This window comes from Onychomys torridus, chromosome 19 (assembly GCF_903995425.1).
Source record: "Onychomys torridus chromosome 19, mOncTor1.1, whole genome shotgun sequence".
Classification (NCBI taxonomy): domain Eukaryota; kingdom Metazoa; phylum Chordata; class Mammalia; order Rodentia; family Cricetidae; genus Onychomys; species Onychomys torridus.
In genome coordinates this window covers 15,943,191-16,015,279 of record NC_050461.1, presented here as the reverse complement: position 1 = coordinate 16,015,279, position 72,089 = coordinate 15,943,191, and the positions used below count along the sequence as shown (strand labels likewise).

Genomic DNA, 72,089 nt, shown 5'->3' with positions numbered 1-72,089 from the left:
TCTTGCAAACGAAGTTTTGCCCCAGGCACGATGGTGAGCATGCTCACTTCCTAAACTTCACGTTCTCCTCTATACTTACTGCTTGGCATGTGCGGCCTGCCTCGTGCATATTGATGCTATCCAGGGAAGAGTTAACCCTCGGGAGAATCTTTCTTACATCCAGTTTGTTTCCAAACTGGGAAGGAGAAATCAAATAACGAATAACTCAAAACAAGATAAAATGAAAGATATATTGTAGTAGATATGTAAGCAATGCCTAAGGTTCCAAAAGAGATGAGAGAGAGAGAGAGAGAGAGAGAGAGAGAGAGAGAGAGAGAAAGAGAGAGAGAGAGAGAGAATATATCTAGATCAGGGTATTTTTTTTTTTAATTTAATTTGTGGTTCAATGAATGGGTAAGGAGGGAAGGACTGTTCATTTTTCTCTGGATTATTTGTTGAAATGCAGAAAGGTCAAATGCTTCATGTAAGACCTGAAATTGCATGAGATGAAAGTATTGTACGAATAGTATAAATATAATAATTTATTACCTGTTTTTCATACTTTGTTATCTGCAATTGCTGTAACAAGTTAAAACAAATTCAGTAACTTAGAACAACACAAATTTGTCATCATACAGTTGTGAGATCAGAAGTCCAAAAGGGTTTCACTGGACTAAACTGGAAGCATTAATCATCAGGGTTTCCGTCTTTTCAGGGCCTCTAGAGATGAAGCTATTCCCTTGATCTTTCCAGCTCCTAAGAGTTGATGGCATTCCTTGACTAATGGTGCCTTCTGCATGTCTTCAAAGCCAGCAGTGGAAGGTGGAATTCTTTACCTATTACATCACTCTGACCTCCTCTGCCAGCCTCTTCTACTTTAAAGGATCCTCGTGATACATCATTGGGCCCACCAGAATAGCCCTATTCCAAGGTCAGCTGATTAGTGACCTTAGTTCCAGCAAGTAACATAATCACAGGCTATGAGGATTAGGTCATTGATGTCTTTGGGAGGGGCGAGAAGAACACTATTCTGTTCTGCCTTCCCTTCCTGGAATGTAATGACGGATTTCCAGATTGTCCTCTACAAGCACTGTGGGTCTGTTAAGGGCAGGAGTGGCTTCTTTCATGGTGTGGTTGTCAACATTTATACTTGTCAAGGAGTTGCTGAAAATGCTCCTGGTTTTAGGATCCCTCAGAGGAGAATGAGGGAAAGATGCCCCAATGCAATGGTGCTGAGACTCTTTAGGTGACTGTCCAGGCTGCCAGCTGTCTCTGTCTATTCTCGAAATTTCTTAGAAATTGCGTGTTTACACTTCCTGTTTCCTCAGGTATTATTATTTACCTTGTCAGGTCTTTGATGGGGTTGAAGAGTAGATAGTTACAGTTATAATCCTCTCGTATCTTAGCTAAGAAGGTTTCAGACGATGAAGTTAGATCCTTCAGGATAGGACAGCTATTGGAGCAATCTCTGTGACATTTACCTATGCTCTGGACATCTCTGGATTTTACTATGTGTCTCTTCTTTGATGTTGTTCTTGCTGGTTGTATTTATAATTTTGTTTATGTTATTACCTTTCTCTTCTCCTGGACAATACTTGATAATCATTCCTATTGTATTAGGTTAGAACTTTCTTATTTAGACAAAAGGGGGAGATGTAGTGGATAGCGGTTCTATCTACAACCTTGAAGCACCACCCCTAGAGAGGTAGCAGGTTACTGTCCTACCTACCTATGACCTTGAAGTACCTGTCCCTAGGGCGTGGCCTCAGAGCTGCCCTTAAGACCTGAGATTCACTTAGCTGCTCTCTTCTCTCTCTCCTCTTTCCTCTCTCTCTCTCTCTCTCTCTCTCTCTCTCTCTCTCTCTCTCTCTCTCTCTCTCTCAGGCTTGGAAGGTTCCACTCAGGTGGAAGAACTGCGTGGGACTGTACCTCGGCCTTCCAGGACCCTACAATAAATCTCCTGCACTGCAGTTAGTCTTTCGTCCTAATAAATCCCTTTACCCTTTAAGCAGACTCCGTGGATTTCTCGAATTACTAGACCTTCCATATGCTAAGTTTACATAAAGAATGGTCATTTTTTATTAATTGTGAAATAATTATTGGTTTGCATATTTTAAAATATACTTTAGAAAAAAAGAGATATTGTCAAATCTATCATCAAGGCAGTCTGTAACTCATTTATTAAAGCAACTAACACACTCCATAGCATGGGTTCCTACTGCTATAAATGAAGATTTTGACTGAATTTTAGTTGTTTTAAATCACTGTTCAAACTAATACTGATGTTTTAATCAGTTGTTTTATTCTTTTTAAGTCTTTTGTTATTGTCCATCATATCCCTAAAGACATGTTCCTCGATGCTGTCTAGATTTTTAAAAGCATTTCACAACTGATATCCCAGCTTTTAATTGTACAACCTTCCATAATTTTATTTCCTGACTCAATTCATGTAACTTTTTTAAAACCCTACCTCAATACTCTAACACCCACAGAACTAATAAAGACATATAAAATCATTATATTTAACACACTATAGTTTAATGTACACATATAACAGCATAGAAGAAGGTTCTTAACTGTCACATTTCATTTTACTGAAAGCATTGCACCCAAAAATATCATCCCGTCTTTCCCTCTCTGACTGGCTTGACTCTTGCTTGTGATTTGGTTTTTATATTAAGGGCGTTTTGTCAGCCTAGAATGTGTTTGACTTCCTTTTCCTGTTATAATCTTGTTTTTCTTGTTAGGACTTGTCTCAAAATGATCTCCCCTGTGAATCCTGACTCAGTTCTAGTATCATATACAATCACAGAACCTTCCTTCTCCGCCTACCCAAAGTCCTTTGCTCTCATCTCTTGGTGCATTTAGCGTGTGGTGTTTCAATGCTTTGTTTCTGTATCTTCTTTGCAGTTCCATACATCCCCAGTGAACACAGACCACGTTTTGGGGTCCCTGTATGGCACCACATACTCAGTGTCCTGTGTGCAGTAGAAATTAACAAATATGCTTGAGTTTACAGTGTCTGGAAATAACAAATGGCACGTGCCTCCAGTCTTGGGTGTTACAGACGACAATGATGACTATATGTACTTAGTTGTTCCCTCTACTTTTTGTGTTGCTGGTGCAATTCTGGAAAGAGGAATTGCCAGGAAAAGTTACTCCCTTCGGGAGAGGACTGAGCTGCTCCCTTCCTAGTTTGGGGGGTTATGGAAAAATCTTCCAATAATGAGGATTATATACATAGGTGCACAGTATCCTAAATGGGAAGCATTTGGGTCTCATTCTTTTCTGAGGAGCTAGATAATTCCGAATTGAGCTTCACATAATTCATAATAACACAGCAAAATGCATGACAAGCTCTCTTTTTACCATTGTGTTAATTTGTCATCAAGTGAAGTACCTGAATTGCCTTTAGTGATGATGTTTCATCTCAGTAATAGAAACCCTAACTAGGACAAGGGCAGGATCATTCATTTAATCAAGTATGAGACTCTGGAAATATTATTAAAAGTTATAAAATTGGTACGGGGCAAAGGATCTCTTCCTTCTTGCCTCCCTTTGTCCATCCCTTCAATGAGATGGTCACTGAAGGCTAAGGTTGAAGACTGAAGCTAAGCCCCTCATATGCCAGGCGAGCACTGTATTACTGAGCTACATCCCCGACCCTCAGGACTTAGATTTTAAATCTGTTCCCCATTTAATAATTGATTTCTTTGTTTAAAATATTTTTTCTTTATTATTATGTGTTTTAAATTTTATACATCAGCCATGGGTTACCCTGTCCTCCCCCCTCCCGCCTCCACCCCCACCTTCCCCCCAGCCCCTCCCCTCCATTCCCATGTCCTCCAGGATCAAGGCACCCCTGGGGATTCATTTAAACCTGGTGGATTCAGTACAGGCAGGTCCTGTCACCTCCTTCCAGACTGAGCAAAGTGTCCCTGTGTAAGCCCAAGGTTTCAAACAGCCAGCTTATGCACTAAGGGCAGATCCTGGTCCCACAGACTGGGTGCCTCCCACACAGATCAAGCTAAATGGTCTCACTTATCCAGAGGGCCTGATCCAGCTGGGAGCTCCACAGCCTTTGGTTCATAATTCATGTGCTTTCTCTCAATTGGCTATTTGTCCCTGTGCTTTTTGCAATCTTGGATTCAACAATTCACGCTCTTGCAGACCCTTCTCTTTCTCGACAGTTGGACACCTGGAGCTCCACCTGGGGCCTGGCTGAGGATCTCTACATCCACTTCCATCAGTTATTGGATGAGAGTTCCAAGACGACTGTTAGGGTGTTTGGCCATCTGATCACCAGACTAGGTCAGATCAGGCTTTCTCTTGACCATTGCCAGCGGTCTACAGAGGATGTATCATTGTGGATTTTTGGGGACCTCTCCAGCACTCTGCCTATTCCTGTTCTCATGTGGTCTTCATTTATCATGGTCTGTTATTCCTCATTCTCCCTTTCTGTTCTTGATCCAGCTGGGATCTCCTGATCCCCTAAGCTTTCTTTCCCTCAAATCTTGCCCTTCATTACTCCCACTGTCATCCAGGTTGTTCATGTAGATCTCATCCATTTCTCTGTCATTGGGTGATCCTTGGGTCTTTCCTAGGGTCCCGTTTTCTAGGTAGCCTCCCTGGAATTGTGTAGCAGTCTAGTCATCTTTGTTTTACATCTAGTATCCTCCTGTAAGTGAGTACATACCGTCCTTCTGAATCTGGGTTACCTCACTCAGGATGATTTTTTCTAGATCCATCCATTTGCCTGCAAACCTCATGATGTCATTGTTTTTCTCTGCTGAGTAGTACTCCATTGTGTATATGTACCATATTTTCTTTATCCATTCTTCAGTTGAAGGGCATCTAGGTTGTTTCCAGGTTCTGGCTATTACCAACAAAGCTGATACGAACATAGCTGAGCAAACGCCCTTGTGGTATATGCCCAAGAGTGCTATAGCTGGGTCTTGGGGGAAATGGATTCCCAATTTTCTAAGGAAGTGCCATATTGATTTCCAAAGTGGCTGTACAAGCTTGCATTCCCACCATCAGTGGATGAGAGTTCCCCTTGCTCCACATCCTCTCCAGCATAAGCTGTCTTCTGTGCTTTTGATCTTAGCCATTCTGACAGGTGTAAGGTGGTATCTCAGAGTCATTTTGATTTGTATTTCCTGGATAATTAGGGATGTTGAGCAATTCCTTAAATGTCTTTCAGTCATTTGAACTTCCTCTGTTGAGAATTCTCTGTTTAGTTCTATAGCCCATTTCTTAATTGGACTGTTGGGCATTATGATGTCTAATTTCTTGAGTTCTTTATATATTCTGGATATCAGCCCTCTGTCAGATGTGGGGTTGGTGAAGACCTTTTCCAATTCTGTAGGCTGTCGCTTTGTCTTGTTGACCGTGTCCTTTGCTCTACAAAAGCTTCTCAGTTTCAACAGGTCCCATTGATTGATTGTTTCTCTCAGTGTCTGTGATATTGATGTTACATTTAGAAAGTGATCTCTGGTGCCAATGCCTTCAAGAGTACTTCCTACTTTCTCTTCTATCAGGTTCAGAGTAGCTGGATTTATGTTGAGGTCTTTGATCCACTTGGATTTAAGTTTTGTGCAAATTACCAACACAATTCTTCACAGATCTGGAAAGAATAATACTCAACTTCATATGGAAAAACAAAAAACCCAGGATAGCCAAAAGAAGCCTATACAATAAAACAGCCTCTGGAGGCATCATAATCCCCGACCTCAAGCTCTACTATAGAGTTACTGCAATAAAAACAGCTTGGTACTGGCATAAAAACCGACATGTGGACCAATGGAATCGAACTGAAGACCCTGACATTAACCCACACACCTATGAACATATAATTTTTGACAAAGAAGCCAAAAATGTACAATGGAAAAAAGAAAGCATCTTCAACAAATGGTGCTGGCATAACTGGATGTCAATGTGTAGAAGGCTGCAAATAGATCCATATCTGTCACCGTGTAATAATTGATTTCTGCTGAAAGGTGTTACCTCCTAAAGTTATATGCTATGTTTAGATTAACATATTATAATTGACATTAAAGTTTTCATAGTTGCACACCTTAGCCTTCAGGCTTGTGCTGGCTAGTTTTGTTGTTGTTGTTGTTTCAGACAGGGTTTCTCTGTGTAGTTTTGGTGCCTGTTCTGGATCTTGCTCTGTAGACCAGGCTGGCCTCAAACACACAGAGAGTGTTGGCTAGTTTTATGTCAGCTTGACACAAGGTAGAGTCATGAGGAGGGAGCCTCAATTGAGGGAAAAAACTTCCATAAGATAGGGCTGTAGACAAGCCTGTAGGGCATTTTTAAAATTATTGATTAATGAAGGAGGGTCTGGCCCATTCTGGGTGGGAACATCCTGTACTGGTGTACAAGCTAAGCCAGCCACAAGGACCAAGCTAGTAAGCAGCACTCTGCATCAGCTCCTGCCTCCAGGTTCCTGCTGTATATGAGTTCCTATCCTGAATTCTTCAATGATGACCTACAATGGATGTAGAAGCATAAGCCAAATAAACCCTTTCCTTCCCTCCCAACTTGCTTTAGTGATGATGTTTCATCTCAGCAATAGAAACCCTAACTAGGACGAGGGCAGGATCATTCATTCAATCAATGAAGACAACACTGCTTAAGGAGCCTTGGGGTGCTATTATTCAAGATATAGGTCCTGGAAATGTGTCAATAGCAATCAGCAGCATCCACTCTCAGGTTTCCATATGTTACTAAGTGTTTCAAGAAATCAGAAAAGCAACATGGTGTAACAGGAAGAGCTCTGACATCAGGTAAAAGGGGCTATACCTATGTTTCACTACAAATTAGTTAACATAACATACAGAAGCACGTTAATCTTTACAACAAAGTGAATTTACTTCTAGTCATGGATACATTTAGCACAGTACATATTATTTGGCAAAAGTTCAGTAATTATGAATCTTTCCACTGATAACTGAAGGACTGAATGGTGGTTTCTTTCCAAATGCAGCCTTCACATTTTTGAAAGAGATACGCATAGAATGTTTGCTTGCAAACCAAAGGAAGTTACAATGTAATCCTAGAGCCAGTGATTTCACAGAGTTTTCAGTTAAAAGATGAAGAGTTATGACAACTAAGGTATTAAATTAGATATCAAAATATTAGCTTTTCAAATTGAATTAACCTTTATTTGGAAAATGAGTGACCTTGATGAACGTTCCTTTAAGACAGAAGGGCTCTTTGTTGTTATTTATTTATTTTTGTTGTTTTAATTATAAAGGTCTGGTTGTTCTAAAAGGGTTCTTTGACTCTGGAACTGTACCCATATTTTTGAAAGTTGCCTGTGTTTTTGTAAGATTATATGTGAGGTCTGGTGTTTTAATGAAAGGTAGCTAGCACAAATTCATGGGGACAATCTTTAAAGGACTTTGGCTACTCATCTATACCCCACACATAGAAAATACTCAGAAATATTTTCCCTTGTATGAAATTTCTGAGCCTTAGGAATTAGAAATGTTTCAAATACAAAAGCCATATTTATGAAGTGGCTTCACTGTTAAATTCAGATATTACACCACCTAAATCTCTATGGTGTTTAGTGACTCTAAAATATCTATATAATGTACAAATGTTTAAAAAATTATTTATACTAGTACTTTACAAAAATATACTAGGTATCTGTCAACAGCCATTTATTTTTTTATTTTAAATAGTTTAATTTTCAATTTTTTCAAGGGACACTTCAGCACTGCTGTATTAACATTATTCTTCTTTCCAGAGGGTGATGGCTTAGTCAGTTTTGTAATTTATTTTACATCTGTGTGTTTCTTAGTGATGGTACACAACATCTGGGTCATCTTTTGTATTTTATTTTATTTTTATATCCCTCCTTCCTTCCCTCCCAGTTCCTCCCCCCCCCCCCCCCCCACCCCGCTCTCCCTCTGCTCCCCACATCAACTCCTCTCTGTTTCTCTCCAGAAAAGGGCAGGCCTCCCACATATACCAATAAAAACATGGCATATCTAGTTGCAGCAAGACTAGGCACCTTCCCTTATACTAAAGCTGATAAGGCAACCCATTATGAGGAAAAGGGTCCCAAAAGCCAGAAAAAGAGTCAGAGATAGCCTCTGCCCTCACTGTTATGAGTCCCATAATTAGACCAAGCTACACAGCTGTCACATGTGTAGAGTGCCTAGGTCAGTCCCACACGGGCTCCCTGGTTATCCGTTCAGTCTCTGTGAGCCCCTATGAGTCCAGGTTAGTTGACTCTGTGAGTTTTCTTGTGGTGCCCTTGACCCCTCTGACTCCTACCTTCCCCTCTTTCACAGGATTCCCCAAGATCCACCTAATGTTTGGCTGTGGGTCTCTGCATCTGTTTCCTTCAGTTGTTGGATAAAGCCTTTCTGATGACTGTTGAGTGGGCTAGACACCAGTCTCTGAGCACAGCAGAGTATCATTAGGAATGATTTCGTTGGTTTTTTTTTTTTTCCCTGCTAGTCATGTTTGATTCTGTCCTAGATCTCTGGGATATTTAGTCTCTGGGTCCTGGCCCTCCAGGCAATGTTAATGGTGGGCTCTCTCTGGTGGCATGGGTCTCAAGCTGGACAAGTCATTGGTTGGCCACCCCCACAATTTCGGCACCACCTTTACCCCAGCACATCTTGTAGGCAGGAGAATTGTACATCAGAGGTTACATGGCTGATTGGGATCCCAATCCCTCCAGGGGAAGCCTTGTCTGGTTACAGAAGGTGGGTTCAGACACTTATCCCCCATTGCTAGAAGTCTTATCTAGGGTGACCCTAGATAAGCTTCCATTTCACTAATGTGGTGATATGTGTCCCCCAATATATTGTGCACCCCAATAGACTTATCTGAGGGTCAGAGAACAGAACAGCCACTATATTAAACATAGAGGTTAGGCAGTGGTACCACACACCTTTAATACAGACAGATCTCTGTGAGTTCAAGGCCACCCTGGGAACAGAGCCAGGTGTGGTGGCACACACTTTTAATCCCAGAAAGCAGAAAGGTATATAAGTTGTGAGGACCAGGAACTAGAGGCCTTTAAGTAGTTCAGCTGAGAGTCTCAGGGGTGAGGACTTAGAGGCTTTCAGTCTGAGGATTCGTGGAAACAGGGTCAGCTAAGGAGTAGTCAAGGTGAGGTTGGCTGTAGCTTGTTCTGCTTCTCTGATCTTCCAGCTTTCACCACAATATCTGGCTCCGGATTTTTTTTTTTTTATATTAATAAGACTGTTTAGCAATTCGTCTTACACACTAAGTTTCTAGCTTGTCCCTGAGATGCACCCCCAATTCCTGTTGTCTCTCCCCACACCTGATCTCTCCTGTTCTCATCCCCAGAGCCCCCACCCCACCCCACCTATCCACCTGAGATGCTGGATCATCTTTTTGATATTATGTGAGACAGTCAGTACTTGTAGTATGACTGTTCCTTCCCAATTATATATAAATGAAAAATAAAAGGATAAATGTCATTGTGTTGTCTCTATTTGGCATTTATACGTTGCGTCCCTGCTGTCTCTTTGTATTCCATTTCAGTTCCAGCAAACCTGCTTCCCTCTACATGATGCTGTGTCTAGAAAAATGTCCCGTCAAACTGTCCCACAATGGAATGCTGTGCTCTTCAGTTTAGCAGCCACTACTCAGATCTCACCACTCAAAGGAAAGGAAGTGACTGTGACTGACCAGCTCAAATTTTTATTGCTCTTTGATATAAAAATACTAGCCACATGGGAACGGTGGTTACTATATTAGACAAGTGTAGCATGAACAATAGAGTAGCTGAATTAGTGTGCAAAATATACTTCCTATGTTCCCGGGCTCTACCTCTTCTCCAGCTGGTTAGTTTTTCTCCAAAGTAGGAACCAAGTCAAATTTCATTTCCTCCATAAGCATACACCGGATACTCTCATCTGCATGAATGACTTTGTTTTTGAACACTGTGCCCTTACTGCTCTAAAGGAAATCATTAAGTAGTCTATAAAAATTCAATTAAAATATATGTAAGCTTTGTCATAAAAGTAATATTACTATTTTCTATTAATTGAAAGCTTGTAATGCTAAATACTTTCTACATCATTTTTAAATTTTATACATTTTGTGTCATCTTCACATTAGGGTTCTAAAATATGAATGGTAATTTCCATTTTAAATATAAACATTCATTTAAAATCAGATTTAGTGTGTGTGTGTGTGTGTGTGTGTGTGTGTGTGTGTGTGTGCTTGCATTAGTCGGAGGTCAACTTACAGGAATCATTTTCTTTCTTCCGTGTTGGTCTTAGGGATTAAACTCACACGTAGGCTAGGTGGCAAGCACCTTTCCCTGCGGAGCCATCTTGCCGGGCCCCAACTTTTTTTTTTAATTAGGAAACCATGGCCTAGAGAGGTGAGGTGACTTGTCCAGGTCAACTAGCCAATGAATGATGGAGCTAGAATTTAAATCAAGTCCAAGACTGGTGGGGACCTTATCAGTCGGAACCAAGTGGGACAATTCAGTCTGACGGTTACTGGAACATCAGAATAAAACTAATCCTGTCTGAGATGCATCTTTCAACAATCATAGTTTAGTGGGAATAACAGATTGTGGGTCAATTTACAAGACTCCAGGTCTGTCATAGGTTCATCGTCATTTTCTAAAGGACAAGTGGGTCCCTCTAGTGAGAGTTAATGGGAATAACAGCCAGCAAATATTTAAAAGTGAAAATTGGTGTGTGTGTGTGTGTGTGTGTGTGTGTGTGTGTGTGTGTGTGTCGCATTTTTCAACCCAGAACTTCACCAAAATTTGATTACAATTTCAGAATATGGACATCCGGATCAAGCTTAATCCACAGTGACTTTTATGAGAAATATAACTTTCTAACGATGCCATCATCACAGGGCATACTAAAACCGCCATTACTAGAAGAACTTTTATGGTAAAATTGTTATATTAAGCTTTTCTATTTATTTGTGTCACTAGGTTATATTGTCTATGAACTTCATTCCAAGAAGGTGAATGATGTTTCGGAAATATCTGTTAGACAAAACGTGACATTTGTTCTTATAATTTTGACAAAATACTACCTGCTTTTTCTCAAAACAGAAATGCAATGAATGAATCCGTCCTTAAATATTAATCTGTTGATGGGGAAGAAAATATGTATCAACTTGACTGCGTTTATGCTTTTATTTTAAAGTGACGTCATATTCTGTTCAGAGAGCATCAGAATCAAATCCCTGGGGCTCAAATCAGTCATTTTCTGTTTCATTTTAGCAAGGGACTCGGTTTCTCCTCGTCTCAGTTCCATTGCGAGGAAAACGAATATCATCAACACTTCACAGGATTCTTGTAAGAACCATATGACGCGGTGTTTATCACAGTCAGAGAGCAATCCTTAACTATAACCACAAAACATCTTCCAGGAGAACAAAACAAAACAAAAACCCAGGAATTCCTAAACAAACCCACGGAGCTGTGTTCCCCAGTAATGTCAAGAGATTAGAAGTGAATTGCGTTTTTATTACTGTTTTGAGACGGGTGTGTGTGTGTAGGCGGGGAAGGTCTCCCTCTGTAGCCCACGTTAGCCTAGAAGTCGCGATCCTCCCCAGCACCAGCGAGCCGGGATGACGAGGCTAGAATTCACAGTTCTCATTTCTACGGAGGAGGGGGGAACTTTGGCATCCACCCCGGTTTAAACACGGACATTTCTGCTCCTGGCTTTTCCGGATGCAGGGAGACATTTTTCACCTTTTTCACATCGCTGGAAAGCGGACGCGCGTGTGGGCAGACCTTGGACGACTGCAGGCAGGCAGTGTGCGGGCCGTGCAGCCACCACGGCGGCGGCCCAGATGCTTCCAGAAGCCCTGGAAGGAGATCGGCCGCGGCCCCGGCTCTCCGACGTGCACGGACGGAAATCAACGGGACAACGGCAACCCGCTACGTTCCCAAGTAACCTAGGAGACAGGGCAGCCAATCCGGGCGGCGGATCCAATCCCGGGGCGGCCGCCAGCCCTCGCGAGACTTGCGGGGCTGCCGCTCTGACGTCACCGCCCCGGAGACAGGGAACGGGGGACGTAGCGGGCAGCGGCGTGGACTCGGACGGGGCTTGTGTGTCCGCTGCGGGCGGGTGGCGCCACCGTCCCGGACATGAGCGGCCCGGAGCCGGGCGAGGGGACCCTTGTCCGCTGCAGCCGCGGCCTGTGCGATGCTGCTGACAGTGTCCCGGGGAACCCAGGCCGGCTGCCCGGCGAGGAAAGCTCGGCGACCGTGGTGACAGGTGAGGGCCGCGCGGAGAGCCTGGCGAGCCCGGCGCCCCGGGGTGTCGGGGGGCTTGACCCTCCGATGCGGGGGACCGCAGCCGGGCAGGGAGAGACTCCGCCTCCCGCCGAGGGTCCCCCGGCAGCTGCGTCCGCGGCTCCGGAAGACGGGGAGCAGGCCCTGGAAACTCGGGGCGCGGAGGCCCAGGCCGACGGCGCGGAGGCCGAACGGGGCACCGTCGCGGTGGCCGCCGCCGAGGAGCAGTCTGCAGTGGCGGCGGAAGGGAAGGAGGAGGAGGGGATGGAGGTGGAGGAGGAGGCAGGGCCCTGGCACCTGGGCATCAATCTCCGCATGAACCCTCTGGAGGCCATCCAGCAGGAACTGGACACCGTGAATGCTCAGGCTGACCGGGCCTTCCAACATCTGGAGCAGAAGTTTGGGCGGATGCGGCGACACTATCTGGAGCGGAGGAACTACATCATTCAGAACATCCCAGGCTTCTGGATGACGGCCTTCCGGAACCACCCTCAGTTGTCCGCCATGATCAGGGGTCAGGATGCAGAGATGTTGAGGTACGTAACCAACCTGGAGGTGAAGGAACTCAGACACCCTAAGGCCGGCTGCAAGTTCAAGTTCTTTTTTCGAAGAAACCCCTACTTCAGAAACAAGCTGATCGTCAAGGAATACGAAGTGAGATCTTCAGGTCGGGTGGTGTCCCTTTCCACTCCGATCATCTGGCGGAGAGGACACGAGCCTCAGTCCTTCATTCGCAGAAACCAAAACCTCATCTGCAGCTTCTTCACCTGGTTTTCTGACCACAGCCTTCCAGAATCTGACAGGATCGCGGAGATTATCAAAGAGGACCTGTGGCCAAACCCACTGCAATACTACCTGTCGCGTGACGGAATCCGTCGACCCAGACGTCGCCCGATAAGAGAGCCGGTGGAGATTCCCAGGCCCTTTGGCTTCCAGTCAGGCTAACCCTTGTCTTTGAAAAGACCACTGAAGCAAGTCCCTTCTCGCCTGCGCTTGAGCAAATGCAACGGGTATGCCGTGTTTTTGATTTTTTTTTTTTCCCTGCTGACTTTTCTGCATCTGCTGCCTCAAGATGAAGACCATAGACATGCTTCCGCTTTCACATGGCTACCGTGCTGTTCGGTATTAGTGTCTGCTTGTTCGAGGCCACGGTTCATTCCCTTTCTGAGCCTCACACGTGGTACTGAAGGCTGCACTGTTTTCACACTGCTTGGACCCTGTTGTGTTCACTCTGCCTCCTGTTTACTGCCTCCTGGATTTTTTTTTGCTTTGTCTAGGGGGCCCTTTCTGTTTACCTGTTGAGCGTGTAGCAATATGGACACCAAGTTTGCAGACAATTACTGGGCGTTAATGATGGAGAAAAGGAGTGAGCCGCCTTCTGTGGGGTTTTTGTGACTTTATCTGCACCACTTTCCAATACTGCTTGCTGTTGGCTATACCAAGCTCCATTGGCACTTGCCAAGGTTCCTCACACTCACTCTACCATCTTTCTCCTGTTACTTTAAATGAAAAGATGTAGTTCAGAAATCCTGTAAGATCAGGATTTGTAGTCCATTTAGACTGGTAGTATTTCCAGAGAGGAACTCAATAACTGCCTTGTCTCCTCTCTTCCCAACTCCCCAGCCTGGTTAGCAAGTCCTAGCAGGCTAATAGGGAGCTGGGACTGGGGGGGGGGCATTGTGGTGGGTACCCTAAGCAGGGAAAGTGAACTGAAAAGGGTTAGGATCAAAGTAAGTCATAAAAATGGGGCTGAAGATGAACACAGGGCTGACAGAGCTTTAGTCCTAGGTGGCTAATGGTGATGTGAAAAATAACTTCCTCAGGATTGTAAGAAACAGTACAAATTTGGGTTATTTTTCTCTTTTTATATGTAGCCTGATGTATCTGAAAGAGTAATGTTGTGCCCATATTTTACCAACATTTAGTAAAATGCTACTTGTTTCTATTTACTGGGAAAGTTTAAATACTTTCTTTTGCATTTATTTGAAACCATTTGGAAGAACAATAGTCTTGACAATACTTAGACTTAAATGAATATTCATAACAATTTTAGTATTAATCTAAATTCTTAGAAACGTAGTTTAGATAATTTGGTCTTTATCAAGTTTGTCCAATTGTCTTCATGGAAAAATAGGTGTATGATTGTTTTGGTAGCCTCTTAAACTGCACAAGAGTTGTACTCTGTCAGATTAGAACTAGACTATGAGTATATTTGTCCCTTATATGCAAGATGGTAAATAAAAGCATGGCACTCTGTTGGATGGTTTATTTTTCACTCTGGCCATAAAATGCCTTAATAAGTTTGTATAATTGATGAGATTATGGAATTACCAAACTTCTTAAATGGACACCACTGACATTATCCCAAAGGTATGACCAGAGAGCACAGTGCTGTGTCTTCAGGGCATAAGTGTAGTCACTATTGTCCTTGTTCTGTCGCTTTAAAATGTTGACATTTACAGCTGCTCACAAGATGTCACTAAGTTCTGCACAGCTGGTGCACCACCAACCCCTTCACTTCCTTCCTCGGACTCAGTTTCTCCACAGATGGTATTTCCATGTTTGAGTCTAACGCACATTTCATAAGCAGGCATTTAGGGGGTCCTTACCATGGAATATACTGTTTCCAGACCTTTGCGTCTTAACTTTATCCTCCATCGGTCAAATCCTTCAAGGTCTGTCAGAGTAACTCCTCTGCCCGAATTTCTCCTCCTCTATTACTGGAAAATAACGTAATTATTCATGTGGTGAATTACCCAAGTTTGTATTAGGGCATTCTGCTAGGTCTTGAGAAGTGAATAGATAGATTCCACTCCTTTCAGTGTTAAAACACTGCCACACCTGATATGCAAACAACACCATGACACAGTAAATAGAGAAAGGTACTATTTCACGTCCTCACTTTTTCTTCCCTCCGAGTTTAGAAACCTGGTGAAAATAGTTAGGTGCATTTCACTTCCTTAATGCAGCTACTGTGTTTTGCACATAGTTGTGAGCAGATTGTTGAATGGCAGAATGAACCACTCAGATGAAAGAGGAAGACACCCGGAAAGACTTGAGGTAACTCGCCTTAAGAGCCATGGTGATGCCTGGGTCTTGGCGGCTGCAGGGGCCCAAGTCTAGGCTCATGACCCTGATGCAGCCACTGTCTCTTGATGTCTGAGGCTCCTGATATCAAAAATGAAAGGATAGGGAATGTACCGAGTTGGCCCTGCCCCTCACTGGCTGTAACAGTAGGGAGAACTGGTCTAACCCTCACCGGTAGAAACACTGAGCAGCGAGGGTCCTACACCTCATTGGGGCAGCACAATAGGGCTGACCCGGTTCACAGGAGCATGGGCGAGCTGGCCCTGAGGGCATGAGAATGGGACTCCTCTCAAATGCCATGTGGTAGTGTGGGTAAGGGAAAGATGCCTCCAGATGGAGAGGGAACTGACCCTTCCCTTTACCAGCTGTAACACTTGGCAGAGTGAGCCCTACACCTCATCTGGGCAGCACAGTGGAGCCCACCCTATTGACGAGGGCTCAGGTAAGCAGGCCTGAGTCTGGCCTGAGAACCTGAGCATGGGAGTCCTGTGCCTGTCCCTCATCTGCCATATGGTAGCATGGGTGGGGGCAGCACAGTGGAGCCCACTCTATTGACGAAGGCATAGGTAGGCTGGCCTGAGGCTGGTCTGAGAACCTGAGCATGGGAGACCTGTGCCTGTCCCTCATCTGCCATATGGTAGCATGGGTGGGCAAGAGATGCCCGCCCCATCAACGGCAGAGATAGGTGCGAGAGCTGGCCTTGAGGTCATAAGAGCAAGATAGCTTCCCCTGCCCTCCCCCCCACCACTCAGGAGAGCAGACCCTGCACCTTACCTGGACAGCACAGTAGAGCCAACCCTGTTGGTGGAGGGGTAGGTGAGCCAGCCCCAAAGCTGAGCATGGGAGAACTATCTGTCTCAGATGCTATCTGACTAGGCATCTGTTATGCAGAGGTGTGGATGAGGGAGAGATGCCCCTCCTTCCACCTCACCCCTACCACCTGTGATAGAGGAGGGAGTTGACCCTCCCCCTTACCAGCTGCATCACTGAGGAAAACAGGTGCTGTTTCTCGCCTGGGCAGCACAGTAGAGCTGACCCTGTAGGCAGGGGTGCAGATGAGATAACCCTGAGGGTGTGGGAATGGGATGGCTGGCCACACCTCCTTCCTCTGCCATATGGTGGTGAGGGCAAAGGAAAGATGCCCCCCCCTTTACCCTGCCATCTGTGGTGGGCAAGGGAGCAGACCCTACCCCTTACCAACTGCAGCTCTCCGGAAAGTGGGCCCCTGCCCTTTTCCTGGGCAGCACAGTAGAGGTGACCCTCTTGGCAAAGGTGTGGGTGAGCCAGCCCTGAAGTTGTGAGCATGGAAGAATTGTTCCCATTACTCATCTGTCAGGTGATGGCATGGGCCGAAGAGGTACCCCTCCCTCCCAAGCAGGTCAACACAAGGCAGGTGGGAGAACTGGCCCTGAGGCCATAACAGCCAGGGAGCTGTCCCTACCTACCCCTCATCAGCTGCAGCACTTGGGAGAGTGGCGCCTACACCTCACCTGGGCAACACAGTAGATCCCGAAGGTGGAGGTGTGGAAGAACCCATCCTGAGATGTGAAAGCCTGAGAACTAGCCCCGCCCCTTGCTCATCACTGCCAGGAGTGAACTAACCAGGGCAATGCTAGAGAGCTCACCCTGGTGGTGAAAACGGGAGAGCTTCAGTACTGATCAACCCTGTAATTACCCGGGCCCAGAACCAGGGTTATGTATTGGCCCACCGGAACATATACACTATCTGTGATCTGCTGGAGCATGGGGGTGGGGCTGTGTGTGTGTGTGTGTGTGTGTGTGTGTGTGTGTGTATTGGGGGGAGGAGGGGAGGTGAGAATCCGGTCCTGTGGGCCCAGGGTTGCATGATGTCCATGACACAGGGCAGCAACAGGATGTCCAGGAAGAGTCCTAGTGAGGGCCCTGTGTTGATGGTGTAGCAGAGACCAGGGACCTCCAATCAGACCAATGATTCTTTACAATGAACGCCTGCATGTAAAAATGGACGGGTAAAGGGGTTTAATGTGTGATTCACTGTGTCACACTACAGCTTCCATAGTGAGATTTTCCCTTTCTTCCTTTTTTTTTTTTTTTTATTAAATTTTATTTTCTTTTATTGGGGGTGGGTGGGTGGGATCAGGATGATGATGTGAAAGACACAAAGAATAAGTAAAAAGAAAGTTTAAAAAAAGATAAAAGAACCAGAGGAATAGTACCTGTTTAAGCTTTTAGATTTTCATTTATTAGTACCAGGTCAAAGCTGATCTTACTGAAGATCTGACTTACAAATTAAGGGATGTGCAATCACCTGGTCACTGTCATGAGGTCTGCTCAGGATCTACTGCCTTGTAAATAGTGTTGATATACTCAAATGCAATTTCCCTAGGGCAATGCCAAGAATGTGGGCCTTCCTTTCCATTTCCGAACATTACAAAGTCCACTGACAGCTTCAGCTCCAATCTATTCCTTTCCGTCACACCTAAACAAGACATTTTTAAGGGTAGCTCTAGTCTAGCAGGATGAACACTATGGATCATATTAGAAATGCCCCACTCAAGGCTGACTGAGAGAATCTCTGGAAGTAGTGTTCAGCAGCCATGTTTGCTCACACTCTAGGATGGAGGTGTATAAGACGAATTGCTAAATGGTCTTATTAATAAAAAACCCAGAGCCAGATATTGGGGTAAAAACTGAGAGATCAGGGAAGCAGAAAGAAGCCAGTCACGTTCTTACCACTAGAAATTCTCAGCCCAAGATACCACTTCCTGTATACCCACGGCTATATGCCTTTCTGTCCCTGCCCTCTTACTTCCTCTCTCTGCCCAGCTACATCACTTTCTCTTTCTGCCCAGCTCTGTCACTTCCTGTCTGTCTGTACAGACCTCCAGACCTCCATTGTTAGTGCTGGGATTAAAGGCATGTGCTACCCTTGCCTGACCTCTGTGTTTACTATAGTGGCTGGCTTTTTCCTCTGGTCTTCAGATAAACTTTATTGGGGTGCACAAATTAAATATCACAAAGGCGGTCAACCATTTTGGCTTCTCTAGGTCATATTAGAAGAGAATTATCTTATTTCGAATGTTAGATTGAAGCATTACATGTTTCCTTTGAAAACTGTCAAGTAACTTATGTATATTGATTAAAAATAGAGTTGTAACTTTACCAAAATATAATTTTCCCAGAAATCTTGAAATCTGTTTTCAAACTATATCAAGATGAAAAGCAAGGCTACATGTTTTTTTGTTTGTTTGTTTGTTTTACTGTACACAAAATTGCTCAGCCAATGAATGTGTTGAAATACTTAAAATTGTTTGTCTTAATTTGAGCTTGTCATAATTCCAGGTTCATCTGGATTTCTATTATAGTTGGAAACATTGCATTGATGAGTAAGTTTTCATTTTGAATACATAGTCTTAACCCATTTTTTTTTCTTTTTTCTTTTTTCTGGAGCTGAGGACCAAACCCAGGGCCTTGTGCTTGCTAGGCAAGCACTCTACCACTGAGCTAAATCCCCTGTCTTAACCCATTTAAATATAAGAATATTAAATCTTTAAGCCAGTTTTTATTATTAAGTTCTACATAAATTCAGCTTTTGCTTCCATAAACAACTTGATAACATACATGTCCTAAACCATAAAATATTTTCAACATTTGGTCTCAACTTAGCTATTTACTTTTGAAAAGTAAATGATGTCTCCATAGTCAACATCAACACTTTAGAGGAATTCCTGAATTGGCTATGATTAGACAGACCCTTGGCCCTTCCAAGATTCACATGTTGGTGACAATATGCATGATATTGTTCATTTATAATGATTTTGTGCATACATTTTGTTGTAGCTAGAGTTTTTCTAGTCCTGTCAGGCCCCTGATCAAGACAAATCTCTCTCACCCACCAGTCCTGCAGCTGCTCAGACCCAACCAAGTAAACACATAGAGACTTATATTACTTATAAACTGTATGGCCATGGCAGGTTTCTTGCTAACTGTTCGTGTATCTTAAATCCACCCATTTCTATTAATCTATAAGTTGCCACATGGCTTGTGGCTTACCGGTATCTTAACATCTCATGGCGGCGGCTGGCAGTGTCTCTCTCCTCAGCCTTCTACTTCCCAGAATTCTCTTCTCTGCTTGTCCCACCTATACTTCCTGCCTAGCTACTGGCCAATCTGCATTTTATTTATACAGAGCGATATCCACAGCACTTCATTGTTATGTTTTGCAATGATACTTCGTCAAACATGGATTTGGGACCATGGTTGCACTGTCTTCTGTTACATTACAACCCCTGTTCTTTATCTTCTGTCTCCAAGGCATTAGCAGTAACTACTAGACATGTTGACAGTGGACAAGAAAATCCCTTTAGCTTATTTTTTACTGCTTGGTATAAATCTTTTGATCTAGTTGTCTTCTAATAGCATGAAAGAAGCCATTTCTTCAGGAGCATGATGGTTATAAATGTTTAACAACAATGGCAAGATGAACTGTGTTTACGGCATCAGTGTGGCGACTCATCACTTAAGCATCAAATGTAAAATCTACTCCTCATAATTCATGCCACTCGGTTTCCTCAAATTGCATGCTTATAGTCTGGTGAGACAAACTGCTTTTAGAAATATTACTCTTAAAGGGGATATCAACCATGTTCCATTCATGATTTAATAAACTTACCACCAGTAAACAGTTCTGGTATTTTTTGCCATTAAATATGCTAACATATAAATAGATTTTGCAATAAAATCCCTCTGAGCTGTGACTTAGACAAGTTTTCTGTTGAAAAGGCAGATTTAAGTTTTTCAGTTCAGTTGTTTTGTTCTTATGACGCAGTCTGTGGAATACACTGAATTTGCCAGCTTGACTTTGCATACAATGTCTGTCTTCTCAAATTAAGTCTGTAAAAATTTGTCCAAATTCCCTGCAATTTAGGCAGAGTGCCTCGAAGTCATCTTTTTTATTTTTGTAGCAACCCTCCTTCATCCATAATTTTTCTTTTTTGATACTGTAGGGGCTATGTTGGAGATGTAAAATAATTGACAAGGGGTTATGTTTGCTTATATCATGAAAAGTAATTGGCAGGAAAATAGGAAGGACATTTGGGCCTTTCCCATCTCACCTGTAGATGTAGCAAGAAGCACAGGGCTGACTGTAGAGCATGGGGGGTGATGTGTGGAGTTCAGTGAGGTGTCAAGTAACCCTAGTGACATAGGGGAATATTTTCCTGTCTTCTAAACAGCATTCAATTGTAGCACGAATTGTTAGAGGGTCTTATTAATAAAATCAAACTCAGAGCCAGGTATTGGGGTGAATGCTGGAAGATCAGAGAACCAGAACAAGCCACAGCTTCCTCACTTTGCCAATTCCTCAGCTGATGTTGTTTCCTCAGACTGGAAGCCTCTGAGTCCTCATCCAAATGGGTCTCAGCTGAACTGCTGCTCAAAAGCCCAAACGCTTAACCAGCTCTAGTTCCTGGTCCTCAAGCCTTTTATACCTTTCTGCTTTCTGCCACCACTTCCTGGGATTAAAGACTCACTTCCTGGGATTAAAGGCGTGAATCACCATGCCTGGCTGTTTCCAGTGTGGCTTTAAACTCACAGAGTGATAGTATTAAAGGCTTGTGTGCCACCATTTTCTGGCCTCTATATCTAGTGGCTGTTCTGTTCTCTGACCCCAGATAAGTTTATTAGGGTGCACAATATTTTGGGGAACACAATATCACCACATTCAATACCTATTGTTTACAATAGGAGACTGCAAGGTTATTGATCACCATTGTGTCTCACTCACCAAGTCACTATGAGCACATGTAACCTATGATGGTACCACATCAAGTGTCTGCACTCAGAAGACAACATCCTGGAAATGCATGCCACCATAAAATTGAAACCATTGTAAACACATTCATGGCTGTTTCAACAATTTAGTGTATGCTCTTATTTTCTAATTCCATCATTTCTGGCTCATTATTTCCACATATAGGTTCAGCAAAAAAGTCTATTACCCAAGATATAAATAACATGGACTGCATTCATTTTTCATTTCAAGCTAAGGCATTTGTACTCTATTGTGGCGGCTTCTAATTTTGTCATAAAATATACCTAAAATTCTAAATATGTATAGCTTGATGTTAGTTTAATGTCCCCCTACCCCGAAGATTATAACTGTCTCTTGTCTTTACAAATATAACTTCTGATGTTTACTGGGCAGATTAAGTTGCTTGGCCACACTTTCCCTCACAGCAGAATGAACCAAAGAAATTCAGATATTTTGGGTTGGGGATTTAGCTCGGTGGTAGAGCGCTTGCCTAGCAAGCGGGGTGGGGGGGGGGGGGGGGAAAGAAATTCAGATATTTTAACATGTGTCAACTGGCTGCTGAGAAAAAAGGAACTGGCGTCCTTATGAAATGTAGAGTAGAACTGGCCGTGGTGGCGCACACCCTTAATCCCTCCAGAGGCAGGTGGATCTCTGAGTTCAAAGCCAGCCTGGTCTAAAAGTGAGTTCTAGGACAGCCAGAGCTGCACAGAGAAATCCTATCTTGAAAAAACAAAAACAAAAAGGAGAAAAAAGAAAAGAAAAAAGAAATGTAGAATTATGTATATTTCTTGGATTTAGTCAGTGGAGTGATGGCTTTTCTAAACATTTTTTTTTTTTTAATTGAATCTTAGGGTATTTCACATCATGTACCCTAATCTCAATCATTTCCCAGTCTTTCCATATCTGCCCTTCATCCTTATAGCCTCCCCCAATCAAAGTTAATAAAAAAGAAAATCTCGTCCACCCCTCTGGGCAATGACCTGCCCCTCTGCCAACTACAGGGTTCCATGTGTCACGTAGTGTCCCCTTTGCCCCATCAGCCCACACTGCTTTTCTTTCAAATGTTCACTGCAATTAGTCATTAGGGCTAGTTCAAGGCCTTTGGCTTCTGCTACCACATCAATCCTGGACCCTCAGAGAAACTCTCAGACATCCTGCTCTTGCCCTGAGTTGGGGGAGATACTGCAGTTATGGATTGGCAGGGCCGGCCCTTTCACGCACTCCAGCGGCTCCACAATGGAGTAGATGTTGGGGTGGGCCATTTCAAAGCTCTGGTTCTGGGCCTGGGTGGTAGTTGAATTGGTCAGCTTGCCAGAATTCCCTCATACACACCTCCAGAGCCATCTCCCGCTCTGCCCAGACGAGGGACAGGACCAGCTCTCAAGCATCTGCACCCCTTTGGGGCCAGCTCTCCCATGCCCATGTCATAGGGGCTGGCTCTCCAGAGTCTCGCCACCAAGGCCAGTTCTCCCACACTGCCCATACGAGGGGGCAGGACCAGGTCTCCCGCCAGTAGCACCAACAAGCGGTTGGGCCAGCTGTCTAGGGTCCTTGACTCTAGGGCCTGCTTTCCCAGGCGAGGGGGAGGCCCCACTCTTCCAAGTGGATCAGCCAGAGAACAGTGGGGGCAGCTCACCCACATCCAACATGGAAGGCAGCTCTCCTGTGCCACTCACTCGAGGGCCAGGACTGGCTTTCCTGACCCCATGCTGTTGGGGCCAACTCTCCCACTGTGTGTTGGCTGGGGGGCAAGAGGAGGTGGACAGGGCCATCTCAGGGCAGTCCTCAGATATCAACACGGCTTCTGGCAGCAGTACAGATGCCAGACATTCTCACAGACTTCTGTCGTAGCATGGGCCACTGACATCAATCCAGACTGGGCCGCATGGGGACAATAGACCTAGACATAGCCCTAGGCCACAGGAGGGGCCCACACATCACCACAGTTTGGGTAGCTGAGCACGGTGATCTCACATCACCGTGTTCCTCACTGCCATCCAGTTCCACCTCTCTTCATAAGTGCAGAGACCCCCTTAGCTTCTTGTTCTTGCCTATCTCTCCACCACATACTTGCTCATTTCTTCCCACTGTGCCTGGTCCAGCGATGGCAGAACACAGCCTGTGGTGTCCTCGCCAGAGAGATAACTTCTAGCAAGCAATTCGTACTAAATTTCCACCCTCTTCAAACCCCAGCTTCACTTAGAACAATACAAGACAGAGCAGTGATCATCTCTTCTGTCTCCCCTCTCCCTATACATTATCGTGTACTATGTGAATTTCAAGAAAGGAAAACAGTCATAATATTTATTATAAAAAGTGATAGTAAATGGATTCGGAACTAGTAAGGTATTAAACTGGAGGATCCCACACAATTAATAATATAATTAATAACTCTTTTCTTCTTTAAGAACTAGGTACATCCCCCACAATTATTAGTTGTGTGAGGGAAACAGACGCTGTAGATCAAATGTTTATGCCCCTCCAATAATATGTTGAAACACAAACCCCAGTGTGAGGGTAAAAGTGGAGTCTTTGAGAATCAATTAATCTGCTTATTGAGGGCTCAGTTGAGGATTAATATGGGATCCCATTAATATGGGATTAGTGCCACTATAAGATCCCCAAACCTCCTCCTCCTCCTCATGTAAGGACATAACAAGAAGTGCTGCTTATGAACCAAGAAGCAGGTCCTCACCAGACAGCAACTCTACTTTGATTTCATAGTCTCCAGAACGCCAAGAAACAAATCCCTCTTGTTCATAGTTCATCCAGCCTAGGATGTGTTGTTATAGCACCCCGAAATGACTGACAGGGTTAGGAGGGCTAGAGAGAGGGTTTAACGCAGGGCCTCGATGGCATGTGGTCTTAATGTTTCAAAAAGTGCTCTCTTAATTGTACATTTTGCATATTTTCAGGATAGTATCGTTAGTGAGCACACAGGGTTCTGAGCCAGACTATGCAGGTGCAGAGCGAGGCTTCACCATTCGATGTGTGATCATAAATCAACTTCTCCTCACTTCGGTTCCATCTGAAGCAAAGTAGAGGTCATATATTTAAGTATGTAAAAGTATACAAAAGTGTGGAGGCCCAAACTACTCAGGGTCAGAGAATCTGAGCTCGCTTTACCCAGCAGGACTGCACAAGGAGATGATTTGGTCATGGGCGTGTTTACCAGGTGTTTGGAAGGGTCTACACTTGGCTGTAAGATGTGCTTTGATCTAGCAAGGGGGAGGTCTTTTGCCTCTCCCCTTGGCATGTTGTAAAAAGCCCTTTGAATAGACCTTCGAGGCTGGTGGATATTGACCCAGGCCCTCCCGGAGCTATCCTGTGTTTCTGTCTTTCTTCTGGTCATCCAGGTCTCTCTTTATATCTGATATTTTCTTATCCTTCTCTCCTCCTCCTAAGAACCTTAGAGAATGTGGGAAAGGTAGGAGCTGGATTCCCACAGTCTCCCACACAAAAGCACAACTGAATATAACTCACAATGAACATATAATTAGAAATATTATTATTCTGAAAAAAAAAACAGTCCAGAAGAATAACAGGGCATAGTTCATAAATTTGTTAATATTTACTATATACTTCAGTAAAATTGTTTCAATTTGATTATTATGTTTGGATTTCTGACTTCCCAGTAAATGAAAACCCTCTATGAGATACTAGCTGGTACTGTATTAAATGTCAACGGAGCTGCTTGCTAGGTAGCATCATTGTCTTGCTGGGATGAGAAAAATGGTCATCATAAAACAACCAAGAATGTTAAAAAGTAAAACCTAGGTAAGTTCTAAATTGGGTGTCGAAAGCCACGAGAACTACAGGAATTCAGAGGATTAACAATGCTAAGGTGGTAAGCAGTACAAAAGACCAAGCCAGGAAGAGGCGGTTTGTCTCTGTAGGGGTGGGCAGCTTGATTTCTCAGTGCTTCCTGGATTCTTGGATATGTTAAACATTGTGATTTAAATGTGCAATGTGATCTCTATAGACATTTAAAGGAGGGCTGGGCTGTGAGGGGTAAACAAATGATTTAGAAGACAGGTATAACCAAATCAAAGATGAAGGCAGGGTTGTTTCATCGGTAGAGAGATAAATCTTTAAAACATAGATAAATACAAGAGAAAAAAAAAGTTCACATGCAGTTTTCTCATTGTTATGAAGTGATATAATAGCAAACTTTTTTCTTCCTTCTGAATGGCCCTGTAACTTGGTTCAGCATTTGATGCTTCTCTGCATCTTGGTCTAGGCTGAAGTCCAAGACTGTCTGTTACTTCCACAACAGTGTGAAGAGTCTTTAGGTAAAGAAACCGTGGGATGGGTTGGGGATTTAGCTCAGTGGTACAGTGCTTGCCTAGCAAGCTTAAGGCCCTGGGTTGGGTCCTCAGCTCCAAGGAAAAAACAAAACAAACGAACAAAAAAACCCGTGGGATGTCAAAGAATAACTTAAAAGTCACAAAATCAATTGCAGCTCAATGTTTACCAAGAAAGTAAAACAACACACTGATTTCAGCTCAGTAAGGCAAGTAGAACATTTGTTAAGAGAAAATGGAAAGGGCCCAGAAAAATAATTGCTATATTTTTTTGCACATTTTTGGAGCTAATCATTTTGCACATTTTTATTTTGTTTGGATAACTGATTTATTTTCTAGCAAGAAGAGGCCAATCTTTGAGTAGGGACAACCAACTTTGGAGCAGAAAGAAAAAACGTTGAACTTCATGATATTCATTGTTAGCCAGTCTCTCTCCAGTCTCTCCTCACCCTCCAGTCTTAGTTGAACCAGGTACCACTTCCCTCAGTAGACTTTTGGGGGTAATGCTGTTTTCCTTTAAACCCTCATTCCCAGACCCGTATTTGAGCATAACCATACTCTGGGGGAGAATCAATTAATTTCCCAATGCAAAGGAGCTGTAACACTTTGTTCTAACAGGCATTGAAACACTAAATATGCAGAATTTATGTCTCTCTGGTCTTACCCATCCTTAAGGGGGTTAACATTGGCATTCTGACTTTAGCAAAGTAAGAGACAGCGGTGATTAAACATAAATTCTCTAAGTTGACTTTCTTCTTTTTAAGTGGATATTTTAAAGAGATGATAATTTAGCTGTCTGGAAAAACAAAACAACAACAAAAAACACCTGATCATTGTTTCTACCCTCACAAAAGCAAATTCAGGCGAATGTTTGTTGTCTTCATACCCACAAGCATGAAGCAGAAACTAAGATTATAACTAAAGGCAAAGGAGCATTAATATGCATCATTTTAGAAATTAAAGTACTCTGAGATTGTATTTCCTCCAGCAATACCTAAAGGCTAAATTTGTGCATATGGCATTCATGTGGCCACCTGTAAGAAGCAGTTTTCTATTCATTCAAAAATGAAGAAATCCAGTCACTTCACAGACATCAGGCAATGTATACCAACATCAAAATCATCACAGAAATAGAAATTAACCTTTTGAATGTCTTGTTTGCATGAAAATAAAAACAGCAACGACACTTCTTTTTCAAAATCGGATTCTGCGCAATTCCTCAGCAGCCGCCATGAATTTCTGTCTGAAATAAAGAAGGCCTGTGAGCTGGCGAATTCGATTTTTTATTTCTGAGAAGCTCGATGAGATCTGATTTCATTAGACAATAGCTCCTATTTTTTAATTTATTTTGAGACAGTGGTTTAGATACTGCTGAAATTAATTCAGAGATTTACGAATACACGTTAATATAATTCTGCATCCATTTATGTAAATAAACGCAATCTCCCAGATATGATTAAATTCACAGCGTCGTGTAAAAAGACAAAAAGAATACACTTGATTGACAAGCATAATTACCTGGGTAGCGAGTTCTCGCGCTACAGCTAGACGCAGCTGCTACCCTGACGTCACAGGTTGCCATGGTAGCAGCAGCCCCGAAGGAAAAGGGGTGGAGCTAAGCACTCACTGCGGTGCTGCGCTGCGTCTGTAGAGGACAAGGAAGACTCCTCTGCAGGGCTGACATCTGCCAAAATGAGCGGCCTGGATGAGGGCAACGAGCTGCCTCTCGCTAACACCACGACCCCCTCCCATGCCCCGGAAGATCTGGATCTGAAGCAGAACCAGGAGCTCCGCGAGGAAACCGACGCGGCGCGGGCGATGGAGGCTGCAGGTGAGGCCGGTGCAGAGGGAGGCGCGCCCCCGGATTCCGAGCACTGCGGCCCTGCGCTTTGCCTTGCAGCGGCTGAGAATCTCGGTGCTGCGGCGGCCGGAGAGGGGCTGGAGGATGCTCCGTCTCCATCCAAGGGCGGGGACGCAGCCTCAGCCCCGGTGGCAGCCGACGACAGCAAAGAAAATGGCTGTCAGCCTGGAGAGCCGCGCAGCACTGCTGGGCAAAAAGCTCTAGAAGCCTGTGGTGCGGTGGGCCTGGGGTCTCAGATGATCCCGGGGGCAAAGAAGACCAAGGAAATGACGGCGACCAAGTGCGCCATCTCTGCAGCCGCGGGGAAGGAGGGGGAAGCGGGGGCGGTGATGCAGGAAAAGAAGGGGGCACAGAAGGAGAAAAAGGTAGCTGGAGGAGGGAAGGAGGAGAATCGTCCCAGGGCCCCGAAGATCAATTGTATGGACTCGCTGGAGGCCATCGATCAAGAGCTGTCAAACGTAAATGCGCAGGCCGACAGGGCCTTCCTCCAGCTGGAACGCAAATTTGGGCGGATGAGAAGGCTCCACATGCAGCGCAGAAGTTTCATCATCCAAAACATCCCAGGTTTCTGGGTCACCGCTTTTCGGAACCACCCTCAGCTGTCACCAATGATCAGTGGCCAAGATGAAGACATGATGAGATACATGATCAATTTGGAGGTGGAGGAGCTTAAGCACCCAAGAGCAGGCTGCAAATTCAAGTTCATCTTTCAAAGCAACCCCTACTTCCGAAATGAGGGGCTGGTCAAGGAATATGAGCGCAGATCCTCTGGTCGAGTGGTGTCGCTCTCCACTCCAATCCGCTGGCACCGGGGCCAAGAACCCCAGGCCCATATCCACAGGAATCGGGAGGGGAACACGATTCCCAGTTTCTTCAATTGGTTCTCAGATCACAGCCTCCTAGAATTCGACAGAATAGCTGAAATTATCAAAGGGGAGCTGTGGTCCAACCCCCTACAATACTACCTGATGGGCGATGGGCCACGCAGAGGAGTTCGCGTCCCACCAAGACAGCCAGTGGAGAGTCCCAGGTCCTTCAGGTTCCAGTCTGGCTAAGCTCTGTCCTTTCAAGAAGCTTCTGCGGGAGAGTCCCACCACATCCTCGGCTCGTCCAGCAGCATGCAGTCACCTGTCTGCTTTCTCTTCCTGTTGGATTGTGTCCTTTGGTTCTTCTAAGTCTCCAGTAGTTTCAAGATTGTGGCTTCCAAGTCTCTGCTCTTCTTTCTCTAGGCCATCACGATGTCCTGCATAGTGTTCATGGTATTCCAAGTGCATGGCCTCCAAACTGCTTCTCTGCTAAGCCCACAATGCTGTAGTTTGTACTGCCTTCCTTTGCATGGCTTGGTCCCTGTCTGTGATCATGGTCTTCTTCCAGTTTTTTAAAGTGGTTCTCTACCACAGGAAAGCTTGACACATCCTTAACCAAGAAACTGGCCAGGTTTCATACTTTCTGCTGCGTCCCTGATATCTATATGTACTGTGATGAACTGTGACGTTGACCACTGCAAGATGGAACTGTATCCCAACCCAGCAGTCAGCCCAACAGGACATTCCAACTGATCCTAGCTGTCTTCCTGGGCCTTTGCTATTTATGTATCCTGCTTGTTACGGGTACAACAAGCAGGTGGCTGGTGGGTTTGACTACTAGGTATGAGTGAAGTAACAGGTGAGGAGTGTTTTACGTTACCACATTGGTCTTGTACCTTTGGTTACTGTGCACCGTGATCAGCTACTGGTGAGTATGGAGGCCTGTGCAATTGCCCACTAGTTCTCTCCTGGTTGAGCTTTGCCCAGGCCGACACTGTTCCTCAGGAACTATCTAAGGACCTAAGCTCCTAGGCAGCCCACAGGACCCCCTTACTGTACTATTATTACCCATGACTCTGTTCGCTGTTGGGCAGGATGTGTAGTCCCATGTGGCAGTGCCCAAGGCACAAATAGCTGGAATGGCGGCTCCCTTCTAGCAGTCAGTTCTGAGCCCTAGCCAACAAAATTACTTCGCAGGTAATCCCCTTCTTCCTGCGTTCACACCCACTCTGATTAAGTAAGTCAAAGCTGCCTGGGTCGGGGCAGTTAGACATCGTTTGTGGCACACAGGGTTTGCTCTGTTTTTCTCCTACTGACTCTTCTCTTTCTCTTCCCCTGTTCCTCTCTCTTTGAAGCAGTTACACCCAGAGACAGAAAAACAAACCTGGCAGCAAGGTGGTGGTGGTGGTTGTTGTCCCCCCCCCCCCAAATCCTCTCCCACCCATTGTGTACAGGCAGAAAAAAGGTACTGTCAAGTAGACTCCAAATCTCTTGCTGCCCTCGCTACATCACCCTTCTCTTGGCAACGTCTGAAAATTCCAAGGGAGACCACCTCCACTCTTGCCTCCTCCTCCATTCTACCAGAGGCTGTGTGTTTCTTAAGCTCTAGTTTGAGAAGCCAGGAGAAGAGGAAGAAGCAGCTCAAGGACAAACTGCAGCCCCTGAGCAGGATGTGAATGAATGCAACTAACACGGCACCGGGTCCCACGTTTCTAAAGACAGAGCGGGTCATTTTCGCGCCTGGGCCTGTAGAATGACCACAGAGCAGCAATGTGCGTCATCCTTGATGTCTGCCCCGCCATGGCCTTTACTTATCAGCTTTTGAATTTCTCTCCTTGTCTCCATCCTAACAAAGGGGGAAGAGGGCTGTAGAGTGCATTGTGGGAGACTCCCAGCATCTCCTGAGGGATGGGGGGTGTGGAGTCTGGATTTGCCGGACATGCTCCTGTGGGTAGGCAGCGGTGCTGCTCCTTGTGCTGAGTCTGCAGTGGTAGCCCTTGCCCATTCCCTTTCTAACTTAAAAGGATTTGTCTAAGGCTCCTCCAGAGCTCAGGAGGTCTGGATACCTTCAGTGGAGGCTGGGAATTTAAGAGGACTGGAGGGGAAGGGTAGCCCATTGCAGAGTGAGTTCTTCTAGGCATGCTGTGATGATTGACGTCTTGCAGGGGCAGGGTTGGGGGCAGGGGTCCCTGAGGCATGTTCCAGTGCAGAATGCAGAAATCAGGTGGGTTGGGATTTAAAGGGAATGCTTGGAGGATTTTCCTATAGTTTTTCCTAATTCTCAACTTCACCAATAGATCTTTTGTAAACAGATGTAAGTCTGGGTGTTTTTTCTTCATGTTCGAGGAGTGACCTTTGTCTGTGGGAGATCAATGGTGTACACTCCTTATCCCACTGTGCTTGACCAAACCCTATTATTCCCTGTCAGCTGACTGGCAGAATTGATGTTTACAAGCCTGCCTCTTGCTTCTAATTGAGACCAAGTGCAAACATTTGAATCTCTGTCCTTTGCAGTATGAAGACCTCCGTGAATATTCATTACTAGATTTAACTTATTCTGGGGTCTGTTCATATACAGCTGTACTCTTAGAAACACAATCCGCACAATGTGATCTTTAAAGTCTGAAGACTTTGTAAACTGTTCCTATGTCTTGTAAAAGTGGTTTCAAAAAGAAAAAATGTAACTTGTCTTACCGATACTTCTTGCTGTAGTGATACTTGACATGTTCTTAACAGTGTGGGGGCTAGCATTGCTATCACACTAAATGAGAACCTTAGTCCTTTGTCTTCTCCTGTGTGCTTGAAGGAAAAATGTTACTGTTATGTTTCTTGTCTTCACCAAAAAGAAATAAATGAATAAAAAGCTGCTTTGTGCTGTCTGGGCTAATACAGGTTGGGCAATGATGAAATGCTTCACCTCTATCCACAGGGCAACATGAACTGAGCAGATCAAATATATATATATATTTTTGGCCAGCAGGTGAGAGGCTCTCTGAACTGGTTTTGAGGCTGCAGAGAGAATAACTGGGGGAACTGGGTGTGGCAGCAACGTTCTTGACTGCAGCTCTTCAGAGTCTCAGGAAGGAGGAGCTGGAGGCTGGAGTCGGAGTCAGCTTGGGCTACAAAGCAACTCACAGGCAGCTGGGCTGCCGTGTGTGTGTGTGTGTGTGTGTGTGTGTGTGTGTGTGTGTGTGTGTGTATACAAGATATAGTCTGAATACAAGATGTATATATGGAATATATATGGCACATATATCTACATATTTCCATATAGAGCTTGTATTGAGACTATATCAAAGGAAGGAAATTAAGATCTAAAACTGAGGAAGAATGAAAAAAATAGAAATTCAAGGGAATGGCGCAGGCGCAGGGCTGTAGGAATGAACCAGCTGTTTGGCAAGTGATGTCGACGTCTATTTTCACGGTAGATTAAGCAGACTAGAAGCCATGTTAACCTGCGGGGAGTGACGCTGTCTCATCAAAGGAATACCTTTGTTAGACTAAAGCTGAAAAGAAAGGAACGGCGGGGTACAGCAGCATGCTCTGACTACATCTGGGATGGGAAAAAGGCAGAGGCCAGATGGTTGACCTGCAAAGGGAAACCCAGCTCTCTTAAATCTGTGAGCCCAGAAATCATATTAGCAAGACTGGCATGTAGGAAACGTGCCAGCTGCAACTTCACGGACTATGCAGCTACTTGATACTTTAATTTAGCAGAAATCTTGGTCCACTTGTCAAATTTTTGCTTAGATGGCTAAAATATCTGGCTATTCATTTTCATAAACCACGTAGCATCCATACCTTCCTTAACAGAGATAATGCAGAAGTATTTGGCCTCTAAGCCTTTATGGAGTAGTGGCTGGGAAAACTATCACTAGTAACTGAAATGGTGACATCTTTTAAGTCTATCTAGATACATTTCAGTCACAAACTCATATTCTGGGCATTCCTATGAACTGTTTTGTCTTTTGAGACGGTGTTACCATGTCAGTAGCCCACGCTGGTTTCCAACTCTTGATCGCCCTGCTTCTGTCTCCCTAAGGCCAGGATTACAGATGCGTACCACTGAGTACTCCTTTCCAAGCACCACACTGCTGCAGGGAAATCATTTAGCATTCACAGATCCCATGTTTCTTACAGAAGCTATTTTCAGCTCCTTAAGACAGACCAAGGGAGGTGCTGCTAGGAAAGATGGGGAAACGGGTAGCTCACAAAGGGAGTCTTTCTAATGACGACAGTATTGTAAGGGATAAAAATCAGGATAGGTCCTTAAAGGATCATAAAACCCCACTGGGTATGATAGAAAGTTCCCTGCTTTTTAGTGCACATGACTATGAAAGAAGACACATGGGCTGGAAAGATAGCTCAGTGGTTAAGAGCACCTGTTGCTCTTGCAGAAGATTCCAGTTTGGTTCCTGGCACCCATATCTAGTGGCTCATGAATCATTTATAATCCAGCTTCAGGGGACCTAATGCTTTCTTTTGGCCTCCATGGGCAGTTGCATGCATGTGTACATACAGACAAGCAGGCACACACATACATAAAAAATGATACAATAAAAATAATAAACAGCTTTTTGATAATATTCTTTTTAATTAAAAAAAAAAAAAAAAAAAAAAAGGCCGATTCACCATTATGTATGGGTGCCTGGTGCCTATAGAGACCAGGAGGCCAGAAGAGGGTTTCAGATCATTTGGAACTGGTGTTACAGACAGCTGTGAGCTGCCTAGGTCTTCTGCAAAAGCAGCAAGTACCCTTAAATGCTGAGCCATTCACCTCTCCAGCTCCCTCTTTTTAATTTTTATGATACTACTTAATGTTTTTTTTCCCCTATTTTAAAGCTTCATTTTATTTTTATATATCATTGTGTGTATTTGGACACAAGTATGTCACGGCATGTGTGTAGAGGTCAGAGAACAAGTCAGTGGGGCCAGTTCGTTCTTTCCACCTTTCCGTGGGTTTGTGGGTTTCAGGGTTTCAGGTCACAGGACTCTGGTAATGAGCGTTTTTGATCCACAAAACCATCCTGTTAGTCCCATGTTTACCTTCCTTATCCAGCGAGAAACACTGGTACTTTTTATGAACCATGAAATAAAATGGAAGTGTAGCTTAGTAAAGAAGCATTCACTAGGGTCAGCAGTGGCAAGGGGAAGGTTCTCTAGACTCTAACTCTTCTAGACAGAAAAGGGGAGGTCACAGAAGGGGGCCCTCGGTCAAGGTCTTCAAGTGGGAACTAGGAAGCACTGTTCACTTGAAGTTACTTTCCCCTACTCTTCAGTGGTCAAAAAAAAGTACAATTAATTCTGAAATTTTGGGCTTCTCAGTTCTTATGAGCATTGAAACACACAGTCTTGAGCCACAAGATAGCTCACTGGGTAAAGGCACTTGCCCCAAGTGCGATGACCTGGGTATACAACACACACACACAAATGTAAAAAAAAAAAAAAGCTTTCTCTTCACTAACACAAGAAACAGCCATAGGGAAAAATAGCTTTATTTTAAAGCACAGTGAAACGTCTACTAAAGCATACAATAGACAGCATCTTCTATTTGGCCCTAAGCTGGATTGTGCGTGCTCAGTATAATACTCCAACGACATTTTGGAGATCAGATACGTCACTGTTTATGTATACTTATTGATCAGCATCAAAGATACAGACAATAAGGAAAAAAAAGTTATCCTTTTAATTACCCTGAGAAACACATCCTCATAGTACACTTGGGATTTATCTGAACATTTACACATTTTAAGAAAATAGTTTTTCAGTGCATAGGTTAATAAGCTGAATTCCACGGAAAAAAAATAATGATAACGTTTTCTAGTCTTGTCTATTATGGACAATGAAGTTAACAGGCAAAAGAGGATCCAGGGACTTCCATCATCTGAAGCCAAACATCTTGTGTGGCCATGGTCTGCTGCAAATGCTTCTAACACAGCTAATGGGAACACCCAGAACACGCCTACCGACCTGGAGTGGCCTGGTACAACTCTCAACACTGAATGCCTTCAGCCATTTCTTCCCCCTTCCCAAGGACTAACCCCGAACTCGGTGTACTAGGTCTAAATTTAACTTCTTCCTAACGGGAGAAATTAATACTAAGGAGTAAGGCTACATCATCTCAAGAAATCATGTCTCTTTATGTATTTTTGGGGAAAAAAAAAGCTTGGTAGCTTGGAAAAAGAATTGAGTTTCATTAGACTCTGGTGTTGGCTATCAATTCTGGTTATACTTTTTGACATGGACATATCAAAGATATGAATATTTACCTGTATTTAACTATACAAATCTATTTTTGGAGCACAGAGTTTATTCACTAGGTCTCAAATCACAGTTGAGAATCACATTCATTGGAAGGCTTGTTTAAAAGCCATTGCTCAGCCCTACTCCCAAAGTGTCTGATTTAGGAGGTTTGGAACAAGGCATTCAAATTTGCATTTTCAAGTTCTATGTTGCTCTGCTGTCAGTCTGTGGCCCAGGCTTTGGAAAATGCTGGACCAGGTAGACATATAAATATACTCTTGCATAGGTGTTTGTTATCATCTTGGGAGAATCCTCAAAACTACTAGTATAGAAAATATTAAACATATTCTTTTTCAGTTTAGGGTACTAAAGTTTTTAATATAACAAGAACTGTTAAACATTAAAATTATTTATATAAAATGATATATATTTTAAAAAGACAGATTAACAAGTACCCATTTGGTCAATTTTCACTGAAAAATTGTTCCCATAAATCATTTGCATTTTTGAAAATTAACTTTTTTTTAACAGTGTGTCTGCTGCCCATATGGTTGGTTCATTTTTCAGTAAATATTGTTTTGCTGCTTGTATCTTGAGAACCCAAGGCATAATGGACCAATGGATAGTAACCAGCTGTTTTTGAATTGTTTGTAGAGAATCTTGTGAATTTGTAGTCCAGGGGTAACTCTGTGAAGGAGGGAAGGAAAAGATGATTGTTCTTTGTTAGTCACCAAACTCCTTTCATGAATATAATTAGATTAGAACAAGGACAACAATAATAGTCAGAGTAAGTGGATGGGGATGAGCATGAAGCTTCCACACAAAGAACTACAGATGACTGAGGAATGCTGGGAGTGGGAGGCAGTCTTCACCAGGGAAGAGCACGTCATTGATCACCTAGCACCAAATGGTGGACCTTGAAAACAGGTACATACAAGTAGATCATACATGCTGGGCAGTCTGCGTTTCTGTGTTTAGGAATATGTGTGTGTGTGTGTGTGTGTGTGTGTGTGTGTGTGTATTCACGTAACAGCATTAGTGAGAAAAGAGGGCATGAATTTGAATGAGGAAGAAGGAATATATGGGAGAATGTGGAAGGAGGAAAGGGAAGGGGAAATGATGTAATTACATTATAGTGTCAAAACAAAAACAAACACAAAAACCCAGCAGAAGCAAAAAAAATTCAGCGTTTCTATTTTATCAGTAATTTTGATACTTGTGCTACAGATAGGTTGGCACCAGGGATACAGAGTATAGAGTAAATATATAAAATTTGCAATAGGATGTATGCCACACTGCATTTATATATACTATACACAATCCCCAGAACTCTGCCCAAATTACACTTTTTATTAGGTGCCACTGAGAGGCATCAAGACTCAAGCAGTTAATCTCTACCAGAAAAAAATAGTGTTGGATTGGAAGAGGGAACATTGCTTTCTTGATGCCAGAAAAAGTCACATTTACTGTGAAGAGGAGAATATTTAACATTAGTAAGCATCAGATACCCTGAATTCTGGGTATTTAAATATGAATGACACTAACTAAGTAACATGCAATGCTGTTTATGGTAACAACAAAGATTTGTTATTACTAAGAATATGGGGGCTTGGGCTGGAGAGATGGCTCAGAGGTTAAGAGAACTGCCTGCTCTTCCGGAGGTCCTGAGTTCAATTCCCAGTAACCACATGGTGGCTCACAAGTATCTATGAGATCTGGTGCCCTCTTCTGGCAAACACGCATACATGCAGGCAGAACACTGTATACATAATAAATAAACAAATAAATCTAAAAAAAAAAAAAAAAGAAAAATAGAGGCTGGTAAAAATGGCTCCACAGTTTAAAGCACTTGCCGCTCTTCCTGAGGTAAGGAATTTGGTTCCCAGCATCCCCATTCACCAACACCTGTGACTCCAGTTTCAGGGACTGATGCCCTCTTCTGGCCTCTATGCCCTGCCCCCCAAACACCTTAAAAACTGGGGTTGTTCAGAGAGTTAGCTCAGTGGATAAGAACATGTACTGCTCTCACAGAGGACTCAAGGCTTGCCAGCTGGTCAGCAAGCTAGAGAGCTGTCTATCCCCGCCTCCCCTTTCCAGAACCCACATCAACTGGCTCACACTGATTGTGACTGCAGCTCCAAGGGGATCTGGGGCCTGTGTGGACACCTGCATTCCAGTGTGTATACCAACAGAGACGACTCAGGGGTTAACAGTGCTGCTGCTTCATTGAGAGGATCAGAGTTCAGATCCCAGCAGCTCACCGACACCTATGCCTCCAGCTCCACGGTGTCTAAAGCCTTCTTCTGGTCTCTATTGGACTCATACATATTGTTATATACACCTCACTACAAATAATAGAAATTAAAAAAAGAAACCTGAGGCTGGGGAGGTGGCTCTGAGTTGGATCCCCAGAACTCACATTTAAGAATTGGGGGCAGCGATGCATGGTTGTAAATCCCACTGTCGGGGAGGCAGGTATAGACAGCTCTCTAGCTTGCTGACCAGCTAGCTAGCTTACCCTATGTGGTTACTTGGTGAGTTTTAGCCCTGTGAAAGGGAAAGGTGGATGTTGCCTGAAGAAACACACACACACACACACACACACACACACACACACACACACACACACACACACACACACCACACACATGCACACACACATATGCACACACATGCACACAGACACACACAGACAGACACACAGACACAGACACACACACACATGATTCTGGGTATAGAATAGGCAAACTAAGGTCACAAACAAAGATTGCCAAATTCCGGAGCCCATGGAGTCAGCAAGAAGAAAACTGTCGTATCTCTGTTGTAGGAGGTGGCTGATGGCAGCTGACTACTCAGAACAGAATAGAAAAGACTCCTTTCTCCTGATTCTTCTGGCTTATCGTGCGGTTTTCTCTTCAATTCTGTCATGAGTACACCATATCGGCCATGTTATCCCAACTCTGGCACAATTAAATGAAGTGAACCAAAATGAATACATCCCTACACTGTAAAATAACACAGAAACAGAATAGCTCTCGGGACTTCAACAGAAGTCAGCAGGATTTGAGTCCGTTAGATCTTATCTTTCGTATGTGGAAAGCCATGACCATCAGACCTTTTCTTCGAGCTGCCTTTCTTACGCTGAGGTAAGAAACACAATGGTGTCTGACCACTGAGTCTGTCACTGACAGAATCAAGCCAGGGTTCCGAGGAGACACAGCTCATTCCTAAGAACATGACTGCTGTGTTACATTGTGAGGAAGTGTCTCCAACATCAGAACAGATAAGATACACCTCTCTCCCCCTTTCCCAGCCATGAAACCTGGCTCCTTCCAGTTTTGTCTGGCCTGCTCTCTGACACACAGCTCAGTGGCCAGCTGCTGCACATCTCCTTTGAACTAGTCCACTTTCTACTGGGTCTAATCAGCTGTGAAGTCTATTCATTACAAACCAATTTTGATGTAATTAAAAATTCCCATTCTCTTAGTTTTTCCATCGACAAAATATCTCAGTTCTTTGTTTTCTGCAGTTGGCTGTTTTTTCCCCCCCAGAGCTGAGGACCAAACCCAGGGCCTTGTGCTTGCTAGGCAAGCGCTCTTCCTCTGAGCTAAATCCCCAACCCCAGTTGGCTGTTTTCGTTGTTAGTATTTTTGTGGTTTTGAGCCTCATTCCTGGCAATCATTCACTCTGGGCTATATATTATGAGACTTGTTTTAAGGAAGTATTTGAGTCCCAGAATAATGTGCGTGGGTACTCATTTCCACCAAGTGTGTGAAGGCATTAACCATTGATGGACTACCATTTTTTGCTATTCAGCAAATGTGGACTTTGCCTTAATTCATCCTTACAACAGAGACTGAAGGAGAGCACCAGGCCCGTTATCTCTTCTAGTTCCTATCTGAGAAGTTACATGAGTCACTGAAAGGTTCACTCAACACCAGTGGACTCTTGGCGGGGGGGGGGGGGGGAGCAGCCCCAAAGCCAGGTTCATCTTACTGGGCTTCTTAAGCATCTTGTCCTGGTAATTCTCCCAACAGATTTTTAAAAAGTGTCTAGTCTTTGTAGTTGGCTCCAGAAAGGGGTGTGTGTGTGTGTGTGTGTGTGTGTGTGTGTGTGTGTGTGTTTGTCCCCTAACCCAGGCTGCCATATCTAGAAGCTCTTTCTCCTAAAAACAAACAAACAAACAAACAAAACCTTATTATACAGACTGAGCAAGATCTATTTAGGAATACACACACACACACACACACACACACACACACACACACACACACACGCACACACAGATACATATGTACATATATGCATGTAACAATTAATGAAAAAAGATGCCATGAATTTGAAAGAGAACAAGGTGAGGTATATGAGAGGATTTAAAGAGGAAATGGAAGTGAGAAATGATGTGATTAAATTATAATCTCAAAAGTAAAGGAACAAAGTAACAATGTCTTGAGAAAACGACTCCTTTTAAGACAACACCACTGAGAGTTACTATCTAGGTCAGGGAGACCTCCCAGATATCTTCCATTACCTGCAATCACTTCGATGCTTGGAATTGCAATAGTACTGGAGGTGCTGATTCTCCTAGAGGACCACGTATAAACCAAGGAGTCTTCTGCATCCCCTCGTCTCGAGACTGAGTCAGTAAAATATGAGCCCCATTTATTTGATAAGGAATTTAGAGGCTTTACCTTTGGTTCCTGAAAGAGAATGGAACAGCTGTGATTCCAGTGGCATCTGTAGGGAACTGCTCCTGCAAGTGTTTTATTCACTCACTGAATAAAAGGAAGTAGGAAAATGCTATAGGAACCTGTGAGCCCAGTTTGGGAACCTATGACATTTTTGCAAAGAAAATACCATTTCCTTATTACGAGTGCCCTTTGACATGATCCAGAACTGGCTCTTTAAATGGTCAGTTGTCACAATCTGAAAACTATCCTAAGTTCTATAATAAGATATTTTCTCCAGGATTAAAGTAATTCTAATTTACAAATCATCATTACTAGTATTACTACATTGAAGGATAATTAAAAATCAATTTCTTTGGAATTTTCTCAGGTTTCTTTTTTCTTTTTTTGGTTAGGAGAGGATGAGGACATGAAAACATACTTATTGCTTTCAGTATATCTGAAACATGAAGCCAGTCCATCAATACAGGTTTAAAATGACTAGCTTTAGATCTGTTTGGGGAGCCCCTGGCAGTGGGACCAGGACTTATCCCGGGTGCACGAAATGGCTTTTTTGGATCACATTCCCTAGGGTGGGACACCTTGCTCAGCCTCGACACAGTGGAGAGGGGCTTGGTCCTGCCTCAATTTAGTATGCAGACGTTGTTGACTCCTTATGGGAGGCCTAATTATCCTTGAGGAGTGGATGGGGTGGGGGTGGGGCGGAAGAAGGGGAGGGAGGGGAACTCAATTGGTATGTAAAATGGAAAAAAAAAACCTCTTTAAAAAAAACAACCCACCAGCATTTATTTATTTATTTATTTATTAATTCATTCATTCTTTATTTATTTGCTTTAAAACAAACCTCTTAAAAAACCCATGAGCATTAATTAATTAATTAATTAATTAGCTTCTGACTCCCAAGTGCTGGGATTAAAGGTATGCACCACTATGCCTGGGTTACTAGTTTTGTTTTGTAATTGTTTTTTCCTAAAAGAATATTTTCTAGCTTTCTCTGAGGAGACGGAGAGATAAATATGTCCATTTCTAGGGCTAACCACTGACTCTTTCCCAGGCAGACTCTCTATGGACGGATTTTCCAAAGGGTAGGTATTTATTTAGTTCTGTGTGTGCATGTGTGTGCGCAGGGTAGAGGTCAACGTTGAGTATCTTACTGGACTGGCTCTCTCTAAACCTTATTTTTTGAGACAGGTTCTCTCACTGAACCTGGTGCTCACTGATTTGGCTGGAGCGGGTGGCCAGCAAGCCCTGTGGTCCCTCCTGACTCCATCCCCTATCTCCCACAGGCATTACAAACACGTGCCACCAAGCCTGGCTTTTTAAAAACATAGGTTCTGAGGACTGAACTCAGGTCTTTATGATTTTGAGGCAAGCACTTTACTGATTGAGCTATCTCCTCAGCTCTTATTCTTATTTCTGCTTCTTATCCTTCAAGTTGTAACTTGAGAAATCACTCCTTACAGTGAGGTTACTGTCTTAGCCACTTTTCTATTGATGTGAAGAGACACCATGACCATGACAATTTATAGAAGAATGTATTGGGGGCTTATAGTTAAGATTTGAGTCCAGGATCATCCTGGTAGGGAGCACTGTTGCAAGGAGGACACAGAGAGCTAACAGGGAATGGCTTTGGCTACTGAAACCTCTAAGCCCCCTGCAGTGACACACCTCCTCTAACAAGGCCACACCTCCTAATCCTTCCCAAACAGTTCCAGCAGCTGGGGGCCAAGTACTCAAATACATGAGCCTATGAGGGCCATTCTCATTCAGACCTCCACAGCTACAAAAATATTTTCAAACTTTTTTTCAATAAACATTACAGGCGTGGTTTTATTTTCAGGTCTATAATCCCTTCAGAGGTTATTCTTATGTGAAGGACGAGGAAGGGGATCAAAGTACTTTTCTCCTCCTCTCACTCCTGACTGGAGTATTCTGTTGGCTCCTGTGTGGTGTGACACGGACTTTGCCTGGATGCTATTCTCTATGCAACATTTGTTATCTATGGAGTGAATGTCTCCTCCTGACATCTTGGGGCCAGGGGCATACCCAGATTTTAGAATTTGTCAGTTTTGAGAATATTTGAACATATTTTATTTAAGCATCCATTATCTGAAAAATTCAGAATTCAAAGGCTCTAAATACTGGAATTTTTGAACAATAATAATACCAATATGATGATATTGGTATTAAAAAAATTTTCAGAAGCCAGCCAGGTGTGGTAGTTGACCCATATACTCCCAGAACTCAAGAGGCCCAAATAAGAGGGCTTCAAGCTTGAGGCAGGCCTGGGCTACATTGTGAGGTCAGACTCAAAAATCAAAAGCGTTCAGAGTGTAGAACTTTTAGAATTCTGGGTTAGGTCTGCTCACTTGGTACCAAGTCATGAGTACTAGGGTAAAAAATTAGTAAAGCTTTGTATTATGGCTAAAAATACCCATTTCATTTCTTTAGTCTTGTGAGGATTGAGTCTTCTAAACTGCAGAAAACCTGCCCAGATCCTCCCAGGACTTCACACAGCACTGCATCAATCTTGTAAACAGACTCTAACACACCCTATTAGTATATCTCTTCAATTATGTAGGTTTGTATTTAAAAACTTTAACAGAAGCTTAAGTTTACTGACGGCGGTCTTATGTGTTTGGTGGGTTACTTCCTAGGGTTTTCATTTTGTTGTCTCTGTAATTTGTCTCTCTCTGCAGTTGTGGCTATGACTGCTGTAGAGAACAGCTGTTGGCTTCTGAATGCCAATTTAGCTCCAGCATTCTGACTGAACTTTCCTATTAATTTTGGTACCTTGATGATTCTTTCTATGCTAATGGTCATATAACTGTAGAATACGACAATTTGATAAACTGCCTTTTAAGCTCATTCCACATTTTTTCTCTTTTCTCATGGCCAGTTCTGTTACATGGCATAATCAAGAAGAGGTATCTTTGTCCAGCTCAGAATGTGGAAGGAGACCCTGCCTGGGTCTCCATGTAATTAATATATATATATACACACACATAGTAATGTATTTTCCCTCTTCCTTCATTTTCTTCTGCTACAGTACATTCCTACTGTGGATGCAGTAGATAAGCTTTCCCTAATTAAAGGTTATTACCTTATTTTTCTTATTTGTTAAAAATGCATTGAAAGTAAATTATTTTTTAATCTAAATTTAAGACACAATATTCTACAAAGCATGCAGTTTCTTTTTCATTTGTTTTTAGTTAAAGTGAAGAAACAAACTAGAACAGTAATGAAGGAAGCCCCAGGAGAGAGTCCTGGTCCTTCAACACAAGGCTGGCTGCACGGCACCAAGACCCTCAGTGATTCCTAGTCTCAAGAACAGACTGTTGACTGGCTGCTTGTTTATGATTTAAGAGGTAAAGAATATTATTCCTTAGTCACTCTAAAAGCCTTGTGAATCACTAACATGTACCATCTTTCCTCATCTGTCACTAAGCTCTGACAGAAAAGTGGATAATGAGCTAATGTACCAAGAGTATAGAAAAAGGAGTTTGTGCAGAAGCTTGTCAAGTTCCATTTGAGATGTCCCTGGTCCTCAAGTTTCCTGTCACAAATCGTGGGAGGTAAAAGTGATCGTCAGATTCCAGATGGACTTTGCTTAGATTGGAAAGTATTGCAAAACACTGCAGAAATGGAGTTCAAACAGCAAAGGGAAACTGATCAGCACAGAATGTGTCACCCAGGAACAGTGTTCTAGTTCATGGCATCAGCTTTGAGATGATTCGGCTAATTCCCTTTTAACTAACTTTATTTGTGAAAGCTCATTTAGCCTTAATACAGTCATTAGGAATGTGAATCAGATCCTTCTGTAGGCAGTTTTTGAACTTTTTGAACAGAAAGAGAGATTCTTTTCTATATCACATGCTTGACACTTGGTTGGGAAAACTACATTTTTCTTAACAGCCTCAACAGACTCTCCCACAGTGGCATCGTTCTCTTGGTTCTCTAGGGAATGCTGGAATTGAAGACGTTTGAGTTCTGTCCCCTCCACAGGGAGGCAGGAAAGTGACTAAACCTGACGAGGTGGTGTTTATACTGTGCTGTTCAGAGCAACAGGCCTGAGCTCTGCATCGCAGCAACAGGACTTCATCAGGTGGGAGGCTCAGGTTGATGTCAAGATATTTGTGAAAAACAACAACAACATACAGTTGCTTCCTTTACTTTCAAACCTAGGCAGGGAGATGCATGACAGGTTACACTTTTTTCTTTTGGTATTTTTCCCTTGATGATTTCACATGTATACTATGAATTTGGATTATATTCATTTCCTTACCCCATCTCCCCCTTCCCCTGAACTCCCTCTTCTCAACAAGTCCCCTCCGACTTTGGTGTCTTTTTAAGAAGTGACTCCCTGAGTTTAATCAGGGCTGCTTGCATGAGCAAGGGTGTGGGCTTTTTTACTGGAACATGAGCAACGTAGCAGCAGGTACACCACTGAAAAAAATGATTCACTGTCTCTCACAGCCAATCGCTCCCCAGTTTAAGGGGGAGTGAGTGTCATGCAGTTCTCTCCATCCATGACGGGATGACAATGGCACATACTAGGTTCTTAAAAGCAGGTGATACGAGTACATTGGCTACAGCTATCTGCTTAGGCGGAAGCCATTAAATTACAGTGACTCAAACATAAACTATGGAAACATGAAGGTATTCAGTCAGACTAGAATTTTTTTTTTTTTTTTTTTTTTGAGACAGGGTCTCATGAAGCCAAGGCTGGGGTAAAACTCACTATGTAGCCAAGGCTAGCCCTGAGACACTGACCCTCTTGTTCCACTTAATCATGTGGTGGGACTACAGGCAGATGACACCGTTCCCAGCTCATTCTAGAGTCAGGTAACATAAGAGAACTTCAGCTTTCACACACCTAAGAAAAAGAGACAGGATCCTTACCTCATATTTTCCTCTCTTCTCCAGAGGCTCTGCGTCCTCAGCCTTCTCCATCTCTTGCCCCTGCAGCTCCTCAAGAATAAGGACTGTCTCCCAGTTACTATAGTGATGGGCTGGGAAAATATCTGAGTGCATGCTGTCACCAAAGTAAACGACCTATGATGCAGACAGAAAGTTCTGAATGGGGCGTGGATGTGAGAAGGGTGGCCACAGCACAGAAACAGAACACTGCCTTCAACAGGCATCTGAGTCCGAGAGCCAAAATGGCGCAAGTGCCTGAAACTTCCCTAAGTAATTTCAAGGATGACACCTTTGAAGATGGAAGGAAGGTCGAAGAGGAGACACCATTTTATTTGATTTTCTTAATGAAGAAGCGAGCCTGCGTATTTTCACACGTCTATAATTAAATCTGCCTCTAGAACTAAAACTGACAACTTAGAGGGATTACCTATTATTAAGAACACGTACCATAACCACTGTTCAAGGGTTTATCCACCCTGAGAACTTGCCCTGGATCTGCTGAAACAGAACTCATGAATGAACAGCTCTAGCATGTAAAATTTAGAAGGCCCCCCGGGTATTTTGAGGCAAAGTGCTTCTGCTCCAGACTACACCCCTCAACTAACAGAAGAGAGTGTGAGGTTAAGGTCAGAACCAGAGGCTCCTCGTCTAGGTCCTGTGTCCACTGAACCCCTGACCAGATCTCAAGAGGCTAAGAAAGCCTGGACCAGGGCTCAGCTACCCAATGGCTTTTCCTGCTCACTGGGCTTATGTGCTGAAAACACATACCAATGTCTAACCTTGACAATGTGACCAAGGGATTAAATCCAATGTAATTCAAGGGAAAGCTGGCAAGTCACTGCCATTTCAGACACTGCTTGCTTTCTGTATAAAGTATCCTTTGGTCGGGTGTTACCGGGATGACATTTCTCAGGCACCCCATGTCTGAGTCATGACCTTCCTAGAGTTGTGACCTCTTTGGAACCCTTGTTTCCTGTCACAGATAAAGACCAAGTACCTACCAAAAGAGTGTCAGTCAGAAGAGAAAAAAGAAGAGACGCAGCAGATGCTCAGAGGCATATGACCCACTTAGATACTGAACTGTAACCATTTACAGCCACAGTTTTGTTTACCACTGTTTGCATCTGGATGGGGACATCAAGGACTCTGCCTCCATCAGAAATTACCTTGGGTTCAGGCTTGTCGGTCATTTTCTTCAGAAGCTCGTAAAGGTGGGTGGCGTTCCCTTGGGAGTACCAGCCAGGTTTATCCAGAGAAGGCAGCTCCTCCTGCTCCTCATCGTTCTCTGCAAATATGGTTGACAACCACTTTTTAGCTGGGCTTCACCCAGGGCCACAGACCACAGATAGAAGGAAACCGTGTGGGAAGGACTCGTGTGTTCACAAAGCACTCTGTGTTCACATTTATTTATACAGGCATTGGTATACATGCACGCCATGGCACACATTTGGAGGTGCAAATCTCAGGAGTTGGTTCTGTCTTCAACTAAATGGGTTCTAAGGCTTAAACTCAGGTTGCTGGGTACCCTGTCTTGTCAGGAAGCACCCTTACCTGCTGGTTACCCTGCTTGTGCTTTAATAAAAATGGTTCACTTAGTGAACATCATCATGGAAACCCAATTCAGTCCTGTCTTTTGGGAAGTAGAGCAGAGGGAATAGACTTTTATTAGTGACCTGTTAAAGCCAGGTTTAAAATTTGTGCCTTATCCCAGCACTGAGAGGGGTGGGTGGACATGGGTTCCCCCACTAACAAAGAAGCTATCTGCAACTGGAAGGAAGGAAAACTTAGTAGTCTTTAATGGAGTCTCACTGGGTGTATTAACCACACCAGGGTAAGCCCATGCCCAGGAGTAGTTGGCCAACACAAGGCAAACCCAGTGGTATTTTGGTAATTTTTCTCATATTGCTTTATGGGTTTTTTGTTTTTGTTTTTTGGTCTTATTGATCTTTTGCTTGTATATTTTGGTGTGTGTGGTCTTTGTGTTTCTTTTCTTTTCTTTTTTTTTCTTCTGTTTGTGTTTGAGAGAGGGGGGGCAAGGAGTTAAATTAGTGAGGAAATAGGGAGGATTCGGGAGGGGTTGAGAAAGAGGAAAAAATGTGATCAGAATACATTATATACATTTTCTTTTAAATTAAAGACATTGCAGCCAGGCAGTGGTAGCACATGCCTTTAATCTCAGCACTCAAGAAGCATAGGCAGGTGGACCTCTGTGAGTTCAAGGTCGACCTGGTCTACAGAGTGAGTTCCAGGTCAGCCAGCACTGTTACACAGAGAAATTCTGTCTCAAGAAACAAAACAAAATTGCACCTGAAAGGATTCAATCACTTTACCCTACTCCTGATTTAGGGCAGAAGACAGAGTAGTGGAGGGCCACCTGAGGGCAAAGCATGAGTGCCAACTGGTCCAAACTGTCTTCTCTCTCCCACCATGCTATTGGTCTTTGCCTAATCCATAACTCTCCCTACCCCTGATAAAGCAGGGCTAGTGAAAGAAGTTAGGTGCATCTAACACCCTGGATTGTATCTAACACCCTGCTATTACATGCCTTGGACACAGGCTGGGAGCTGATGATAATCTGCCTGTTTGATGAAGTTTAATGAAAAAGATGATATGTTATCAAAGACTCTGGTAGCCATTAGTACAGCTTTGGAAATTACATTGGAGGAAGAAGGCCCCCTTTCAGGAATGCAATGACTGTAGATTTCAAACAAGTGTCCTTTCTCGAGGTTTTGGTACCTTTGGCTTCTTTGCTGTGCCTCTAAGAATGTTCTCAATGAGACATAGCCATATATCCAGTGTCTTCTTTTAGAGAATGAATACCAAATTGTCATGGTCTCTACTGGAATGTGAGGACACTGAGGGTCCTAAGAGCTCCAGACCCCGAGCTGTCGGTAAACTGTACCACCGCCATGTTGGGAAGCTGAGGTGGGCGGAGCCAGCAGCCACAGCGGCATTTCAATCTTACAAAGATGGATATTACACAGAGAATCTGGTTTGTCTTGTCTTTGGGATTTTTAACTGCAGAAAAAGATCTGATCGTAAAAGCTGTTGAGTTAAACAAATATGTAAATTTTAAAGGTACCTTGACTTCAAAATTTGGATATAAGGATATGTTGCTTTGGAAAAGAGTCTCTGCTTTTGTTTCCACAGAAAGCCAGAGGCTGTGGATTTGTTCCAGACTAAGATATATCAGGTTTGATCAGCCAAGACCACCTGAAAGGTCTCCAATGACACCATGGCCCAGATGATCTGACATCCAGAATGGTTTCAAGACAACTGGCTCAGAGGTTCACCCTAATGGACTACTCCATAATCCTAAAATTTTCTTTGTATCCCCATAAGATACAGTGCCCCCCTCCAGCAGGAAGTAGTAAGAGAAACTACGCCCACATTCCCAAAATTATCAAGCTGGCTTTGGAGATGGAATTGGCTCACTCCTTCTCTAAACCCAGACATATTGCTAAAAGAAAAGGTTAAGAGATTCTTGTGTCCCAAATCAAAAGAGCCCTCTGGTGTAGGACAGAGAAAAAACAATATTTTTCTTTAAAGCAGGTTGATTATAAATGAGATCTCTTTCTAAAGAAGAAAAGGGGATATGATATAGATATAATAGGATGAAAGGGTAGATTAAGGAACTTACTTCTAAAGAACAACAACTTGTTTAAAATGTTTTACATTGGTATAAATTTTAGTCTATTGAAAGAAACTTAAAGTTAATTTTGTTATACTGTGTGTATATTTCTACTCTTGTTTAAGGTATTATGTTTGTACAGCTCATTTAAAATTGTAATAGATAATTAAAAATAGATTAATAATTAATCATCTGTGATAATCATACTCATAGCCATGTTAGTTAAGTCTTCTGGGTATACATAGAGATATTTCAGATAGATAGGTAATCTTCAAATACTTCAAAGACCTTCAGAATATGGCATTTAAAATATTTTTAAAATTTAGACTTTCTGGACAGTGAGACATGTCTGCTCCTGGCAGCACCATTTTACTTCAGAGAGGAGGATGGGCATTGAAGACACTTCATATGGAGTTTATCTTCACCTTGGCAAAAATAGCCATTTGGGCAAGAAACTGTTCTTGCCTAGACTGCTTGATCAACTGGACATGCAGGACCCATAGAAAGGTGACCACAGAACTTTGCTTGACAAAATGGTCCTTCAGGTTCCTGCTTCACAGAGGAAACTGCCAGACATTCTACAGGACACTGAGAGAAGTGACCGAGAGACTCTAGCCCTGTGGGCTGAAGACAAATGCCCCAATATTACAAAGGAACATTAGGTGACTGTTCAGGCTGCCAGCTGTCTCTGTCTACCCTGCAAGACTCCTGAAAGTTGCTTGCATCCTTCTCCCGGTTCTCAGGTAATATTATATCCTTCTGAGGTCTTTGATGTGGCTGAAGACTAGATAGTTATAATTTCCTCAGTTATGATAAAAGATACGTTAGATATAAAACCTTAGACTCATAAATACAAGATAGATAGGATATCTTCTTTAATATTGTAACTGTAATTCTTGCTTGATAATTGTTTTGTTATATGGAATTGTACTATGTAAAAGTTAAAACCTTAAAAAAAAAAAAAAAAGAAAAGGGGAAGTGCTGTGGATATCGCTCTGTGTAAATAAAGTTCGATTGGCCAGTGGCCAGGCAGGAAGTATAGGCGGGACAAGAGAAAAGAGAATTCTGGGAAGTAGAGGCTGGGGAGAGACACCACCTACCGCCGCCATGAAAAGCAACATGTAAAGACACTGGTAAGCCACAAGCCATGTGGCAAAGTATAGACTAACAGAAATGGGTTAATTTAAGATAGAAAAGGTAGATAACAAGCAGCCTGCCACGGCCATACAGTTTCTAAACAATGATATCCAGTGTCTTCTTTTAGAGAATGAATACCAAATTGTCATGGTCTCTACTGGAATGTGAGGACAACTGAGGGGGTCCTAAAGCTTAAGTTTTGTTAGCTTTGCTATAAAATCAACCTTGGAACAGAATAAGAGTTTATACAGAAGGGGAAAAGCTATATAAGTCAGGTACTAAAGCCACATCTCTGGTACTGATCAGTACCTCAAGTTAAAATTCAATTTCTGCATGTAAAAGTTGTAAGCAGGCTTCCTAAATGTGTGTTCAGCTTATAAGACAAATCACCTTATAAGTGTATTTGTAGACTAAATGACGGTCAGTGCAGCTAAGTGGGAAGTAATTTATCAACCTTAAAACAACAGGTGAAATACACCTCACTATAACATGAGGTAAATGTCTATCCAATCTACACTACTTTGAGCACTTACAAAGTACAAACACAGACGATTAAAGCTGCATGTACCACTGGCAGCTGATGGTCAAGGACCTTTTACCTCACTGGCTGTCGTTCTAGAATCTGTTTTTTTCATTTTTCTGCAGTCCAGTGAAAATCCCACTTTCAAAAGAACAGTCTGAAGACCAGGCCAACATTAAAACTCTAAGAAGATTCAGCCTGTTTCTCGGAGACATACACCAAAAGAACAGTCTGAAGACCAGGCCAACATTAAACTCCAAGAAGATTCAACCTGTTTCTCAGAGACATACACCAAAAGCAATCCTTCTCTTGGCTATTTTCATTCAGTACCAAATGTCTTACTGTGTATAGAACAGAGGCTTGTGGACAACTGATAAATACAAAGATGCTTTCGAAAGCAGACTTAGATTTGATATGTAGATATTCGATATGTAGAGGTTCACTTCTCAAAGACAGTGGAAATCTTCCTGCTGCTTATGAAGTACAAAAAAAGTCTTTGGAATTATGGTTTCTGAAATTCTGAGTACTGTGTACATAGCTCAGCGGTAGAGAACTTGCTTAGCATGTATGAGGTTCTGGGTTTGATTTCTGGCCCAGAAAAAAAATTCTGATTCAAATGAATGTAGAGACCCAGTCATCTAAAAGAAGTGAGATGAGAAAGTAACTGATTTCTGTTTCCAGTTCAGATTCTAATTTATTTTACAGGGTGTGTACAATCTATTTGCAGCTCTTTCCTTGTAAAAGTTGGGGATTGGGATATCTATTTTTAAAAAAGCAGGACAAAATCATAGTTAGTATATATAAAATATTTTTTAATAAGCAAGTCTGTAGAACACAGTGAAGATTGTGCTCATTATATGGGAAAGGTGGAGGTCATGATGGATGTGTAGTTAGCCTGGCAAGGACTCCTAGTTCATGAACCTCCCCTTTTCCTTTGCACTGATTAGCCAATTGTGGCAGATGGTGAAATCGACTTCCAGCCAGTGGATGAGATAGAGTCACCAACCCGGCAAGGATAAAGGATGGAAGCCATCTCAAGAGCTACCCATGTGCTTGCTAGCCTGCTGTGAGCTATAACTTACCCTTTTTATACAGATACTTTGCCTTGCTCATGTGTTCTTTTGTGTAACACCAAGATTATCCTTTCTCTGTCTCTAACATTACTAAGCAATGGATTATGATTTTAAACTATTTGGAACTTTCACTGTTTCAAGGATTCCTTCCTATATGTGAGCCTTGATGAATGGTTCCTACTTAGCTTCATAACTTTTCCACAATGTGAGCTAGGAATCCCCCTCCGCCCCAGCATTGCACATTTTCATACAGTTTATGTATATTTCTTGCCATGAGTAGAATGAAAAAGTTCAAGCAAAATATCTATAAAAAACGCTAATTTGTACTGGGGGTTATGCTACAACAATTATCCTACTAATGACTTCTTTTCTAGGGTGACCTGGCTCCTTCCTTTTGAACCCCTAGCATCCGTGGGCATCAGGACAGGAGACCTGCAGAAGGTTGGCTCCATTAACTGTCCCTTTTTCTGGGGGAGGGGCTCATGAAGTCCTACCCCTTCTTGAGGATAGGTAGTTAGTCATTTAACTGCTGGAAGAAAAAAAAAAATTCTTTTAGTGGTTTCCTCTAAGGAGCATGGGCTCCTAATTACCAACTAAGTCACTGGCACAATTATTTCTTTGTTTCTGTTGGCATCCTGATTAGGGTAAGTAGATTTTTAATTGTGTGTCCTCAGGAGAAGTTCCTGAAACAGAAACAATTACACTTCTAAAGGAAACAAACAGCTTGCTAGAAAGTTGGAGCACACAGAATAGATCAGAACCAGGGAGCCGGCCTGGGGAGATAGATGGCTTACTGGAGAGATTGCTTCCCGAAGGACCTTGTTTGGGTCCCCAGAGCCCACACGGGCCCAATGTGGGTAAGCACACATCTGTAATCCCGGTGTGCCTAAGGAATTGTACCTTAGTGACAGATTCGGCCACTTTCATTTAGTAATGTTTCAATGTTATGGGCACAGTGCTAAGGACAGCTTTCTAAACACAGCTGCTACTCACGGGAGGCACATCTCAGTGGGAGAGAAACCTCAGCAGGCAACTTCCCCCTGATGCCCAGGAGGGAACTACCTGGAGCTCTAGAGAAGGACCAGAAAGGGCCTAGTATCTGTGGGTTCCGTGGGGCCACCAGACAGAGGAAGGGGGCGCTTCCCTGGATTTCCTTCTCCCTAAGAGTGTCATCTTCTGAGCTTAGCGATGCAGAAACCAAGGCTTCACCGGGCCCACAAAAGCAGCGACAGAGAGAGCAGCCAGGACAGAGACCCGGATGAGCAGTGAAAGGCCATGTTTTCCGCAGAGATACTGTAGCCAGTACACATTAGGGACGGGAAGGAGAACACAGTAGCCAAAGGATGCTTACATGGAGTGGGAACCTACATGACTGTGGATGTGATTAAATACATACTGTGCCTGCCAATAAGCGAGTAACTGGAAAGATGCTGACCTGCTTAACAGCACACAACAAACTGACGTCAGTGTGAATGAAAAGCCGCAGAGGAGAGGTAGGAGGGTCAGGAGGAGAGGGCAGGGTGAGAGATTACGTAAGGATGGCGCTGCAGGGAGACAAGGGCCTGGGCTCCGGCAGTTTCACGGTTAAGTCAGCTCCGCAATCACACACGGTGATTCGGCATCCTTGGGTGTCTTTGTTTTCCAGATGGAGGGAAAGCGAAAGTTGCTGTTGCGCAGGAGAAAATGCCCTGTGAGCGTCAGAAAAGGAGACTAGCGTAGAGAAAAATGGGGAGCCCACGTGTTGACAAGGGCTGCGGCCAAGGGACCAGAGATGTATGTTGAGTTTCCACAACGGGGCTGGAGGGAGCTGGCAGTGCGGGGGCCAGACAGGAATTGATTGGGTCCATCCGAACTTTATAATCTTAGAGATCCTCCCTTCCTCCCCCAAACCTCAGCACTGGTAAGGGCTACGGTCTCCCTTCCGGTAGTGCAGGAAAGGAGGATGCAGATTCTGCCTACATGATGATGCTTCTTTCGCCCCCACACTTTTCTTAAGGTCACCAGGGATCAGGCTGAAAAGAGTTGCTGGGCCCCCATTGGCTACAGCACGGTCAGCTCTTCTCTGGTTACCATGACAACCACTGACGTCAGGCCCATGCCACTCATCAAAGACACACTGAACACAGAGACTGGTTCCTGGAATTTTCTGTTTCGGCAAGGTCACTGTCTCCACTTCATTTCTCTGCCTCCGACTGGAACAAAGATTTAATTTACTCCGGGCGGTATAGCAGAGGCCTGATCTGACGGGCATCGTTACCGGGGAGGGTGGCTTGAGGGTTACCAGGCTGATGTGGGCTGGAGCTCCGTGACTGAGTGTACTGAACATACAGCAAACACACAGCAGTGCTGCATCAGACCACCTGACAGAAGATGAGGGCAGGGGTAGGAAGGCAGTGGCGAGCCAAGGGACAGATGGAGAGCAGGGCGACCCAGAGAATGACCGAGTTTTCATCATTTTCCTAAGATCCGTGGCTGGCAAAATTCCTAAGAGAACTGGGGATCGTGGAGATGTCAGCGTGCCGAGTGGCAGGGGGCTGATGAGCTCCTGTGAGCAATCCAGTGTTCCAGGCCTACATCTGGAAAACTCCATCTCTGTATCTCTGTAGGTCAGAGGACAAGAAATTGGGACCTATCCACGCACAAGTGAGATCCAAAGCAGTCACAGCGCTGAAGGCCGGCAGAGGGAAGGAGATGCCCACAGCGAAGGCTGCGATCATTAGCCAGACGTGGGGACCGGAGGAGGGGGTGTGGGAGGGGGTGTGGGGGTGGGGCATTGACACAGCTGGAGAGGGCAGAGCTCACAGGAAGTAAACACTGCAACAGGGCGAGAGCCGCGGGCTCTCCAGGAAGAGCAACGCCATGCTCTGACGAACACAGATTTTCTCTTGCACCCCCAAACTCATCTATTTGAGTTATATCCCCAAACCTTAGAATTCTTTGTATTTTAATTTTAATTCTTTGTATTTAAATGTTTTATATCAAAGTCCGGAAGATCAAGGCACCAAAGTACCTTAGACACACACGGACACTGAGGCATTTCTGAACATCTATACGGTGAGCATGAAGAGACATTTATAATGGAGGTTTCTAGGCGTCTTACAGAAGTCACAACAGGGCATAGTTCTATACCAATCTAGACTTTGAAAGAGCAGAATGGAATTACAAAAAGGTTTTCTAAGACTTTTCTGGATTCCAAATCGGGGTAATAGAGGAATAATGGACAAACAGGTTACGTCACACTAAATAGCTGCCTTCTACACAGCAAAGGAAAGTCAGTGGAGTAGAAAGACGGTGTGTAGGAGGGAGGACACATCTGCAAAGCCCACGTGAGGGGCTATATCCCGGATGCTCAGAGTTGACATGCATTCTAGGAAGGGAGCTGTGTGAGCAGACTTCTGCGTGCTGGTGAGGACACTCCAGGAAAACAAGACAAGCGTCTTGTGACCTTGGCTTCTTCAAAACACGGGCTTGCTCTTGGAATATGTTTTCGTGTTCCCCCCAGTTGTAGTGGGTAGGACTCAATCACTTGCTGCTGTTATTCAATTAACTGCTCACACTATCCTTTCTATGCTTCTACGGAAAAACTTGTTTTTGCCGTGTATGGCCTGTTCTTGTGATTGTATACAGCTTGAACTCATAAGAACTTCACTCATGCGATTCTTTTTAACCCTCAGAATAGAACTTGTCTGAGGCTCTGGGTAAGCTTGGCTATTGCATTTATTGTTTATGCGGTCCCCCACATTTTTAGGCTCCATTTGCCCATGTCCCACTGCCTTTCGAGTGGTGAACAAGGGGTGCCATGAATCAGGGACATGCAGTCAGCTAAGAGACAAGAGAGTGGGGACCCTCACATGATGGGGCAGGAACCACGGAAGGCTTTGCCTTATGCATCGTTTTTTAAAAAGGAGGGCACAGGTATTAAAATCACAGCTATTAGACTGCTTGCAAGTTGTTTATGATTACAATCCCTAGTTTCCAAAAGAAGGAACTTTAGATGTAAGAGTATGGGACAGAGTCCAAAATAATATTGAAAAGGCACATACACTAGGAAAAAAATCCTGTTCAACTTTGGGTCACTTGGGGATTAATTTAGACTGTTATTCAAATACTTAAGGGTGATAAGGGGATTAATTTGGGCTGTTACACTAATATCTAAGGGTGGTAAGAAAGACATTAATCATGAGGAAGAGATGGCTAACTCCTTGAATGAATATAAACTAGATGATCTGACTTTACAACTGGCAAAAGAGGCAAAAGGATTTCCCCTCTCCAGTCAACACTGAAAGCAAAGCTATGCTGGGACAGCTCCCTCAGGTCCTTTACTTCAGCCTCCTTTAAACAGACAGCCTCCACTGCCTGAAGGTGGCCCTGAAGCCTGGGCTGAGGAATTTGATAATTACCTTGATCTTGAATTCTCTCCACTTTCTGATGAGGACTTAGGAGAGCCCATGGGAAAGCTAACTTTACAATGTAGACAAGCTGGGGCATGGCAGGGGAATGGAATTCTTTTTCCAGTTCTTCTGGGTCTCATGTACGGTGCTTGGTATTTCTAATGCACTAGCCAATCTATTTAAAACTCTGGAAGGAGAAGTGGCATGGGACAGTCTTTGCATATTATCTCGAGAGGCAAGAAAAGAATTAGTTATTTGAATTTGTGTATCATGTGGACCCTTCACTGACTTTAAACTTACTTATTTTCCGCACTAAATTGTCTCCTACAGGTACTATAGCACAAGAGGATACGCCTTTGGAATGGATTTATTTACAGCAAAAGGCCCATAAAATACTAACTGCTTACTTTACTTCAACCTTCTCCCATGCCATAGGCATATACTTAGTGTATTGATGGTTCATCCAAGGGTACTGGAGGAATTCATGGTCCAGATAGTCATCAATTTATTAATACTTCTTTTTCCTCAGCCCAACAGGTAGACCTGGTTGTTTGATTCACTTTCTTTTAGATTTATTTATTTATTATGTATGCAGTTTTTTGCCTCCACATACACCTGCATGACAGAAGAGGTCATCAGATCCCATTACAGATGGTTGTGAGCCACCATGTGGTTGCTGGGAATTGAACTCAGGACCTCTGGAAGAGCAACCAGTGCTCTTAACCACTGAGCCATCTCTCCAGCCCCTTGATTCACTTACTATGGTTAATTCATAAACTCTTAAATATATTTCAGATTCTGCTTATGTTGTAGGACTATTTCCAGCAACAGACTCATATTCCTGCACACTCCAACCTTTTCCTGTTATGCTTATTTGTTTTCAGAAGGAAATAAATTAACCTGCCCTATTTCTACTTTTCCAGAAGAAAACTGCAAAGTTTCTGTCATTGCAGATGGATCACTGAGACATTTGGGATTCCACTCTGGCTCCTCCAGTCCCGGGCCATCAAGGACAATGAGAGAGGGTGAGGAGACAGTGGAAGTCACCAGAAAGATAGTGAACTTCCAGCTAAAGGGCAAAACAAAATATCAACCATATCATCAGAAGTCAAGTCAGCCCATCTGGGGCCAAGTTAAGGCCCCATGCATCATGGAAGAAGTAAACACACAGAGCCCTGTCACCTGAGAATCTCTTTCTGGCAATGCTAGCTGCTTGGACCTGGGCATCTGCAATGAGTGCCTCTGAGCGTGTGTATTGGTCTTAAGTTCCTCATCCTCCTTTGCTTAAACTTTAGATTGGATGGATCCAGCTCCTGTTATCTGTTCTAATGACTCTGTGTTTATGACTGGACCTTTGGACTGTAACAGACTCATTTATTCATCTGAAGAAGGCACTGCATTTTATTTTTCCTTGGGATTGAAATCATTTATTTGCATAGGACATCATAATATTTGTGTTCCTATTAAAGGCAAACATGGACTTACATTCTACAAGATATCAAAACTACTAATCATATAGGTCTCTTTTCAAGATATTCTCTAGATTTTTCCAGTCAATATAATAATGTAATAATACTGGATATAGTTTGGATCCCTGTTCTTGGTGGCAGAGTATTACTCACACAGTTTTTTACTGACCTAATGTTTAGAATTTGCTTGCTTATAGGATACTCATGCATTAAATGACAATTAGATTTATCTACCACATCTCAAGTAAAAACTGCTCTGGAATCTTGCTTTAAAAAGGGGTGGGGGGAGTGTTGGAACACAGTCCACGAATCTCCAGAGCCATGTGAGGAGAATCCTGCGTGCTTGTGAGAACACTCCAAGGAAACAAGACAAAAGTCTTGTGACCTCAGTTTCTTCAAAACACAGAGTTGCTCTTGGAATGTGTTTTCATGCTCCTCTCAGGTGTAGCAGGTAGGAGTGAGTTTACTTCAGATTACTTGCTGCTGTTACTCAATTAACTGTTTACACTATCCTTTGTATGCCTCTATGGAAAAACATGTTTTTTTTTGCCATGTGTGGCCTGTACTTGTGATTGTATACAGCTTGAACTTATGAGAACTTTAGTCATGTGATTTTCCTTAACCCCAGGAGTATAAATTGTCTGATGCTCTGAATAAAGTTGGTTATGGTATGAGACTTTAGTCAACCTCATTTTTAGGCTTGATTCTCCTTATGGTAAACACATAAGGAACTCAGTAGAAAAGTAACAACTTGGATGAAACAAAGGGCCTGAGCAAGCATCTCTCTAAAGATATACAAATGCCCAATAATCTATGAAAAAGTTCATCATCATTAATCAATAAGAAAAAGCAAATCAAAGGCTCAAAGAGTTATCACCTCACTCCTTTCAGAAAGTTTTCTTTTTCTTTTCTTTTTTAGTTAAAAAAAGACTAGAGAGACTTCATCTAGCAATTGATGGGAGCAGATGCACAGTCCCACAGCTAAATATTAGGCAGAGCTTGGGAGTCCTGTGGAGGACGGGGAGGAAGGAAGGATCAGAGGAACCAGAGGGAACAGGGACACCATGAGAATATGGCCCACAGCATCAACTGACTGAGACTCATGGAGGCTTGCAGAGTTCAGGGAGTCTATAGCAGTCTGACCTCGATCCTCTACATATATGTTATGGCTGAGTAGCTTGGTGTTCTTGTGGGATTCCTAACAGTGGGAGAGGGGGCTGTCTCTGACTCTTTCGGCTGCTTGTGGGATCCTCTTCCTCCTACTGAGTCACCTTGATATGATGGTATATGTTTGTTTTTATTGTAGCATAGTATGCCATACTTGGTTGATGTCCCTGGGAGGCCTGCTCTTTTCTGAGAGGAGAAGGAGGCGGGTGGATCTGGGGGGGAGGGGAAGTGGGGAATGAGAGCCTGGGGGAGGGAAGGGAGCGAAAACTGTGGCTGGGATGTAATATATGAGAGAATTAAAACAAAATAGTACATGGGAAGGATATCAAGAAAAGGGATACTACTGAGTAAAATAAAATGAGTATAGCATAGAAATTCCTCCAAAAATTGAAAACAGGGCTGGGAAAATTCTTTCTCAACTGCAAAATGTCTGCACTTTTCATGCAACCTTGTCTGTCCATCAGTCTTTTTCTTTATGACTGTGACAGACAATTCTCACTAGCCTTTTCTGAAGGCCTGACCTGTTGCAGAGAAAGCCTGTGTGCGTGTGCATGTATATATATGTGTGTGTGTGTGTGTGCGCGCGCGCGCGCTTGTGCATGCATGTGTGCGTGTGCATGTATATGTGTGCGTGCGTGTGCATGTGTGTGTGTGTGTGTGTATGTGTGTGTGTATGTGTGTGTGTGTGCATGCGCACATGCGCATGTGCCTGTGTTGTTTTGATCTTTGTGGAGTCTAGGGCCCTCTTCTCCACAGTGGTTGACTCTGACTTATTAACCCATTCCCTCCAGCACTTGCAGCGTGTTACTTCTATCATCACATTTCAGGAGCGATCCCTGCTCTCTGTCACTGAAAAGAGGGAGAGGCTGACATGTAAACAAGTGACTACCATATAACATGAGTTATAAAGCAAAGCCAAGTAAAGTTTAATGTAAAAGCTTGCTTATATTTTCCTTCTCTTCTTGAGGAGCCATGATGTTCCCTATATAACAGTGGTTTATATTTGGTGTTAGTCAAGGATACAAATGAGAGACGGCAAACCAGAACTTACCGAGGGTGTGGAAAGGCCTCTGGCTCGGGCAATGCGAGAAGAATCCAGGCTTCAATGCATTTGTAATCACAATGTCAAAAAGGTCTGCAAAATCCTTCCTAAGAAGCAAAGTAGATTTCCATTAAGGAGTTAGAAAGTTCCACAGAAAACAGAACCTAATCTTGAGCATTTTATCACGGCATCAGTGCTGATCTTTTGATCAGCTCTCCCATGCTTTACATTTACTTTATACACTTTACGTTGGAAGCTACGCTGGAAAGAGAAGGTGGTTGGGTCTTAGCCAATTTTCCTGAAAATATGACAATTACTAAAAGCACAAACATAAAGAAGAAAAGAAATACAAGTAAAGAAGAAAGAAGAGAGAGAGAGAGAGAGAGAGAGAGAGAGAGAGAGAGAGAGAGCGAGAGAGAGCGCACAGAGGCAGTGCTGACCTAGACCTGGCACTCACTCTTGTGAAAACACCCTGGCAAGCAAGAGGATCTCTAGTAGCCGGAAATGGTCCACGTTGGCAAACACGAGGACTGGAGTTCATCTGTACTTACTAGCTGAAGAGTCAATAGATCTGGTGCTATACAGGTCCTATAGAATGCAGCATGATTCAGCCCAGTGACAGTTCTCAGAGTGTTCAAAACACGAGGAAGTTACTTTATTTTGAAAACCAGCACAATCCTGTGACGAGTTGTCGATGACAACATCAGTGTATACGGAGTGCTTTGCTAAGGACTATCTGATGAAGGGCAGTTCCCTGTGGGGCTCACCATTACCCTGGAGAGACAGCACTTCAGGAAGTGTAATAAATGAAATGTGCAGAGACTAGAAATGAAGATGAGAAGCAGGATGTTGGTTACCCATGGTGGAAAAGGGAACTGAAAGCCCTGGGTGTTCTGATGTGTGGTCCTACACCAGGGCTGCAAAGGTCTCCTGAAGAGATGCCCTTCCCAGGGACCCTGAACACCAGCTTGAGTTCACTGCAAGGAAGCTGCCTACATGTTTCTCTGAAAGGAGGAAATCCATTCCCAGGTAAGTATGCCACAGAGTGACTAAATCTGCACACATGCTAAAGAACATAGAAATCCTGGGGTAAAGATTATTGATGGAGGTAAGCCGAGGGGCTACAGCTTGGTTCACACTCAAGGCAATTGTGTTTGCTGAGGTTTGTAATCTTAGAAGAAATCTAACAACCCTCTGTGGAATCCTGGGCCTTCCTGGTATTGCCAAAGATGATGTATATTAGTTTAACAATTATTAAAGCTTACCAGCTATTCTGCCCAATATGTATGGGTAGCATGTGCTACACTATTTAAATATGCCCTTATATTCATAAGGAATTGTTTAACAGTTTAAGACAATGAAATTAGGGCTCAAAGAAGTTACAAACTGTATCCCAGGCCACGTGAGTAGTTATAAAGAAGGGCCTGAATTATTTTGAACCCTTTTCAAAATCTATTGCCTTGATTTTATGTTAATTCCATCGCTGGCTTTGCTAAACAGCATGGTGCATAGATCTGTACTGAAATGGATACAGGGCTACACCTACAATTTCTTGGGGAGTATATATGTATTTTTTTAAAAGCCATATTTGAAGCACATTTATTAAATACTGGCCAGGATGATGGGCACTGGCTAGGCATGGACGCTGGCTGGGACTTGGAGAATGGCCGTGAATTAGGTTAGTCAGCGTAAAGGTAAAACCCACAAGACTATATACTTCTGCAGCATACAGCCTGACATACTTCCTGCCTAGATACCTCCTGTCTGTGTGTGATCAAGCATGTCCTGTGCCGTTGGGGCAGCCAACCTTGTTTACAGAAGTGAAAACACATGGTTTGCTATCTTTCATGAACAGCCCCAGTCATGAAAGATTCCAGTCAGTCCTCAGTGATCACCTAAAGCAGAGCAATGAGATCCCCGAAGCATGGCTGGTCACTTACCCGAGGATGTAAGTGCCAAGAAGTTTACAGTAGTCGCTGTGAGAACTGGTGATCAACATGGTAATTTTCCCAGCAGCCTTCAGCTCCCGAAGCCACCTTCTTACAGACTCAGGACAGCGGTGCACATATTTGCCTAGATTTCTTTTTATTTCTGGGAAGAAGAATCCATAATTTTCTGAAAAATAAAAACAGAAAGGCAATATCTTTAAAAATGTTTCTAAACTTAGTTTAATCTATGATAAGTACATGTCTTTCAAAGCTGCAGAGAAATAAAAGGCGTAAAGACTGGGTTCAAACAATCTAGCCATTACACCAGTCCTAACTACTTTTTGTTTGTTTTTGGTTTGGAGACAGGCTTTCTCTATGTAGTCCTGGCTATTCTGGAATTCACAGGGATCTGCCTATCTATGCCCCCCAGTGTAGGGGTTAAAGGCATTCACTGACTGGCCTCACTACCTCTAAAAGTGGTATTTCTGGGACTATAGAGATGGCTAAGTTGCTAAGTTAAGAGTGTGTAGTACTCCTGCAGAGGACTTGAGTCCAACTACCAGCTGTTAGGCATGTTAGGCAGCTCACAAACTGCCTGTAAGTCCAGCTCCAAGGGCCCAATGTCTTCTGTTGTCCTCAGCACCTTCACTCAGACACAGATATCCCACACAGACACAAATAAAATAGAAAATGAAAACAGATCTGTAAAAAAAAATCATTTGTTTACTTTAAAAAAATCATGACAGCTGATAATACTATTTCATGAAAATCAATATGCTATTAAAATCATATAATAGTATCAACATTTCAAAACAGAAAAACCTTACTGTGTTTTAAGTGAGCTGATTAACAAATACCGAACAACTACTTCCTGGAAGCAGATAAGAACCAAACACGCAGATAATGCTCCAGGAGCCCGTCTTTGCCATGAAGCAGCTATTCAGCAGTCTGTGTCCTTCAGAGGCTCTGCCGTGCTATTTCCGATGGGACGCAAACAGTTATTACTAGGTTCCAGCCACTTAAAGGTGCCCGAGCAAAGCTGCCAGAGAAGGCTGGCAGGCCCTCAAACGGCTGGATGGCTCAACTGGAGCTGCTGGCCCTAGCCCTCACAGCATCGGGCAGCTGCAGGTTTGGTTGAAAGGCTGCCAGACTCAAGGAGCAGGTTAGAAAGACTGTTTTCTAAGCATGGTTATGCCAATAATCAGAGGAGGAAATCTAAGTTCTTAGTTTCTTTAATGCTAGGAGAAGAACAACGCAAAGACAAAACAAGACGCTGAACTGTACTGACTCCATAAGCATGGGCTACCCCTGCAACTCTGTCCACAGCAATGCATGTGGAAGAGCAGAGATGAAGATTCTATTTTGAGAGTATCAGGACACCAGGCCAGAGAGTCTCTATGTGAAACACACAAAAGGAAGTTCGAAACAGGAGCAAAGCCTGTTTCCTGCCTGCCCAGGCCCACCCCACTTCTACTCTGCTGGAGAATACCACAATTTGTGGGGTGTTTCCTTTTTCTTTCAGGGGCCTGATACCCGGTAGAATCCTGATGTCTCTTTGTGCACACACACAATGAGAATTTCCCCCACTTACCAGTGAATCTCATAGAGAGGTGCAGAGACCCCCATGTGGCAAATGAGTGCCAAAGAAAGCACCCCAGGAGTAGGAGCCCTGAGTAGTGCAAACCACTGAAAATGTGAGATGGCACTCTTCTACTACCCGACTCTGCTGTGGTTACAGGTTCTATTAGACCTTCAGCAGGAACCTTCAGCACAGAGAACAAGTCAGGGACGGGAGGAAAGACAGAGGAGGGACACCTGGACTCCTGATAACATCAGTGGCCTCAGGACAAGGCACTGAGGTAACAAACCTCTAGATGACATTTGCTCAGGTCAAAGAAACTCAATTCTGTAACAGCCTGCATACACATTAAGGACACCTATGATGAGCAGCCCTGAACATCTTGACACAGAGAACAAGACACCACAAGGACATCACAACCAGACTAGAACATAGCATGAGAGAGAGTATGTTATTGCGAGAAAACAATCAGACATCAGAAGACCAGTGTAAAGACAGTTGTTTACACAGTTCTCTTTGTATTTGGTCCTACAGGACATGTGTGCAGTTCTCTGGATCGCGAATGTTTCAGAAGCTACTCAAAGACCCTTAAACATGAAAATATATTTTCTGTTCTTCAGTGAAGAGAAGGTTCTGGTAATACAAGGAAGTTAAGAAAAACAACAAATACAAATGGCCAGGAACACGAAGGTTTAACAGGTGCTGACCACTGAAGCGATTTCAGAGGCATTTACACATAAGAGTGGCACATACTTTTGTAACAAATAAATCTTACGCCTGGAAAACAAAGCTTTATAATGCATGATGCGGAAAACATTCACAGACAACCTTTTCTGTAGTTAGAAGATTTTTCTTGGTGATGTGTGCCTACTGCCCTCTAGCGATCAAAATACAAATTGCTACTAAAATTAGTGCTACCATTACAAAGGGATAGAAAAAGCACATATATTTAAATAGCACAATTTAAATTTGTTATCTAGATTAATTTTAACAGTAACTATTACTAAGTCTAACCCAAGAAGGCAAGTATACTAACTTAATCAGGAAGGTCATTAATACTGGGGTTACTCTTTCATAAGCCACCTAATGGGACAGACTGAAAAACACAACACGTTTGAGCAGATGCCAATGGTAGATTCCTAGTTGCCTGTACTACAAAAGGTCACAGACTGACACACCTCTGTAACCTCAAACCACTGTGTGTGTGTGTGTGTGTGTGTGTGTGTGTGTGTGTGTGTGCATGTCTGTGTACCTGTGTGGATGTGGAGCCAGAAGACAACCTCAGATACATTTTCCAGCATCACTCACTGGCCCGGAGACCTGCAAGTCGGGTAGGCTGGAGGCCTGTGAGCCCCAGGGAGCCGCCTGTCTCCACTTTACCGGTGCTGCAGTTATAAGCTGGCACCCCTGTGCCTGGCTTTTGTGTAGGGTGTGGGGTGCGGGGTGTGGGGACTAAGTTTGCCAAGCCCTCTCCCTAGGCCCCTCCGACCATATTATTCAGCAAAATTTAAAATTACATTCATTTATTCGATGTGTGCATACACTTATCATGGCACATGTGTGGAGGTCAGAGGATGGCTCAGGGGAATCCCAGTCATAGAACTCAGGATGTCAGCATTGGTGACTAAAGCCACTATCTGCCTAGCCCTCACACTATATCCTTATTATGAGAGACACAGTTTTTCTATTAAATGATTTTTTCCCAAGAGACTAAACTTTGAAGGCAAGAAATGTACCTTTCTGCTTGGCACGAAGCTGACAATGCATGAATACTGGATTCGTATAGAAGAAAACACAAGAACATTAATGTCTTTATAGTCAACATAATGATGTGACTGACTTGTGGCATGCTGCCAAACTGTGCATTACAAATAATGTCTATATTCACTATGCGCTGTCAAAGTCACTTGTATCTAAAGTGCTGGTTTTCACCATTATAAAATCACTTAACACAATGTCATCAGACTGCCACTAATTGGACAAGACAGGGAATTCAGATCTAAGGTGGAAAGCAACAGTCTTGTTTGTTCTGAATTTGCAAAGAAGTCTGCATTTTTGCTTATCCTCTGAGGGAATTCACTGCCACTTTATGGAACTCAATTCCCAGCTTTCCCACCTCCCCTCTTAGCCTGAGATGCTGTTTTCTCTGCATGGAAAGGGAAGTACAGTTTCAAAAAGCGGACTTTAAAGAATAGAAGTTCGGTGCTCTCATTTTAAAAATCTGATAGAGCTTCAAAGAAAAGCCGCAATGCTGGGGCGGTCTGCTGTGCAGAGAAGACAGCCGCAATGCTGGGGCGGTCTGCTGTGCACAGTAGACAGCCGCAATGCTGGGGCGGTCTGCTGTGCAGAGAAGACAGCCGCAATGCTGGGGCGGTCTGCTGTGCAGAGAAGACAGCCGCAATGCTGGGGCGGTCTGCTGTGCAGAGAAGACAGCCGCAATGCTGGGGCGGTCTGCTGTGCAGAGAAGACAGCCGCAATGCTGGGGCGGTCTGCTGTGCAGAGAAGACAGCCGCAATGCTGGGGCGGTCTGCTGTGCAGAGAAGACAGCCGCAATGCTGGGGCGGTCTGCTGTGCACAGTAGACAGCCGCAATGCTGGGGCGGTCTGCTGTGCACAGTAGACAGCCGCAATGCTGGGGCGGTCTGCTGTGCACAGTAGACAGCCGCAATGCTGGGGCGGTCTGCTGTGCACAGTAGACAGCCGCAATGCTGGGGCGGTCTGCTGTGCACAGAAGACAGCCGCAATGCTGGGGCGGTCTGCTGTGCACAGAAGACAGCCGCAATGCTGGGGCGGTCTGCTGTGCACAGAAGACAGCATGCAGGACTCATGCAGGCTTGGGAGACCTCTCGTGGTCAGAGAGAACTGGTACAACTCAAATACCGAGAACGTAGCTCCACATCTCTGCTCTCCCTCCTCCTTACTCAGGCACACCACTGTTCTGCCGTCTGGGAGAGCTGCCAGTGTTGGGAAGGGAAGGGAGATGCTGGGATGCTAAAACCTCCACCATCAGCCTCCAGCAAAGTCTGTCGCTGCTGCCACTGCAGGACGTAACTGAGGAGCCTGAAAATACCAACCTTACCAGTTAGATAAGAGCATGTCGGTAAACAGCTGAAGCATTTCCTGTGGGCTGTCAAAATGTGTATGCTATAGAGATGATCCAATTAATTATTTCTGAAAAAAAATTGTGTCTCCAAAGACTGAGATATTTATCAGAGGATGAAAGAGGAATATCTCTTTGTGTATTTATAGAGGGCAAAGGGTGCAGTTGAAATTTAAAAAAACACAGGTTTTTTTTTTTTTAAATATAAAACTATTTATAGTCTCTCTGTAGTTTGTACCAACCTGATGATTTATTTGAAGTAAATACATATGAATGGAAGTGAAAAATCTGTATGCTAAATATAATGCTCAGAAAAGAACCAAAAAATTGGGAAATGAACTATATAATATATTGGAAAAAAACATAAAATATACATTTTAACAACACCTTATTTCTATCTCTGAAATTTAATTCATATACCTATGCCTCATTCCAAAGATGCAACTCAACTGGTCTGGGCTGGGCCACAATATGGGTGTGTTTTGAAGAGCCTGAAGTATTTCTAAGGTGACATTAGGTTAAGAAGCAGTGCTCTAACTATGCACATGTAGCGTCTTTCTGCAATCAACTACATGTTCTGCATGCGTCACTGGAAATCACAGGCTCTCCAAGAAGGGCATTTTAATTCTAAAGCAATTTTATTGCCTAAAGTAGATCTCTGTTTATGATCAAGGAAACCAACATATATTAACTGCTGTTTATTAGATTTTGTCTATTTTATTCTGTGTGTGTGTGTGTGTGTGTGTGTGTGTGTGTGTGTGTGTGTTGCAAATACTACAGAAAGGCCAATTTGTGGGAGGTAACTCTCTTTCTACCATGTGGGTTCTGGGGACCAAACTCAGGCTGTCAGGCTTGGCTGCAAGGGTCTAATTTACTAAATACTGAGCCATCTTAGGAACTGGCCCCACTGTTGATCATCTGAAATGCTATTGGGGATAATTATCTGTACAATGTTTACTCTTATACAAATTAGCATTACAAACCTTCTGTTTGGTTGGGCACTACAATCTGTTGTCTAGAACTGGGGACTTCCTGTGGTAAGAAGGCTGTCACGGGGCTCCTTTAGAAAAATTACCCATACGGTTCAAATGAGTCACGGATAAGCCAAAGACACTGTGTTAGGTTTGCTTTCTAATGCTGTGATTAAACACCATGACCAAAAGCTACCTGGGGGGGGGGGGGTTATTTCAATCGTCAATCTGGAAAGGAAGTCAGGGCAGAAACTCAACACAGGAACCTAAGGCAGGAACTGAAGCAGAGGGTTTCCTCCCCAAGCTCACAGACCTTAGACCTTCCAGGATCACCTGCCCAAGGGAGGCACCACCCACAGTGCATTGGGCTTTCCACTATCATTAATTCCACTAATCATTAATCAAGAAAATGGCCCACAGAGTTGCTTACAAGCCAATCAGATGGAGGCATTTTTCTCAATTGAGATGCCTTCTTCCCAAATGACTCCAGCTTGTGTCAAGTTGACAAAAACCTTAACCAGCACGGCTGCCAAAGGGTTAGAATGTCTACACACTATGCATGTGATTTATAAGCCTTGGATTTCAGTGTTTAGGTAGTGTTACATATATTCTCTAACCGGCACAGCTGCCAAAGGGTTAGAACGTCTACACACTATGCATGTGATTTATAAGCCTTGGATTTAAGTTACATATACTCTCTATTAGTTTACCACAACCTGTGCAATCCCTGTGAGTTTAACTTGGCCTATGCAGCTCACTGGTTAGCACGGGAGTTCACAGCCTGTTTCTTCCACGATGACAGGATGAGTTTCTGTAGAAGGACAGAGTTTGCACCTTGTGGTATGATTTACTGGGTAGAGACTGATATTCTTGGAGGAAATAGATGGTCCTCTAATAAGGGCAGTGACAGCTGGAGGCACAGTAGGCCCATCAGCTGGCACAGCTGCCAATGAAGCCATCTGCACAAGCTGCTAGGTAACACAGATACTGGTCGGGAGGAACCTCAGCTACGCATGCGCACTAGTGGAAGAGCCATTGCTTCTGAGTAGTTTAGCAGTGGAGAGTCTCCACTTAGCTCAAGCTCTCCAACACAGGCAGGATGTAACCAACATGTCTGGGGGCTGTTCTTACAATGTATTCATTGGGGGGGGGGTACCAATACAATGTTCAGGTCCAAGAAGACGCAAGCCCCACTTTTTTTTTTGATAATTTTAAATAGATTTTTCATATAGTATGTTCTGATTACAGTCCCCCACAACTCCTCAGACCCTCCCAACTTCACTACCCACCTAAATCCATATTCTTTCTTTACCTCTCATTAGAACACAAACAGGCACCTAAAAATTAATAAAATAAATAAACCAGAATAGGACAAAACAAGCAAGCAGAGGGAAAAAAAAAAGAGCCAAAGAAAAAGTGTAAGAAACACATACAGACGCTGACACACACACACACACACACACACACACACACACACACACACACTCACACACACACACAGAAAACCCGTAAAAACTAAATTGGAAACCATTATATATAAGCAAAAGATTTGTTTAGTTAAAAAAAAAAATCAAAATGCCCAAACAAAGCAATATGAAACAAAACCCTCCACAAAATGCCACTGAATTCATTTTGTGTAGACCATCTACTGCTGGGCACAAGGTTGCCCTTAAGTATGTTTTTTAAAGTGAGATTCTGTTGTAGAAAACTAATTTTTCCTTTGTGAGCAATTATCACATGGCTGGTGGGTTACGGATGAAGTGCATTCTGTCCCAGTCTCTGGAGTACACTGTGTCTCAGCCTTGTGTCTAGAAGGCTTTGTTTCTTTAGTATCTTTTATCCCCACTGGCTCTTATATTTTTCCACTTCCTCTTCTGGGGTTTCCTAAGCTCTGAGAGGAAGGATTTGATGGAGATGTCCCATTTAGGACTGAGTGTTCCAAGATCTCTCCCTCTCTGTACATTGTCCAGCTGTGGATCTCTGTATTTGTTCTCATTAATTGCAGGAGGAGGCTTCTCTGATGATGGCTGAGCAAGGCACTGATCTATGCGTCTAGCAGAATGCTGTTAGGAGTCATTATTGCTACACTCCTTTAGCAGAAGAGCAGTATTTTGTTTTCTGCTGGGCCCATGTCTTATCTAGTGTAGCAGGAATCTTAAAAGATTCTTATTAATAAAAACAAACCTGAGGCCAGTTATTGGGGTGAATGCTGGAAGATCAGAGAGACAGAACAAGCCACAGCTACCTCACCTCGCCAGTTCCTCAGTTGGTCTTGTATCCTCAGACTGGAAGCTTCTGTGTCCTCATCCCAATGGCTCTCAGCTGAACTGTGTTGAAAGCCTGAATGCTTAACCAGCCAAAATGCTGAACCAGCCAAATACTTCTAGTTTCTGGTCTTCACGCCTTATATAATCTTTCTACTTTCTGCTGTCACTCCCTGGGATTAAAGGCATGTGTCACCATGCCTGGCTGTTTCTAATGTGGCCTTGAACTCAGAGATCCAGAGGTATTTTTGTCTCTGAAATACTAGGATTAAAGGCGTGTGCTACCACTGCCTATCCTCATGTTTAATATTGTGGCCGTTCTGTCTCTGGCCCCCAGATAAGTTTATTTTGGGGAACACAGTACCACCACAATCTAGTCTCAAGTTCTTAGCCACCTGGGCAGCGTTGGGGATGGGTTCTATCTCATGGAATAGGCCTTAATTCCAATCAGATAGTGGATGGTTACTCCCATAACTTCTGTGCTACTATATTGCATTAGCATATCTTGCGGGTAGGTCAACATTGTAGATTGATGGGTTTGTAGCTGGGTTAGTATTTACCTTTCTCCTGTGGTAGTGTGCAGAGTACCTTCCAGTATCATGAACACTAGTCAGTAGGGGTGAAGGTTTGACTTCTCCATGTTCAGAGAGTAATGTAGATGCTGTCATCAGCAAAAGGGCCTTATTATCATCAGTTTTTGGAGAGCAACCAATAGGCTTGGCAATAGCCTGTGTTGTTAGAGGGTTTCCATGGGACCCCTATGGCCAAAACTCAGCAATCCCCACTCCTAATCAGATACACCTGGGTTATGGGTCCATCTTTAAATGGCATTGCTCAAGAAGTAGTCAGTCAAGAGGATTACCATGGCAACACAGGAGTAAGCACACTGGACCAGAGAGACCCCTACAGATGAGGCCTTTGCTCAAGACAGAACTGAAGAGAAGGGAAGGTATAGATAGGTGAGTGAGACATGCGAGTGTTAGGAACTGTCTGTGTTAAGAGGAGACTGGATTGCTCGGCATGAATAGAGAGGGTGGCAAACTCTGGTGCCTCCATGTGACTTCCAAGCCTGGGGGCACTGCAGAACACCCCAGCACTTGTAACAGCTGTCACTTCCTGTGCACCACTCAGGGGAACTGGTGGTCCCCAAGGATGTCTATCTGCACCAGACCTGTGAAACAGTAAAGATCTGTTTAGCTGTCTCTGTGGTGACCCCCTCCTGGGGACTCCCATCCCAACGGGAGCCCCTTCCTTACCGTTTCCTTTTGTTTTATGTATGTAGGCTTTCAGAGGAAGGATGTCTATACACTAGTGGGTCTCAAAGGTAAGGGCAAACAGACCTCTAGAGGGTTTACTCTCAGAGTTTCTGATTCAGTTGGTTTAAGCCCCTATTTTAAGAATGGCTGCATCAGAACACACATAAATCCAGAGAGCATGTGAAAACCCTTCCCTAGTGAATGGGATCGTCTAAGTGGGTCACTAAAGGAAGCATAGTTAATTTCCTTTGCTGAGGGATGAGTCACCACTACTTAGTCTTCAAAATGAAACTCATTTTACAGGTGACATCTATAACAAGGTGGAAGTGGACTGTTTCTCTACTTACCTGACTTGAGCATCTTCAATGTCTTCAGATATATTTTCTTACTAATAAAGGCAACCATGTTAAGTATTTGTAAACGAAACTGACTTAGATGCCAATGTTTTGTGATAAACTGCTTTTCTACAAGGTAATACACGTGTCTTCATGTGCAGAATCCCAGGCACGATGCTACTGTCCCTCAACTGCCTCTGGTCTCATCTTTCTAACAGCATATTCTATGGTCCAGAAACAGTCACTTGACTTTCCGCTTTCTTAAACATCCATGGACGTCTGAAAAGAAATCTAATCTCGTCTTTACTGTTGTCTTTAGAATGCTGTTATACTTTACCTTTTGACTCTGAATGGCATGTTTTCAGGTTCACTTGGGGTACTTGGTAATAAACAGAGGGAGCCACAGCAAGACAATGTAAGCTCAGGGCTAAAAGGCTGACAGCTGACAATATTTTCCCTTGCTAATGTCAGAGGAAGTGGAAAGTTCCAGACAGCCCATGCTGACATCATCAGAAGGACCTAGAGAGTTCCAGTGCCATGAGTAAGGTCTCTCCTGCTTCACTACCACCTTAAATAGTACCTGTACAAGAAATGGGATCCCAGTCCCCTACCCCAAAGCAATGGTCTAATGACGCCCGCAGATAAAAAATGGACAAGTTTTATTTTAGGGGCTGGCCTCCAGAGCTCTATGGGTTTCATGGCCAACAGCTTTCATTTAAAGACACACAAAACACCCTGGGAGTGTTGTTTTCCACAGAAGCTGGTCACTGACTGATTATCCTGATTTGAAACTTACCAGGTCCTTCAGAAGCAAGGATCTGGAAAAAACCAGGTGAACTGTAACAGAGTGCCTCGGGGCACAGAGTGCTTATTCTATTCCATAAAAAAAGAGTGCAGCTGATTCCTTCAGCTCCGAGGCACACAGAAATCAGAAACACTAACAGGAACAAAGGAATCACATTCTAGATATTACAGTTCACTTACTATAAATTTTTAAAGGAAACTTGCCTCCCACTGAGGACCCAAGAGCTCAGTTATTTAACCAACAAAAGTCCTGGAGCAGTATGGTCACTGTGGTTTCTATAACCCATTTTTCTTGGGCAGTATGTAGGCTGACAGACTGCTAAGACAGCCTCTCAGTCTACACACGCTGAGAACATAATAACAACAGTGGCTCCACCAGCGGCACCAAGTCCACAGTCTACACTGATCGTGTGGGAAGACAGAGTTGAGAACACAGGGTATCTGGGGTGGGCCCGGCTTTCTCCTTTACAAACCCAGGGGTTTTACAATCTTAATGTTACCACAGCTCAGAGCCTCTGCCAAGCCACAGCTGGAAAACAGCAGGCACCTGAGTAGATGGGGCTCACAGGGGCACAATGGCGCCGTGCAGGAACAGCCTGCCCTAGGTAGGGTTCTCCTTCAGCTCCCCTCCCCCACGCCACTCCTTATTTTCCTTCTTTGGCCTATTTACCCTTTTCACACCGACTCTTTGCAATCCAGTAATACTCCAGTGTTTCTCCCTTTATTTTCCTGTACAATGCATAAACTGAACAACAGATGTTTTACATCTCACTTATGCTCCACGACTGCTGTCGGTGAACAGTGACCAATCCTGTTCTGGATAAGGAACACATCCTTGTACACTCACCAACCACACTTTCAAACACTTGACACTTCGAGCACTGTGGACATGGGGACACACACACACACACACACACACACACACACACACACACACACACGGCCTTTTACATCATAGCACTGAACCAACCTTTCCTTTCCCCAACAGCTACACTGCAGGACCAGAATGCAAGTTATTTTGAAAAAAACTCACCTAGGTCAAAGGCTACTCCCTTAAGAGTTTGTTGTTGTTGTTTTGTTTTCTTTTATGTGGTGGAGGTTGAGCATATCAGTCTGAAAATTGGGAATGAATACATTTGAGGATCATTATATGGGAGCCTGTGACCTAAAATAGCAGAAGGGCTAGTCACTACTGGCTTTCCAAAAGTTAAACTGTGATTATCATTATGGACACTGAAATGGGAAAATAATCCTGACAACATAAAAAGTATCTGGACCATTCCTATCCCGAGGACTACCTCGGAGAAGGTGAAGCAGTCGCTGAATACTCCACTCCCATGCACACTATAATGCAGTGATTCCATTTTTAGGTAGAGACTGTACAACAGGCAGTTACATAAACTACCTGTGAATGATGACCAGGAAGCAACCCAGTTATCCCACATGTCTCCCGACTGTAGCGTGGATGAACCG

At 43.6% G+C, this 72,089-nt stretch overlaps 3 protein-coding genes across 3 annotated transcripts; 2 read left to right on the top strand and 1 right to left on the bottom strand.

The window, feature by feature from the left end:
* Nucleotides 1-12,011: 12,011 nt before the first annotated feature.
* Tspyl1 (TSPY like 1) lies at nt 12,012-14,506 on the top strand. Its single transcript, XM_036168600.1, has one exon. The coding sequence runs from the start codon at nt 12,104-12,106 to the stop codon at nt 13,193-13,195; it is 1,092 nt and encodes a 363-aa protein (XP_036024493.1). The 5' UTR covers nt 12,012-12,103; the 3' UTR covers nt 13,196-14,506.
* A 12,533-nt stretch (nt 14,507-27,039) lies between these two features.
* On the top strand, nt 27,040-30,969 carry Tspyl4 (TSPY like 4). Its single transcript, XM_036168599.1, has one exon. It carries the CDS (start codon nt 27,125-27,127, stop codon nt 28,346-28,348), a length of 1,224 nt encoding a protein of 407 aa, XP_036024492.1. The 5' UTR covers nt 27,040-27,124; the 3' UTR covers nt 28,349-30,969.
* Nucleotides 30,970-33,586: 2,617 nt separating this feature from the next.
* On the bottom strand, nt 33,587-60,491 carry LOC118570532 (5'-nucleotidase domain-containing protein 1-like). Its single transcript, XM_036169092.1, has 6 exons — nt 60,321-60,491; nt 58,390-58,487; nt 45,117-45,235; nt 43,933-44,085; nt 38,874-39,042; nt 33,587-35,029 (listed from the first exon to the last, which is right to left on the bottom strand). The coding sequence occupies exons 1-6, from the start codon at nt 60,377-60,379 to the stop codon at nt 34,899-34,901; spliced, it is 729 nt and encodes a 242-aa protein (XP_036024985.1). The 5' UTR covers nt 60,380-60,491; the 3' UTR covers nt 33,587-34,898.
* Between the last annotated feature and the right edge of the window lie 11,598 nt (nt 60,492-72,089).

Bases quoted from the DNA above. Each gene is read 5' to 3' on its own strand.
- Tspyl1 (XM_036168600.1), top strand. From the start codon at position 12,104: ATGAGCGGCCCGGAGCCGGGCGAGGGGACCCTTGTCCGCTGCAGCCGC.
- Tspyl4 (XM_036168599.1), top strand. From the start codon at position 27,125: ATGAGCGGCCTGGATGAGGGCAACGAGCTGCCTCTCGCTAACACCACG.
- LOC118570532 (XM_036169092.1), bottom strand. From the start codon at position 60,379: ATGTTGATCACCAGTTCTCACAGCGACTACTGTAAACTTCTTGGCACT. The intron at 45,236-58,389 runs GTAAGTTCTGGT...CCATATTTGCAG, and splicing joins GAGGCCTTTCCACACCCTCG to AGAACGATGAGGAGCAGGAG. The intron at 44,086-45,116 runs GTAATTTCTGAT...TCTGCATCATAG, and splicing joins CCGACAAGCCTGAACCCAAG to GTCGTTTACTTTGGTGACAG.